This window comes from Solanum lycopersicum, chromosome 7 (assembly GCF_036512215.1).
Source record: "Solanum lycopersicum chromosome 7, SLM_r2.1".
Taxonomy (NCBI): domain Eukaryota; kingdom Viridiplantae; phylum Streptophyta; class Magnoliopsida; order Solanales; family Solanaceae; genus Solanum; species Solanum lycopersicum.
Window position 1 is genome coordinate 69,914,138 of NC_090806.1, and position 59,960 is coordinate 69,974,097.

Genomic DNA, 59,960 nt, shown 5'->3' on the forward strand with positions numbered 1-59,960 from the left:
ATCATCAAAATTAAATATTAGTTGTTAGGTCTCTATGTAAAAGATAGGAGCTTAAATAAACTAATTTAAACTCTAATGGAAGAAGGTCACACTCCACATTTAGACCCCATTTATGTGTATGTTATAAGTTATAATATTAGTCAACTAAGCCTGAAATTAAGGAAGGATAATGACAAGAAAAATGCAATTTGGAGACAGTGATATGACATTTAAACTGACCTTGATTAGACAGGCCTAATCTTTAATTTATCAATTAATTAGAGTAATGTGATGATCAAAATAAAGATAACACGTACGATCGACAAATTGCAAAAGTTAAATGGGTCAATATCATTTTGGTGTGGCATTTAGCTAATAGAAAATTAAAAAAGAAAAACACAAGAAATAGACAAAAGATTTAGTTTCGTATTCAATGAATATTGTTAATCTCAAATATTTACTTTGATGATTATGACATGCAATCATAAAATTATTAAGTCGGTGGTACTCAACAATGTTCTTTTTATTCAACCAATTTTTATATGATAATAAGTTTTTTGGGTTGTTATCATCAGTTTCGGATTTAAGATTTTCATTTGAAAAGTTAAAAATAAAATGTAAAAAGTAATGAGCTTTATATATGCGCCTAGTTTTAATCCTACGTGACCTTTGGTTCAAGTGATAAGGCGGAGCTCTATTTACTAGTTCCATCCTAGGGCATACATATAAAAAGTTTGTATGGGCCGTATAAATACTCGATAATTCATACGCAGGACTGACAATTAATCCCATAACTTTTTGTGAATGGATCATGCAAATTTAGTTCAAGAAAGTGATTATAGGAATCATCAATAAAATCTTATATTGATCTATGGAAACAAAAAATATGCTATGTGAGGATTCTTTTTAAAAAAATTATGCAAATATGACTTACAGCCAACAAAATCTGATTATACAAGAGAATGTTATTGAATTGTTATAGCCTAACCATACAAAATTAAAACACGTAATTGTAGTATAAAAAAACATTACTTCCTCCGTTTAAAAAAGATTAGTCTAGTTAGATTTGAAACGGAATTTAAGAAAAGAAAAATGACTTTTTAATTTTGTGCTTCAAAATTAAAGTTATATCAAATGTACCAAAATTCCCTTTAATCTTATAGTCTTAAATATGTCACGTAGAAAGTTAAAGTTAATGTATTGTAAAAAAAAAAAAAAGAGACATTTTTCTAAAAATAAGCTAAAAAAAAAATGGAGATATTATTTTTGAAAGAGAGGGAGTATATATTAAGTTAAATTTATTAGACAATAATCATTAACAAACTTTTTCACTAGTTCCAAAATGGAGGATATAGTTAAATTATTTTGTGGGCTTAGAGGGCCCACCTACTCACACGAGTGGGCTAATAATCAAAAAGCCCATGCATCATCCCATATGTCTTTCCACTTATTTTACTTTTATTAAAAAAATTCAAAATATTTAAAAATAATTTATACGCGCTTCAATTAATTCAATATGAAGTCCGTTATAGGTAGGGGAGTAAGCATTTGAATAAAAGGATTAACATAATGTATATTATAATTGTACACTAAATCAATCTAGTATTATGTATATTTTCGAATTTCAACATGTATTAATTTTTAATCAAATTATAATTTCTAAAGGACTCTTTCATATTATACACGTATCATATAAAGTGATACTTCTTATTATAATAATATTACTCTATGGGATTATATAGTTTTGTAAAAGTAGATTCAAATTAAATCTAGCAAACAATATATAAACATGCCATCATTATTATCTTCAAGATATATTCTTTTTGCATAATAAGGTTGAGAAATTCTCTGATAATTGTTATATATTTTATTCAACTTTAAACAATGGAAGACAAACAATTTGGAACTTAATTTTATTGACAAAAAAAGACAAAAATAAAATACTCAAATATTTCCAAAAAAAAAGAAAAAATTGAGGTGGAGGGGTTGTGGAAGGAACATGGGGTACATTCACATATATATAGTTGGTGGCATTGATAAGATATAATATATACTTCTAATAATATAATAAATATTAATTCTATGGAATATCCACAATCTTCTATCCTGTTTATCTTAGTTTATATTTCTTTTTATTTATTCTTTCGTTATTTGTATTGAAAATCTGATTAAACTGAATACGCTCTTAGCATATGACTCTCTATAATATTAAACATAATTTCATATTCAAAATTTAAATTTCAGACTTTTAATATTATTTCATCGCAATATTTGATGGTTCTTGATTTTTGTTAATTCAATTTCATGACTTAGGATAAAACCAATATTTGTCCATGATTGGTGATGTGATATTTTAATTATTTGGATAAATTATAAAATCCAATCATTTTTATGTTCTCATGTGACCTCCAATTTAAATAGATGAATGACATGTGCCATGCATTTGCTAAGATCTATATCATTGCTCACGTGATCACATATATTGCATATTTATATTAAATAAAAATAGAGTAGATATTGAATCTTTAGATCTTAAAGAAATAGTCAAATAAATTCACAAAAATAATCATTTTTCAAAAAAAAGTCTGTAGAATTTGAGAATGAGGTGAAGTTTCTCTTCTTTTATTTTTAGTTTTAGTTTTAGATGAAAAAACAAAAAGTATTAATATTATATCAAATTAATACTAATGTGAAACCTGTCTAACAATTTGAACAATAATTTTTATTTTTTAAAAAAATTTCACCCTTGGTAAATAAGTATGAGAACAAGGAAAATTAATGCTTCTTATCAAACGTCTTTTTATTTTCAAGATTTAAATTTAAAAAATTCTATCGACGATTAATTATGTACCACATTCCCGATACTTCTCTTATTTATATTTACCATGTGAACCACAAGAAAAATATTTCACCATCAATGCTACTACATTGAAAATAAGTAGCTTTTATTAGTTAAAATAAATAGACAGTTACTCTATACATTTATTTTTTCCCAACTATATAGTATAATTGTCAGACATCTTTTTACTCAAAGAGAATGACTATTCACTAGATTGCTATAAGTAACAAATGTGATTATTTATTTTTTTCCAACATTAAAATCAACAAGTACTTTCTCAAAAGGTGCTGCTTTTTTTTTTTATTTCCCATGATTTAAAAAAAGAAAAGGGTGGTGAAGATTCCATTTTATCATATATAGTACATAAATATTTTCATCCCATTTTTAGAGTTTTTCTTCTTTTTCACTTCTTTTTATGTGTCGTATATCACTTTGAATTAGGTTCTTTTTTGTTTCAAATCTTTATTGAAGAAATGTTAAATAATTTGAGAAGTTATTGAGTTAGTTCGGAGGAAATATATATATGTTATTTTATAATGAGCATGCGGTTCATAGATAATAATTTGATTAAAAGAATTAAATCGAGATAAAAGAATAATAAATCATGATATGTAAGGCTATTGTTACTTATACAAACATAAACTTACGTGATTTTGTTCATAATTCTAATGAAATTTGAGTAAAGCAAAATAGGTTGATATTTTTTATATTTATGAATGAAAACTTTGCTCGAGTCAAAACCTAGCTAGTTGATTCTCCCTTAATATTTAGGTGAATCGTAAATTTAGCTATAGTTAGTCATCATTAATCTTACGTGGCTACTCCTTGAAGAAAAAAATGAATTAATAACATTTTTTAAAAATGAAAATCCGTGATCGAATTAAGCTAAATTTGAAAACAAGAGGATTGAGATCTAATCTACAATTATTATTTTTTAAAATAAAGAAAGCACTTAAAAAAATAATTTGTTGTTGTACTTTTGTCTCTCACATTAAAGGGAAGTGCTCTTTTTTCTTTTTATTTTTTAGTATTATTTTAAGACAAGATTAATATTCTTCCCGACAACATGACCTCAAACTTTTACAATTTAATTAAATTAATTAAAGCTTAATTATTTTTAAAAAAAAATTGCATGTTCTCATCACTACTACTAGAAGAGATCTCCATCTTAATGATAATATTATAAGTATAATTATTGTCTTACAAATACAGTATATTATATATTATTTATTCATATGCACTTATTCTTCTACTACCTCCTAAGAATTATGGATCCAGATCCCCAAGCTTTAAATAAAAATATGTTTTTCTCTTTAATTATTTGTTTAATTTTGGGTGAGAAAGATTAGTAAGGGAACTTTTTGATAATCACCTGTGCTTAATTATTTTATGAAAATTATCCATTCTTTGTTTTAGCAAAAAAGCTAAGGTATAACTTTACTTCTCTATTATACAAAATATTTAATTTTATCGTTTGCCTTATCTTATACTTATTCTTGATTTTAATGAATCTCTTATATGGACTTGATCGAATTTTCGTGTCAAAATATTTTATGAAAATATTCGAACTTACATTTTTTTTACTATAGTTTAAGATTGTCACCGATCATCCTTTAGGTTATAGCTTCACTATAGTCGAGATCTAATTAAAGCGAAAAGATATAAATGATCCAAAAATATTCTTCACTTTTTCCTGTTTTGTTAGTTTTATTCCTTTCTTTCATATTTTAGTTTGCTACGTGAAAAGATAAATATACATTGAAATAGTTGAGAACAATATTAAAAAGTCATTAATTATATCCATGCTGATATAAAAAAGATAAATATATAATAAAATAATTAAGACGTACGCATATTTAATCGTAGCCTCTCAACTTCATCATAAAGTCATTACCAGCCATAAGTATTATATAACTGTAACATGTGGCTGACTCATACTATTTGTACATGAGATGATGGACCATTTCAATATAAAGAACATGCTCTTCTTCACTACTTTGGAAACAAAAAAATATTTACCAGAATGACCCCTACCCTTAAAATACCAAACAAAAAATAAATTCTTAATGAATTGTACCTTGTTATAAATTACACAACAAGAATGGCAGAAATTGGTCCTCATAAAGAGTTGTTATTTGTAATGGTGCTGGCCTTATAGCTATCAACAACCCTCATTTCAAAATCAAGACATTAATTTTACAACTAAAAAGAAAGGGATATGATAATTAATACATTTAGAACCAGCATTTATTTGTTTCCCTTTTGGGCCATACAAATCATATTAATGTTGATCGGATTTTTTAAAAATATTGTAGGATATTTAACATTATGGATTCTTCTAAAATAATGCATATCGTGTATAATAGGTGTGAATTTCGAATAACTAACTCTCTACTAGATAACATATGAAATGACCAAGAGAAAAAGTCCTTTTGGATATATAGAATAGAGCCAACAAACATCATTTAAATTGGTCTTGTCGGTATAAAGAAAAACCAAAAATAACATGCTCTTAATCCAAACACGTCCTAGGCGTAGAGGCGATTCGTATCGCCCCTTATCCCCAAATATGAGAATATGTTAATTATGTTGCTGTAATTAGACTTAGTTGGCAAGTGTTTTTAATTTGCGATAATAAACAAGTCACAGTAAAATATATATTTTTAAAAGTTCGAACAACATAGATTAAGACACGGAACTTATTGGACTTATCATATACTAACAAAAGAAAACAAAGAAAGAAAGATGAAAGATGGCAACATTAATATATATATCAATAAATAAATCCAAATGAAGCCATCTGCATCATCAACTCTGAATTAACAACTATCACCAAAGTTCAATAATAATAATAATAGAAAAATTCAAAGTGCTCTTGGATCTAGATCTTCTTCTGTTTTTCCTCTATAAACAAAACATGGGGTTCCCCCCTTTACAATCCCAAACTCCTCAACTTTCTCTCTTCTCTCTTAGCAGCAGCAAACAATGCTGGCTCCTTCAACATATCCCTTTCTTCTTCTTTTACTTTTCCTCTCTTCTTGTTATTCACTTGATATACAAACACAAACACTTGTTGCATGGAAAAAAACATTAAACATAACTTCAAATGATGTTTTAACATCATGGGATTCTTTAGATAAAAGTCCTTGTAATTGGTTTGGCATAAGTTGCAATTCCAATGGTCATGTTGTTAGTATAAGTCTTAAGTCAGTTGATTTACAAGGTTCATTGCCTTCAAATTTTCAGTCACTCAAATTCTTGAACACTCTTGTTCTTTCATCTGTTAATCTTAGTGGTCCAATCCCAAAAGAGTTTGGTGATTATCTTGAACTTAAGTTTATTGATATTAGTGATAATTCAATCACTGGTGTCATTCCTCAAGAACTTTGTAACCTTATAAAGTTAGAAACTTTATCACTCAGTTCAAATTTTCTTGAAGGTGATATCCCTTTAGAGATTGGGAACTTGTTTAATCTTAAGAAGTTTTTGATTTATGACAATCAACTTAGTGGTGAAATTCCAAAGGGTATTGGGAAGTTGAAGAATCTTGAAGAATTTAGAGCTGGAGGGAATCAAAATCTTAAAGGAGAACTCCCTTATGAGATTGGAAACTGTATGAACTTGGTCTTTTTAGGCCTTGCTGAAACAAGCATTTCAGGGAATTTGCCAGTGTCAATTGGAAACCTGAAAAAGATTCAGACTATTGCAATTTATACAGCTCTTTTGTCTGGATCAATTCCTGAAGAGATTGGGAATTGTAGTGAACTGCAGAACTTGTATTTGTATCAGAATTCGATATCCGGTTCGATTCCAAGGAGTATAGGGAAACTCAGGAAGCTTCAAAGTTTGTTGCTTTGGCAGAATAGTATAGTTGGTGTGATTCCAAATGAGCTTGGGAATTGTAAGTCCATTACAGTTATTGACTTGTCTGAGAATCTCTTAACAGGTAGTATTCCTACAAGCTTTGGTGAACTTTCAAGTCTTGAAGAATTGCAGTTGAGTGTCAATAAGTTATCAGGTACACTACCTACTGAAATATCAAATTGTACTAAATTGTCTCATTTGGAAGTTGACAATAATGATATATCAGGGGAAATTCCTAATGAAATAGGTAAGTTAAAGAGCTTGACATTATTCTTTGCTTGGCAAAATAATTTAACAGGTGAAATTCCTGTTTCATTATCTAACTGTGAGAATCTTCAGGCTTTAGACCTTTCTTACAATAATCTTTTTGGTTCCATACCTAAAGAAATTTTCAGTTTGAAAAATCTAACAAAGTTGTTGCTTCTTTCCAATGATTTGTCTGGTTTTATACCAACTGATGTTGGAAACTGCACAAATTTGTATAGATTTAGAGTGAATAGGAATAGGCTAGGTGGTACTGTTCCATCAGAAATAGGAAAGTTGAGTAATTTGAACTTTCTTGACATGAGTGGAAATCATTTTATGGGAGAAATTCCTTCAGCAATATCAGGATGTAAAAATCTTGAGTTTCTTGATCTCCATTCGAACGCGTTTACTGGTTCTTTGCCAGAGAAACTGCCAGGGAGTCTACAGTATGTGGATATTTCAGACAACAGGCTTTCGGGTTCGTTAAGTCCAAGTGTTGGTTCTTTAACAGAATTAACAAAATTGAATCTTGGGAAGAATCAACTTTCTGGTAAAATTCCAGCTGAGATAGTTTCTTGTAGTAAGCTTCAGCTGTTAGATCTCGGGTACAATGGTTTATCAGGTGATATACCTAAAGAGTTGGGTCGAATACCATCCCTTGAAATCTCTCTTAACCTTAGTTGTAACCAGTTTACAGGAGTGATTCCAAGTGAGTTTTCTGGTCTTAGCAAATTAGGAAACCTTGATCTTTCCCACAACAAACTCACCGGGAATTTAGACGTTCTCACGAACCTTCAAAACCTTGTTTCACTCAACATATCATTCAATGACTTCTATGGAAAACTTCCCAATTCTCCATTCTTTCATAAGCTTCCTTTGAGTGATCTTACTGGAAACCAAGCTCTATACATTTCTGGTGGGGACGTGATCCAAACGGGGCCTGCTGGACATGCCAAAACCACCATGAAGCTTGCTATGTCAATCCTAGTCAGTATAAGTGCTGTGCTGGTTCTGCTAGCCATCTACACGTTGATCAGGATGAGAATGGCCGCAAAGTATGGACCAGAAGTTGATACATGGGAAATGACTCTTTACCAGAAGTTGGACTTTTCAATAGATGACATTGTTCATAATCTAACGTCAGCTAATGTCATTGGCACTGGGAGCTCTGGGGTTGTATACAGAATAATGACCGAAAATGGGGTGACTTTAGCAGTCAAGAAAATGTGGTCATCAGAGAAATCAGGAGCATTTGGTTCAGAAATTCAAACACTTGGTTCAATCCGGCACAAGAACATCGTACGCCTTCTCGGCTGGGCTTCAAACCAGAACATGAAGCTTCTGTTCTATGACTACCTTCCCAATGGGAGTTTGAGCTCATTACTCCATGGTGTTGGCAAAGGAGCAGCAGAATGGGAAAACAGATTTGATGTAGTCCTTGGAGTAGCCCATGCACTTGCATACTTGCATCATGACTGTGTACCCCCTATAATGCATGGAGATGTCAAAGCAATGAATGTATTGTTAGGCTCTAGAATGGAGCCTTACCTGGCCGATTTCGGGTTGGCAAGGATTGTCAACACTGATGTTGATGCAGACTTGTTAAAGGAGAGTCAAAGGCCTCATCTTGCTGGTTCTTATGGATATATGGCTCCAGGTAATTATTTTTACTGCATTTTTTTACTCATTATCTCAGATTGATGATGGAGAAAGTAGAACTAGTCAATTTATGATGAATCCTCACAATACAAAAGATACCATTGTTGTAGAACTCACTATCTCAATTAGCTGAAAGCGAATGTAAAACTAGTCAATTTATAATGAATCCTCAGAATACAAAAGATACTGTTGGTGTTGTACTCATTAGTCATTATATCAGCTTGATTAGTTGCATCAACTTTTCTTGAATTGACAAAGACTCTTGGTTATTATGTGTCCACAGAACATGCTTCGATGCAACGGATCACAGAAAAGAGTGATGTATACAGCTTTGGTGTGGTCCTCTTGGAGGTACTAACAGGAAGGCATCCACTGGATCCAACGTTGCCCGGAGGTGCACACTTAGTACAATGGGTACGAGATCATTTACAAAGCAAGCTCGATCCAAATGACATTCTTGATCCAAAGCTTAGAGGCAGGGCTGACCCTGAGATGCATGAAATGCTGCAAACTTTAGCTGTTTCATTCCTGTGTGTGAGCACGAAAGCTGATGATCGTCCGATGATGAGGGATGTTGTAGCCATGCTCAAGGAAATTCGGAATGTTGATCCTGTTGTGTCTGAATCCGACCTGTTGAAGAAAAATGCAAGTGTAACACCTCTTCCAAAATCACCTGGCACCAAGAATGTGGATTCTCAAATGTCTTGTAGCTGCTCTTTTGTATTTTCGGATAACTCTATCACCAAATAAGGCATCAACATAGTGAACAAATTTGTGAATATAGCATTATTAGCAGTATGAGTTAGAGCAGGTTATAGATTTTATAAAAAATCATGTATCCTATTAAAGAAGTTTTCAATTTAGCATGAGCATTATAGAGTGAAAAGATCAGTTTTCATCATTATCTGAAATTGGTAAGACTTTTTACATATACCAATTCAAATGACTGTTCACTTAATATCGTTTTCACTCATAAAATTTGAAACTCTATGATAATAACTATTTTCCAAAGACGCAGGCAGAAAAGTAGTATTTCTATGTTATTTTCTCACCAGCCTAAGCCTTTAGTAAGCGAATTGATAAAAAGTAATAGATATTTAGTTAAATAATTACGTGCATACAAGTTGTTCTAAATGTCGCCGTTATTAAAAGAAAGTACATGTGGGAAGTGAATCAATCATTGTGGGGGAGAGGGTTTTGGAGTTATGTACCTTGAATTTATTGAATGCAAATTAAGATTCCCAATTGTCTTGTAAGAAATAGTTAAGCTACCAACTATGAGTTGGCCCCATCACATGATCATGTGATTTCTGATAAAAGCTTTAATAAGCAATTAGTAGGCTAGTGGGTTGGGGATGAATGTCACATAACTTTAATTTCAAGTTGGAATTTATCCTCATAATGTGGGATTTTGTGTAAAAACATGATACCATTTGCTTGAAAATAGTTTCATATATAATCGGGTCTCGAATTTGAGTTATGTGAAAATATTATGACAAGGAGTGATTTCTCCTTTAATGAACCTTACTTTCTATTAATATATGAAAAATAAGCAGAAAACATGTGAATTTTTTTCGATATTCTAGAAATCCCGAGGACAGGTGGCACATACTTAGAAACTCAACAGATAACGAGCTCGCCCTTATACTCTTCTCCACTTACCTATCAAGTTTTTGTCCATGAAAGGTTTCAAATCTCATGACGTACATCTAATCCACACATCATTATACTCTTATCACTTGATCAAAACCCGGGGGCAAAACATAAAGTTAAAAATGGGAACATTCTTATTTACAATCTGGTTAATGTGGCAAAATACAGTACAATTTACTTCCAGTGAAACTGCTCACTTCCTGATACAAAAAGACTTTAGGGCTCTTGACTTCTTGCCTTCTGTATTGATCTTAACACTTGAAAACTATTTTTGAGATGGCAAAAATAGACCGAATAATTGACACAGTTCCTTGTACTTCCACTAAGGGCCATTTTACAGTAGGAAGAGCTCGTCTACCTCATCGAGTTAAGGCAACATCAAACAGATCATTATAATCCCTTTCGCTGAGTAAAGGGACTCTATTGAGGATGGCTGGATTCTAACTTCTTAAGTATGAAACTAACCACGCTCCAATCAAAGCCACGATACTGAAGCCAACGAATAATCCTTGCTTTACGTTTTTCTCTAGGCATATCTTGCCCTTTAAGCCACTGTTTAGATGCCTGGACATATAATTGATCCAGAGACGGTTTTGATATAGCATGTCCTGATTCTCTTGATTCTTGCTCTTCACCAGCTTCGTCATTCTTGAAGACCAATTTTATGGCATTGTCTGCATCCACTTCACTTACACCCTTCTTGATCAAGGCCTAACAAAAAATGGCAAGGCCATTCAATAGGGTTCTAACAAAAATAAAGGGACCAAAGCTACTCTTCTATTTGATAAACTGCAGGATAGAAAGAATGAAAAAGAGTGTAACTACTCAAAAAAACTAATAAAGCACCAGATGCTTGGACTACAACAACTACAACAATGCCTCAGTCACGAATAAGTTGAGGTCGGCTACCAGAATGCTGAAATAGCTAAACAAATGACTACTTCCATAATTGCACTTCATTATGATGTTAACATTTTTTTATTTCTTCTCATAAAGTAGTCAACTTAGGATTCCACAAGAAGCATATATGCTCTCACATGCTCCTAATGGATGGGCCAAAAAAATAAAAAGTAGGCTCAAAATCTCAATAAGTGAAGCAGTTCACAAAGAGAAAAATTTACTTGCTTGATTCGTCGTGGACCCCAACTTGAGGAAGACCATCTGGACCGAGAAAACATTTCAGCATACAGACCGTCATTGATTAAACCCCTAGAGCAATACACAGAACAAATCCAGATGAGGCCAATTATGATGAAATTAAGATGGATCAGTGAAATACAAACTCATAAATGACTGATAAAACCTATTGCATTATGTTCTTCAATTTTCCTTTTAGCAAGTTTAAGTGTAGCACTTCACTCTAGATAACAATAGAAAAATGTAGGTGAACAAGTGACAAATGAGTACCAATAGCCAAAATGTAACAGAGACTTGAAATAACATTTCTGTATTATCGAAGACGTGGTTGATAACTATGATGGGAACATCAAGATTCCAGTTTGATTTACCTGGTATGGAAATCTGTTATTACAGCATTAACAACATTGACTGTAAACTTTCTTCCCATGAGCTTCTTCTGCAGTTCTACAGCCGTAAGTGCTCTGCACAGTAAAAAAGCATGCATCAAAAAAGTGGTTCTCTTTGCATCAGTGTGAGGACCTCTTTTCTTAACTTCAATAGTTGGAAAGATAATTTATGTGCATCAGCAAGGTTCTAACAGTTTCATAGTTCACGCATCTAAAGTGAAATCAACGCTCACACAACTTTATGTGGTATGCCAGTATATAATTAAGGAGATGAAAATATAAAACTTAGAGAGTCAGAGTCACCAACACTCAGGTTGCAAGTAAGATCAGTGCAGTGAGCTAACAATAGTTGACTGCAAATAATAACGACCAGATAGAGAGAGACGAGACATTTAATATTCCAACCTTGAAGCAAGTAATCGAACTGCGATTGTCTCAGCATCTTGCCTAGCTTTATCAGTTTCAGCTATACCATGTTCAAGTACAAAATCTTCATCAACTTCATCTTCCTTCCCTGAAATTCCATATTCAGCCTCTTATTTGAATTTGAGTTTCCACTACAGGTAAAAACAACAGAGAGATGTGAATCGATTCAACCATACCCCATTCAACCTCATCATCTAAGCTGGTGATAAGCTTTTGCTTATGATTTCGAGACTTGGAATGAAAAGGTATATCTCCGTACTTCGACCCTCCACCACCGACAGAAAATTCAGTTTCCTGAACTTTCCTGTTTAAGAAGCTGTTTTTTTCGATGTCCAAAAAGTGCTTCTTTGGCAAAGCAGATTCTGACTCTTGGCTTTCATTAGATCTCTTGGGGATGTGCCTGACTGGAAAAGCGCTATAATCTCTGCCTCGGGAGCAGCTTATGGCACTGAACTTCTGCACCCTAATAATCATATATTCATATCATACTAAAACAAACCATTTTATTGGACTAACATACATACAAAGCCAACCATAGTTATATGCCCATTTCAATAAATGTGTATGAGCTGTACTATATTTCATGGCCATATTTGCCCTAAATATCAAAGCTTTGCTTAGCCAAACCATGAGACGCAGGTATCGATTTCAAGAATTTTGAGAACGACTGTCTAGATCATTTCTATGTGCAGGTTTGCACAATAAATTTCAAATTTGCTTTAACAAATCCACGTAATACAAGAACTCATTTCGAGAAGTTGAAGAATGAACTGTCCTAATATTTTCTATGGTCAAATTTGCTCTAAAGATCAAATCTTAGCTTCACAGATTCATGTAACAGAAGTAACCATTTCAAGAATTTCGAGAATAAACAGCGGTACTCTTTTAGTTAAATGATCATGCTTACCTAAAGATCAAACCTTTTTTAACCAATGCACATAACACAAGAACTTATTCAAACCTTTTCTTCACGAATCCATTTAACACAAGTACCAATTTCAAGAATTGGGAGAATGAACTGCTGTAATCTCTTCCTATTGTCATGTTTGTCCTAGAGATCAAACCTTTTCACTAAAAACCCCACGTAACACAACTACCCATTTTGATAATTTGGACAATGAACTGTAATAATCTTTTCGATGGTCACATTTGGCCTACAAAATCAAACCTTCTCTTCACTAAATCCACTCACACAAATACCCATTTCAAGAATTTGGAGAATGAACTGCAGTAATCTCTTCCTATGGTCATATTTGTCCTAAAGATCAGACCTTTTCTCTAATAAAACCCAACATAACACAACTACCCATTTTCAACAATTTGGACAATTAACTGCTGTTATCTTTTCTATAGTCATTTTTTCCATGAAAATTAAATCTTTTCTTAACCAACCCACTTCACAGAATCACAGAAGCACTTAAAAGAAATGTCAGGTTATAAAAATACTATTCTATAACATCAAAAAATGCAGTAATATGTGTGAACATGACAGAACTCTAGTAAACATAGTTGCAGCTACTAGTATAAAGAATTTACTATAAATTCTTCAAGTGAGGAAAATTGCTAACCAGGGGATGATAATGGCTCTAGAATGAAACAGGATTGAAGCTTTAACTATGAAAGAAAGTGCCATGTTCTGTTTCCCAGAGCTAGGGCTTTGTACATTTTAATTTGGCTAAAGTGCCAAAAAGTGACTCTTGAACTATATTTTATACTTTTACTTTGCTTTTTTTGCACAAATTTATGTCTCAAAGGAGTATGTGACTAATTTCTGGCACATGAAAAAATTAATAGACTAACTGCTAACACATAATAAAGTTTAAATCTTGAATTTATATTTCGTTGAACTGTTAAAAAAGAGATTGGAAATCCCTAATATTTGCTAATATATTACTCAATCGTAAATACAATAATTTGACGTTTATAATAACTTCGTTATATATTGTCTTTAAATTATAAAAAAAATTTGCGCAAAAAAAAATTGTCTAAATGGTTAAGTTGCAACAAAAACAAAAATTATAGTAATGTCAAAAGGAGATATCTTCCAAAAAAAACAACAACAATGCACTACTAGTCAATTACTCATTTTGTGTGACACAATCAAAATTTTGACCGTGAATTAGAATATAATTTTATTTACTTTTTAAAAATAAAATGTATATATTTAAATCTACATAAAAATAGAGTAATAATTAATAAATTAATGAATACTCAGTTGCTGAGTTTGCTGTCTCTTGTTCAAATGTAATTGACATAGAGATAAAGATGATGTTTAAGAGTATCACAGAGAAAAAATAACTTGAATGTTCATTATATCCACACAAAAAAGCCTTTGATGTTTCATTCCAAATATCAAAACAAAGAACACTTTCTACATATATTTTAAAGTTTTATCAGTTTGTATATATAAATACATGGCAATATATATCACTTCAAATAAAGTTTGAGGATATATTAGTGGTTGAAGTCCTCAATAACATCAACAACCATCTCTCAGTAATGAGGGGCATGCTCCAAAATGCATGAAGTGGCTGTACAAGAACTACCAAATTAGTTGATCCAAATGATGTGTAGTATATAAATATCAAACTTCTCTCAGGGCAAAAACATGAATTTTCCGCGCGGTGTTGATCTGCTTCTTCTCAATTCTGGAGCCAATGAGTTGTTCACTTCCTTTGAATTTCGAGCAATTTTATTGGCATTGGATGGTTTATCTTCTGGTTTCCTGAATTCAGGATTGAATGAATTGTTTACCTCAGCATTTCGAAGCATGTTATTGCCACTTGATGGTCTGTCTTCATATTTACCAGCTAAAAATGCTTCAACTGTCTGTGATATTTCTCTGTGTGAAATCGATTAGTTAATACAAAAAATAGTCGTTATATAGTATGTGTAGATTCTCAGAGAAGTAGGCCTTACCGTTCAACGTTTTGAGAGTTCCTTGAGAAGTTTCTTGGAAGATTTCCATTACCAAACCTTATGGTTCCACTTATATTGGATCCAACAAATCCATTCTCATTTTCAGACTCGGAAACATCGCTTCTCTGAGCTTCGTCCATCATTCCACCATGACATCCATCAGAAAGTAAGGTCACTGAAACATCTGATTTAATCTGTATTTTAGTTGATAACTGATGCTTGGATTTGAGCTTGTTCTCATTTTTACTTTTCCTGATTGCACCTTGTCTTACATTAAGCACTTGCTTAAACTGCTCCTCGTCGTGTTCTGGAATTTTCCTGTTGCTCATCTTCTGGAGGCTATATAGAACATCAGAGATATTTTCTTGCCTGGATTGCTCTCTTGAACTCTGATATCCTCTCGTTCTATCCGAAGAGACAATAGCTGGCATATTGGTACTAGACTTATTGATGGTGACAGGAGCTCTAGCAGGAAAAGGCAGTTTCATTACTGGTTGATTTTCAAATGTTTCAGGCTTGTTTCTGCTTCTGACATGAGCACCTCTATCTGTTGATATTGATCTTCTAATGGGTGGCGATGGTGATCTCCTCATGGGGGAGGCTGCTGATTTTTCCTCTGTGAGCAAGGGCATTTTTGGGATGAAATCCTTGTCCGTGAACTTCGAGGGAAACTGAGACCTCCTTTGTTTACCTGATGAACAGCTTCTTACCTATCTCACCACAACAGAAGTAATTAACAGTTGCAAGTATGATATGTGAAATGTGATGTTTTACTTGGATTTCCAACTCATTTACCTCTCTAATGTCATCCAGAGGACGCTGATTAGCTTCCGTTTTCAAGTTACTATTACCAATGTGCCTCATTGTTCGTAGAGGTGATGCTTGCCCTCGAACATTTACACCACTTTTTAGGAGTTCAAGTTCAGTTTCCTTCTTCTCCAGCACTTGCTTAAGGTTTGAGATCTAAATTAACCAGAAACAACACAAAGACATCAATTACAGGTACAAGAAATTGTTTGGTACTTTCAACCAGTAATTAAGAAGTTATGACCTCTTCTTTCATGTCTCGAATTTCACCAGTTTCTTTGTTAGAGCGAGCTGCGCCAAGATCTATGGAAGCAACCCTCTCAGCAAACTTGAGGGTGCTAACTGTTTCTCCAAATGCATCTGCCTCTGGATTTATGTGCACAAACATCAACGTCTTTGCCTGACCACCTGTAAAAGAGAAGGTAAAAATATTAACTTTTCAGGATTTTCGCTCTTTTTCAGCAGGATTATACATGGGTGTGATAAGCCTAGATAGATCGAAATAGGAATACTATCATTATTGGAGGTGAAAATGATTGCATTAACGAATTAAACTCGAAAAAAATGACCAAAAAGTGATCATTATCTACCTAATGAGTCTTGTAATACTTGAGTAAGCTTGCTGTTTCTATAAGGAATATGTGAGCTCTTTTGGGCAAGAGCAGAGATAACATCTCCTAATGCTGACAAAGATTTGTTTATATGTTGCGCCTCCTTTAGTCTCTCGCCAACAGCTTCAGATTTATCTACTCTCTCGCTTCCAGCTAAATCCACAAGGTGAAGGCAGCCCTTTAATGTAGATCCAGATACCAGCTCTCTTCCTCGAACATGAACTGTCAGAATACTGCAAATGTAGGAAGAAAATTAAAGAAGAATAACATCATGCAACACTTCATAATGTTCATCTACTTATGTAACTGGTACCTGTGAGACCTACTACTCCGCTCATTTAAAGCAGTAGCACCGACAGCACGGTTCTTCTGCCCAATTCTCATCAAATCAAGTACATCTTGAGTGCATGTAACTGGAACCAGACTAGCATCAGGTACGTTGAGGCCATTCAGTTGAGAATTATTTCGTATATCCAATGTTTGAAATGTTAAGGTTAGACAAAAAAATCCGAATTTTTTACTGTGTAAATGATGCAGTTCAGTTGAGCGTGTTACTATGTAATTCATCATATATCTGTGTAAAGGATATCGCCTGTTAGCCCCGTCAATGACTAAGAGATCTCTCACTTGCTCATTATATATTTCGATCATTTGGACTCCAACTTCATACTCTATCATGTCCTGTCTTGCCTTTGTAGTGCTGAATAAATCACGCAAAGCACGATAATTTACACCCCATGTCTCCTCTGTGTTCAAGTCTGGACCACTCTGGAAGCATGAAATATATGCATTTGTAAGATGTCAAAATGCAACGCACTGTTATCAGTACTTGAAGTAACACAATATTCAATCCCATCAAACATTATATCACTTAAAATTACCATGGTGTATGTCTTTCCTGAGCCAGTCTGTCCATAGGCAAAGATACAAACATTAAAACCATCAAGGACAGTCCTAACCAACGGCTGAGTGTCCACGTATATTTGTTCTGAAAATACAAAAATAAAGATGTTGATTAAGAGAATACTCCACAAACACAATCTTGTGATAGAAGAGAATTAAATGTGCTACTTATTATAGACAGAAAAAGAGAGAAGGTGCTAGAGCAAGGCGAGGTGAGAAAGAAGACATACCTTGAGTTACTTTAGTTCCAAAGACCTTGTTGAAACTGAAAATCTTCCTAGCATCTTTACCCTGCTTACGAGGATTGACAATCATGATATCTCCATTTTCTCCGATATAATCAACTGTGGATTGCATATCAGGTGGTCCTGATAGGAAGGGCCTAACTCTACAATATACCCTTATTGTCCCTGGTGAAGAAGTAAAAACTTAACTTCTATACCACAAACATTTTATAGGAAAATGTTAGAATTCAAGAAACTTACCTTTTAGGTCCTGGACTTGATTGTAAAGCAACCGATTTTCTTCCAGTACTTTGTGATAAGAAGATGAGGCCACCTCGAGGCCCTTGATATGGTGCACTGAGGAAAATCACTTTCAGATTCAAATACAGCGAAAAGATTATAGGATTTGGTAGATGGAACAGATATTACATTCATTTTTGTACATATAAGGACATTAACGTAGTACTAACCAAGCCTTCTAAATTCTTCTTCCCATCCTGACTTATACTTTTGAACGTCTAGCTTGGTTTCTCTGCAAAAGATTTTGAGCTCCTGAACGATAAATTAACGAGACAAGAATCAGTCGTTTCCTCATTAGTCTTCATTGTTTATTTGTGTTCCATACTATTCTCTACAAACAAATTGTTGTCCATGATTCAGTCAACTTATTGTAGTCAAATTATCATACCTCTAACTCCTTTTGTTGAACATCAACTATTTCTTCATTGGCAGCGGTGAAACCATTATTACACCAGCTGCTTTCACGTTTCCCACCACAAATGCATTCACTGGAGACCAAGCTAGTTCTGTGGCGCAAATAGTTTGATATGGCTTCGAGAACTTCTGATCTTGATAAAGTACTGCACTCATCTGCCAATATTTTCTTCAGAAAAAGTCTGAGCTGCAGGTGCCAAAGTAACTGTCAATCTACCACATTCGGTGACAAATGGTAATCGACATTAATATTGGTGTTACACCAGAAAATGCCCATCACAAAGTTGCTGTTGTTACCTGATTACTCTGAGAAACCAGCAATCCAGAGAAGTTCTTGACTACTTTCCTCAGCACAGCATCAATTACCTGCAAATGTTCGTCCTTAGTACAAAAGAAGGAATGACCCTTGAAATTTGTCTAACGTGAGATGTCTAAATGAAATGCATATACCAACTACTAGCTGCGGCTTCAATAAGGACGTTCTGTTTTTAGATAAACTACACATAGTCTTACCTACCATTGAATTCAAAGGGAAGTCCTCAACTCCATTCCTCTCCATAAGATAAGCTTGTAGAAGCCCGAGACCAAAGCGATCAAAGAGGAAGGTCAGTATATTAGCAGCATTTGATTCTTCAAGCGAGACTTCGCTAGATAAATGGAGAAATTCCAACAGCTGGTCGAATTGTGATGACTCAGAGTCATCCACTGATTCATCTGCACTGTCACTACCACCAAATGAGGACGGTGATCCTTTAGGACAGGACGTGATCCTGACAGTTCCACCATACTTCCAAACTCCAATTCCTCCAGCTTGTTTCCATTCATAATATCCTTTAAGGCACAAAATGCAGTCTACAACTTTGTTTGATGAACCACCCTACAAGTTCAAAACCTTTGCTCAATACAATGTACCTTGGAAAAACAATGTGAAACATACTTACATATAATCCACGCCAATTTGAACAAACTGATCAGTCTAACCTTTTCAAGATCAGATGCTTCGAATGTTAAAAGCTGCATTTTGCCAACAGCTACAAGGAAATTCCTCATGTTCTCGAAGTATTGAATAGCAGATTGAGCTGCACATTCTGAGGACATATCGACTACTGAATTCACCACCACCTAATCTCATGTATCAAAACATAATTAGTTACTTAAATGTTCAAGAATCCCTTCTTTCAAAGACATAAACGGTGCTTTAAGTTACTAATTTCACATTTTATGATGTTCAAGGATTTCTTCTTTCAAGGACATAAACTGTGTTTTAAGTTACTAATTTCACATTTTATGGACGAGTTTATGTTTTGTACACTTACAGTACAAAAAAATGTGCACGCTATTATGTATAGACATATGAAACCTGATATAACTGGTTGAATTTCATTGGTATTATATAAAAACAATCACAATGTCAGTGTATATAACTTAAAAACTTTGTGGTAATTAACTGAAATTATGTTTTAGGTGACCTGATAGCGTATAATTCATATTATACTAGCAATATTTAGAAGTTGAACTCTACTATAAGTACCTTGTGAACAGCACCAGGATTGACTTTGTTGAGGACATTGCAAAGAATGAGACCATTGCGAAGAGCACATCGAAATTCTTCTTCACTTGGTTCTTTTGGGAGCACCTCCGATGCACCGGAGTCCATCTGCCTCAGCCATTCCGCCGCCTGGTACCTCCTTGCAGCTGCAAGTAATTCATTCCTAATTTTAGTTTGAAATTTTAGAAGTAAATTACTAGTGTCATGGCTTAATTTCCCCATGCATGATATGTTTCCTACAAAATTATATTAAGATTTTTATTAGTGATTCGGTTATCATATTATCTATTATTATTATTGTTCTTACTTCTTTCACAAAGTAGAAACAGACTCCACCCCACATTGTTGTTGTATTAGTAATATTATTGTTTTCTTATACCTCCATTCCATTTCAATTTTCAGGGGAATGAACATATCCATTTATTTGTTAAATTTTACGTGACTCGAACTACTAACCTATATTGGAGGTGCTTAAAAAATTATTAATCTTTCTTTAATAAAGTACTATCTGGGCTGCTTAGGCTCCTGCTAATGGGCTCATAGACAGGCAAATAATGTACAAGACATAGCCCTACTTAAAGCCCAAATCATTTTTTTCCTTGCACATTTGCTTTCATGTCCATTACCTAAAAGTAAAGGCTCCTGAAATAAACTTGAGGTCCAGTGAAAGATAGTGAAGGAGTTAGGAATTGAGATGAGATTTTCTTTAAAAGAAACATTAAAAAGGTACAAATATTAAGGCATGAGTAATAAATGTCAAAACGTACTAAATATTACTAGAGAAGAATCTAGCCTTAAAAGTAATAATTTCACGTCGATTCAGAAACTTTTGTAAGAATAAAATTCTAGATCTGCTAAATATGAGTGCATTTTGGCCCACATGTACATAAAAGTAGAGTTATGTTATTTGGATCCAATCTTTATCTCAAGTCGTGTAGCATAAGGTTGGTAGTGCACCTTGGTGTAATTAATGATTATCAACCTCTTTTAAGCGTCATTTAAGGAAAATACAATTAATTATCCAAATTAGTTATCAATATTTGTTAATTTAACTTTGTTTAGGCAAAAGTATAGTCATGGGGGTGGACCATATAGACTACTAGAAACTTTTTTTAGTCTAAAGACTAGTGAACCAAATAACTCAAAGTTCCCAACAACTCCACAACATCATGATGTGAGGGACATCCCTTTATTTTTTTTTATTTCATCCTTTTCATCTTAAATTTAAATTCTTGGTGCAACAACACCACTAATACCACTCTTAAAATCATCTTCGTTTATTTTGTTCCTGTCTGTAATCATGATATTCTCGTTAATTTATGCATACATCGATTTATTATTTTTCATAATTGTCTAATCTGCAAAGCTAAGGTTGCGGTAAGGATATTCAATTGAATATACCTTGCTAGAAAATTATAATGCATCATAATAAATAATACATTTTTGTTATATACAAATGATTGCATTTTCTTGGCATTAGAGAATATTTCGATATAGTGGTAAAAAAAAATTATTAAAATATTTATAATCTAAGTATGACATTTTAGGATTAGTAACTTTTCGAGCTTCACCAATAAGGTCGTGACCCTATACAATTTGTTCTCATTTGTCTATAAAGCATAGAATTATCTGATATCTATGTCCGTCTACTATGCATTGAGAGTATCGTGTCCGGATATTATTGTTATAATAAATAATATTAACGTACCTGCTTCTTCAGCTTTTCTTTGAGCTAAATCACGATCGTTGAACATCTCCTCAGTGTTAGATACTTCATTACTACTTGAATTATAACCCAAATTTCCCTTCAATCCTCTAAAATTCTTCACTGGACTATTGAACAATGAATTGCTCTGATTTTGATTACTCTCTTGTGGCATCTTCAATCTCCTCGGTAAACTTTAAACAAAACACAAAACTTAGCTCTTAAAAATAACTAAGAGAGTCAAAATTCCCACTAAGTGCCTCAAAATATGAAAAAATAAAGTCAAATGTTATTCAAAACTTAACAAATAATTTTAATTACGTATAAACTGTATAAATTATTGGCATTAAAAGTTCATGCAAAGTAGCAAGTACATGAATCATAAATCACATTCAGTACTATGAAATGATTACGAATGAAACAGAGCACAAAACACACAATTATTTACTAATTATGAAATTGAGAATTAATACAATCCAAAAAATGTAAATAATAGCAACAATCAAAGTTCCAAAGCTACTGAGTTTTGCTGAACCGTAGACGAAGCTTTAGATGTTACAAAAATGAGAAAACATAACAAATTAGTTGATTTGTAGATTCAATGTACCTGTCAGAGAGTGAAGAATGAGTAATCGCCGGTGTCGGCGCCGGAGAAAGTAAGCAAACTGCAACGGATACTGGAAAGTGAAAGAACAATGATGAAGAAGAAGATTAAACGGTTGTGGAATTTTTGGATCTGAAAAGCTAAAGAATATGAATTAATTGATCGAAAAAATGAACGAGCTTCTCGTGTTTGGTTATTAGGATTCAAAAAAAAAAAATATAGGGAGAGTTTTTTTTTTAATGCAACGGATACAGAGAGACTCTGTTTTTTTTCAATGGAAAACAAAACTTATCTTTATTGGACTCTATTTTTAACGGTGAAGTTCACGGAAGTTGAATAAGCATACAATATTCTTTTTATTTGGTTATCATTTATGTTTTATTCCTACTTTTTAAATTAGTACTATTTTTGTGGCTATTTAATTGTCCATTTTAGAAATGATATATATTAAAATAGTAATAATTAGTATAGTAAAGTTATAATTTTACTCTTATTAATTATGATTTCAAAAAGAATGAATAATTTTCAAGAAATTTAAATGAGGGTATAATAGAAAAAAAATTATCCTTTCTTAATTTATCAAAATGGACAAGTAAATAAAGACATCTAAAATAAAAAATATGAACAAGTAAATAAAAACAGATGGAATATTATTCATAAGTTATGTTTAGACATGTGTTACGTTTTCTGAAAATTAACGCTCTATTAAGCACAAACCTTATTATTAAAGATCAAAATTAATTGAACAAGAAGTTATGTATTTACCATTCAATGTTATCGATAAATTAAGAACTGTTAGAGTGTAACGGCTTTTGACGGCGACGGAAAAAGTTCCACGTGGCGAGCTAAGGGAGCAATTCAGGTGGTGACAGGTGGGTTCCACTATGGGACCCATCGAACGTTGGACTGGGCGGCAAGATCTCGCCCAAACAGATGATATTTTTACTTTCCATTTAAGCCCTCGGACTCTACTACTATTTCTTATTAATTTTTTTAAAGATAAAATATAATATTAAAAAATTAGAATAAGGTACAACGTTAATATTTAAAATGTTTAATATTGTAAGAAACTGGAAGAAGAAAAAACTCTCACGTTCAATTTTACAGTAGGAATGGCATTCAAAATAATTTTCAGTCATAACTTTTAAATTTTTTATCAAAAGTAATTTTATTTCTGAAATTCAAACGAAAAAAATATGTCATTTTATCGATTATCAGAATCTTTAAAAAATTAGTATAATTTAAAAGATTATTGAAGATTCATCGAAATGCGGATCAATGTTCAATTTAAAAAAAAAAAGACAAAAACTATTTGTGTCCTAGTAGATTCTCTGAACAAATATATTTTATACATATAATTCAGGGTGAGGAATCACATAATTAATCTTATATTAGGACGAAAACCCACAGTATGCTTATAATAAACACAAGAAAAGACAAAATAGTCGCTATTTTCAAAAGGATGCATAAAATAAATCAAATAAAAGATAATTATAATGACATTTAAATTCCTGTAATAGCAGATTTAACTAAAAATGTGACATATAATGAAAGAGGCAAAGTTCATGTGTGTGGTATTTACTAGTTGACATACACTTTTAGACTTGTGGGATAACGTAGAATGTTGTTATTATTATTATTATTATATTATGAATATCTATTTAACTTAAATTTCACATTTATTTTATTTATGTATTATGGTGATAATACGAGTTGAGGCTAAATGAAAATATAAAAATTCATATAATCGATCATAACTTGTTAATTGAGACTAGCGTGTTATTATTTTTTACTGTTGTTAAATGTTTGCGGGTTTTAACATATTATTTATATAGGGGAAAAAAAGATGGAATATGTATAACACAAAGTCCGTTAGTATAAAAAATGAACGTTACGTTGGATACCTTCTTTTTGAATGATTTAAAGAGGCAAAAGTTTATCATGCCACCTTTTACTGTACTCTATTGGACCACTTTTAATAATCTTCTTAATTAAAATTTTGTTATTTTACTTAGTCACACTTGTCTCCACTAATTACTACTGACCTCACTTTTGATAAAACAAGCAAGAGTGAGAGACATGAATAATTAATTTATACTAATGGTGTGTTTTCCAAAATAATTGTGAAAGGATTAGACAAAATTGTGGTGAAATGATTCGCGATTATTTTATTTATACTCAGAAGTATGTAGGGTTTGAGTTATTAGAAATAGAAATAATATATTGCTAGTAAAATGAATTCTGCAGAAAATTGATTGAATTTAACAACTATCGAATATCAAATGAAAAAAAAAATTCGAAAGAGGAGGAGGCATGCACCATTATATGTAAATCAAAAGATTTCTTGATCATGCTTAATTATGATAAGGCCCGTTGACTATTAATTGGTTAATTTCTTGAATGATAAGGTTGAATTTCTTACATTTGTAGCATGTTATATATCAAACCTTACCAATTAGATATATATGCAAGGTGTACAATATTTCCTATAACTAAAAATACTTACTATTTTATAGTAATATTTCCTAATAAAAGAAAGATGACACGAGAATTTGAACTCTTGACCTAATACGTAAAGGTTCATGCAATCACCACTGCACCAAAGTGCTCTCTTGAACTTTTCTTGGTTCAACTAATTAACTCCTCGATCGAGCTCTTGTCTTTATTGAGTCTTTGATGCATCAGTTCGTATATGATAAATCATGGTGAATTAAGGTATTAAAATGAGATGAAATTAAGTATATCTAGAATTAATAGAAGAAAGTTACTTTGAAAGACGTACAATTATGTTTTCATGGTATAGTGATGATATAAATTAAGGTAAAATGAAAAAAACAATATGACGAATAAGGTTCAGTATTATCTAAATCGAATTTTTTTTAAGACTGACTCTTTAATAATATAATAGCGTATAAAAAATTAATTGCAGCAACAAAATAAAAAAAAAATAAAAGGAAGATAAACTAACTAAATCATTCTTGTTAGCCGACAATGTTCAATGGATAATAATCTTCATAATAATCTTAATTTACCTATAGTTGACTAATTTTAAGTTCTTTTGAGGTGAGTCCGCAATTGTGGGGTAATTTGTGGGATTGTGTTATACTATATAGTTTTTATTTAGTGCATGAAAGTTGAAGAAAGGAATAATTTCTTTCACTTTTGGGCTTTTAGGTGGGGAAAAGATGATCACTCTTTCTTCTTTTTAACCCAACAGACAATGGACAATTATGACTACACAACCCCTAACTAATTTTCACTATACTTTTTGACAAACAAAAGAAGAAGATGATTATATGTTGGCATGATACTTCCAAATGATTCCTAGGGACCAAACCCCAACTATATCCAAGACTTTCGAGAAGGAGTTTATTATCGTCAGTGCAGTGAAAGTTTTAATTTTTGTGTTTTTCTACTCATTAAATTGATAAGAAATACTTGTTAGGCTTAAACCAACCTTAAAACTAGCTTAAGAGATCAAGATTGTCTGAAATTATATAGAGACAATATTTTCCTTCCACACCCGACGCGGACTTGAACTTATGGTTTAGATATATACTACATGAACAAGATAAAACAAGGCTTGACATCGACTAAAACAAGATATAGACTTTGAATCTGACATAACTCAAGCCTAAAAGCTATTTAATATAAAAGTGGCTAAATTACCAAATGTATGCTCCATCAATATTTTCATAGATGGACCAAATTTATGGCCCATCAATATAAGTGCCACTTTCATAAAAACATATGGGCTTTTTGATTAGTGGACTATCAAAACCACAGCAGACTAAAGAAAATTTAGTGGGCTATAAGAATGAGAACATTAGCTATGTGATAAATTGCTAATCAATTTGTCATCACTATCACATTGCCAATCATATAGCACCATAAATATTGTAGTAAATTAATTGGTAGGTAACTATCCCTCGTACTTAATCAAAAGTGTTGAATTCGAGCCTTATAATGAAGTAGGATATACCTAGTATTGAGTAATACTTTTCTGCACGAATTCAAACTAGTCGAGCCCTTCTCCTACATTCAATACAACTTGTTTATGTGAACTTGTATTTTTTTTTAAAGAAACGGATTACAAGCGTGTGCGAGAATGTTATATGAGTTATAGTGTAAATTACATGGAGATTTTTCTTGTGATTAGTATAAAAATTTACAGGAAAATATGTTTTTTACTAATTTTCATAATTATGATTTATGATGATCTTGGGCAATTCTATTCTTTTCTTGTGAGTTAATTTTTAAAATTGAGTTAGACATGATTCGTTTCTTTATAACATTAATAACAAATATTATTTTATATATAATTGTAACATAGTTAAAAATTTAAATTAAATTATTATTATTATTTCAAATATATAAAAATAAGTCAAATCGAGAAAGTGATAGTGAGTTTAAAAGATAGATTATTGCTTAATCCATGGTCACACTAATTCAGATTTGTCGGTTGATACTGTTTTGGATTGCGTAAAAATAATTTTGAAAAAATTGAAAATATTAAGGGAAAAAAGACCAATTGTGGAGCCCTCCTCTTTAATTTTTCTAATTATTGCTTAATTAATACCTAACCTAATTATTACAATCTCTAAGTGCCAGCAAATGTGTCACACACATCTAGACCACTATTTGTCTAGTTGATTTTTTTTTAAAAAAAAATTCTCTAATTGGTGAGAAAAGGGAAAAAATAAAATAAAATAATTTGAGTGAGACATTTTTCCATAGTATTCATTTGAATTAATTTCTGGGTCTATTTGGATAGTGTTCAACATAACTTTGTCGAATTTGTGCAAGTGATTATTACATTATAAATAGCGAACTATCTGATAGGGTAATTGAAATTTTTCTAATATTATTGATTAAAAATTTTAGTAATAAATTGTGTAAATAATATAGTGTGTTTAATAGCAGAGATATTTATTACGAGAAAGTTTATATTTATATTTAAAATAATTGTATCAATAAATAATATTATATTCAAATAGAATTGTTTTGTTATAAAGAGTATCTAAAGAGAGTTTGATATATATATATATATTGAAGTGAACACTTAGACTATCAATCCAAATATAATTAATTAGAAGATATTAGAAAGATTAATATGATTTACTTATTAATGGCGATAGAATATACAATTACTCTTCTTTAACCAGATTTTTCCTCACCTTGTATAGACAGAAAATTTATAAGTTTTCAAATTCTCACTATTTTGATTTTTGGGTTATTTTTTAATCATTTTCGTTGTGTTACATGTTGAACTTGTTATAAATTCTGAGAAAATAAATAAATTAGATTTTATTATATTTTATTTTGGAGCAAGACATAATTTTAAAATATTGTTTATATGACCTTTTAAGAGTTTACCCGACAATACATTATTAAATATATAGATAATTCAATTGGAAAAAGATTTCTCTGATTATGACTCAGAAGAAAAAAATAGTACTATTCTTTGAGATTAGGAAATTTAAGTATTATTAATCTTATGACAGTTTCAAAATAATCAAATATAATATTTCCAGTTCTTTTGAAAATTTATATAAATGTTAATTTGGCATGAAATAGTTATTCGTATATAATTATTCCACATTCTCTTTTACATAAAATGATGTATAGTTTTTTTTCATAATTTATATGTATACTATTAGTTATGTCGATTTTGAATTGCTAAAAAGAAATATATTAATTTTATATATGAAGAATTAACCAACTAAAATATGCTATTATTTATCGAAATTAATTTATTTATGACTCCCTCTATTTATTAAAATAGTTAAATGACGAGATTAATTCTCTTTATTAGCAAACAATCTTATTTCCTTGAACAAACTAAATACATATTTTAGTTACAATTATTATGTACCTTCTTTTTAATACCTTTCCGCAGATATTTAGTGATAAATAAGTTTTAAATTATATGAATCTTTTTTTTTTTTAACTAACCTGATTTATGATGAGAAAGTTAAAATATCATAACAAATATGTAATTTTTTTTAAATATATGTGTTGACGTTAATTGAAATAGGTTTAATGATATTATTATCTCTATTTTAATTTGTTTGTCCTGATTTTCTTTTAATTAGTATGTTTAAAAAAATATGCATTTTTCTCTTTTCATCAATTTCTTAATTTCGACTTTTTTACTACATATTTAGGGTCTGTTTAGCCATGCGATATGGTATCATGAGATAAAATTGAACTTTTATTTGGACATGTGACATGAAATTTTGATGTTGTATATTTTTTCATAAACATAAAAATTTCATAAGTTCTAAAACTATTAAAATGATCCCGATTGTTTATTTAATATTAACAAATAAACAAAAAATCATAAATATAATAAAATTACAAAGTTATTTGTTCTCCACTCAAGTAATTGTCTCATCAATATATGAGTAAAAATAAAACACCTTTTACGAGCTCTTCAAGATTTATTACTCAATAATAATGTGAGTTAAAGTAACTATATGTTGGTGATAATAATAAATTTTATGTCGGTAATAATAATAATATTTTAAAAGTAATGAAGTAATCATAAATTTTATTTACATATGAAATAAATGGTTAGTAGATATAAATACGAGATTGTTTTAACAAAATGTAAACTTGTGGATCAATTTTTGTATTAAAATAACTCAATCATGATATGGTATTTCATATGATTCTATATAATGATTTTTAGAGAATATATCAATATGAAATCATAAGATAGAATTATCGTAAAATCGCATGTCCAATCGTTGATTTCATCTTACGATACCATATCTTGATATGATATCACATAGCCAAACGGCTACTTAAATTCATTAAATTAACAAGTCTTTTTTATTTTCTTGATATGTCAAAGTAATAAGTAAAATAATTAAAAATAAACTGATAAATAAAAGCAAATAGAAAAAAATAAAATAGATGAATTAAGTATGATTAAAGTAGTTAAGTAGATAAAATATTTCAAGTAATTAATGTGTCTATGTGCTTGAAATTAATTGGGTGCCATCATACGGCGCTTGATGAATTTCATGAAGAACATGCAGCGCCACGTCATTTTCTCTCGTTAATCGAGTAATATTATTTATTATTATAGCTACTTGACTACTTTCTGTCCTTTTTATTTTATATATATATATATATATAAAATATATATAATGCTTAGTAATTTTTTTTTACAGAAATAATACTTTATCTGTTTCTAATTATTTATCTATTTTTATATTGACATATTTATTAAAAGAATAATAATTAACATAATAAGCTTCATTTTACCTTATTACTTATGGAATAGATGAATTAAAAGCTTAAAATTTTTAAAAAGTTTTATAGTTTTTAAGTAGTTTATTGAGGGTATAACAATTTTTCAGTTAACAAAATAATTAAGAATAACTAAAAAAAAATAGATAAATAATTAAAGTACTTGCAAAAGTTGAGCAGGATCCTACTATTCTTATATATGGAATAAAATTAAAATAATAAATTAAATATTATTAATATCATAATGAAAACAATTAAAATGACAAGACTAATTCTCTTAGTAGCAAACAAACTTATTTCCATAAAGAAACTAAACACATATTTAACTACAATCACTTTTTTTCTTACTACATTTCATTGAATATTCATCAATGATAAGTATGTTTTATGGACTAGATAAATCTTCACTATATTTAATTTTTATGATTTGTGGTAAGATAGTGGATTTTTTTTTTTCAAATTTCTTAGATTTAGGGTGTGTTTGGTACGAAGGAAAATGTTTTCCTAGAAAATGTTTTCCTGGAAAACAAGTAGATTTTGGACTTATTTTCTCATGTTTGGTTGGTGAGTAGAAATTATTTTTCGAAAATGATTTTTAGTGTTTGATTTATGAATGAAAAATACTTTTGAGGAATATTTTTTATTTTTACTAGAATACAAAATAATTTATGAAATTGGAAATATTTTTTAAAAATAATTTTTTTTTGGGTGGTGGTGATAAGGGGTGGGGGTAGTAGTGGGGGGGGGGGGGGCAGAGGGAGGAGGTAGGAATGAAAAAAAAATTTGAAGTTGATAGTATTTTTAAAAAATAAAATTAATTTTTTGGGGTTGGTAGGGGTGGGTAGGGGGCTGGCCGGGGGGGGGGGGGGGAAGAGGTAGGAGCTTAAAAATAAAAATTTGGAGTTGAAAATATTTTTAAAAAGTAAAATTAATTTTTTGGGGAGGGGTGGTGTTGGGGGAGGGGGTAGAGGGAGAGGGTGGTCAGAGATCGGTGAAAAAATAAAATTTTGAAATTGAAAATATTTTTTTAAAAATTTATATTTTTCCAAAAAAAATGTAATTTAAAATTGGAGGAGCGCTTTGGAAAATGTTTTCCTTAATTTTTTAAGGGAAGTCATTTTCCTTAATTTTGAGGAAAATGAGTTGATTTGGAAAACATTTTCCAAAACTTTTACCCCAACCAAACATGAGAAAATTGGAAAACATTTTCCAGAAAATGTTTTCCTTCGTACCAAACACACTCTTAAGCTACATATATGAGATAAATTGTGTTAAAAATAAACTTGTAATGCGTGAATTCAATTTTATTAGGCTTTAATGCAAGATCAAGTACCAAATGATTTAAAAAACTTGTTTCAAAATTAAGGACTTTAGTGCATTTATAAGTTTTTGCAAGGGGTTTTAGGTAGATTCACCAAACTACAATAAGGTGAGACTTTGGTCCAAAGTCGATATCGCAGGAGTTGGGCTCCACATCCCACTCGCTGCCGACGTGTAACGTCCATCGATTATTCGACTCCATTTATATTATTTTGAATTAATAGATTGAAATATATTATTTAGTGAATTTTTTACGTGTTAGAGATCCTTCGATTGATTCAGATAATAAAGTGGTGATTAACGAGATTATTTTTACCTTTTATTAAGTAAGTGATACCAAATTTTCCTCTATATTGGATTATATCTTCAGCAGATTGAAAATGTATTATGTTCAGCTTAATCACGTTTCTTCAATTCTTCTTCACTCTATTTTTACCTGCCCTCTGACTCATCATGACCAACTTTTCGCACCTCTTCCATACTGAGATATTTGTGCTTCCCCTCCTCATATTTTCGCGTCATTTCAGCTTTGCTTTTTGATACCATAAAAATCACTCTTATCTCCTATATGATTGTTTCTAATTTTTATTTTATTTTATGATCACACATCGATCTAAACATCCTTATTTATGTCAAATTCGTCTTTAAAAGACAAGAGGTCATTGTATCAACACTCAATGGTGTACAATATGGTCGATCTAACGACCCCACAATAAAACTTAACTTTTAACTCCCGATAGAACTTAACTTTTAACTCTCAACAACACATTAATAAGAATAAATTAATAATTAAGGTACCAAAAAGTGTTGATTAAACTCTTAAAACATAAATTTAAAAACCTAGTGGGCGAACTTGTAATATCACCTAAATTCCAAGCCCATAGTCATAAATAGAGAAGAAATCACCTCTTTCCGCTCCTCTCTATAAATTCATGTCCCTAGCGAAGCCCACAATTTATTATATATATACATACACTACTTCTCATAAATACACACTACTGTTCATTGTATCTTTCTTTCTTCTTCTCCGACTAATTTCAAATCTCAAATAAATCTTCCCCAAATTTAGAAAGAACAAACAAGCTTCAGGTATCATCAATCTTCTTTTTATGTATACTTTTTATCTGTAAATCTGCATTCACGTTATCAATTTATGCTTTTCCAGTTGTTACGAGCTGTTTATGTTTATTGTTCAGTTCAATTTTGAATCTAGAAAGTTTGTTTTACGATCTATAATCCGTATTTGCTGATTAATTTGATTGTTTCTAGAGTTTTTTTGATTTCTAGTTTAATTTGATGATTGTGCTATTTCCTGTTCCTCATAGCTTGGTAACGTCGGGGATGTTTGGTTATGGTGGAGGATCGTGGATGTGTGAGCTGAGGCTGATTGTGAAGTGAGTTATAGTGTGATGTTTTATGAGTTTGAAGTAGGATGAAGCAATGTCATGTATGTCTATTTAGGTGAGAGATAGATTATACAAATTTACTAGGAGATGTACTAGAAGCAGTGGTTATGTAACTTGCTATCGTCTAGACTCATTAAGATCTATGAATTATATTTACTCAAACGATGTAGCAGATCATGTTCAATATCGTATATACGAGGAGGTTGCTGCGTGTTGATGTATATCCATTTAGGATTCAGATTATCACATATTATTTTGATGGGAACTTAAATGGAACGCGAATATGATGGGTTAGAGGTTGGAGTTGAAGGAAAGAAAGTGATGGTGCAGGGGTTGACGGTTTCCAGAATACAGTTGGGGTGTTTGAGCTAATGTTAGTGAGCTAAACTGTGGCTATAATTCTCTATCTAGAGATATGCATTATGCATTGTTGAATTCCCTTGCACTCAAGGGTGTAGCCTAGTGGTCTATGAAGTGGGTAGATAATCTTGAGGTCCTAGGTTCAAATTCTAGTGGAAACAAAAACTACTAGGTGATTTCTTCGCATTTGCCTAAGCTTTGGTGGGAAGAGTTACTGGGTACTTGTATGGGTGGGTAATCGGTGGAATAGTCGAGGTGTGCACAAGCTAGCTCATGAGGTTAGAATTGCCTAAAATCTTGTAAGGAATGCAACAAGTTCCACATTCCACTCGATGTGGGAATGCAACAAGTTCCAAATTAGAATATCAACTATGGCATTCCATAATCTTTTCAAATATCATTGTATAAATTCCTTGCCCCAATCCCGCAATGATGACCAAGTTGGTTGAGCGAGTGATCTCCCAAATGGAGGGTTTCAGGTTCGAACCCCCCTACATACTTTCTTGGTGAAACTCGTTGTGTGGGGCTTGCCAGTTTACCTCTCTTGTGTGATTGGCGAGCTAATTGGAGCAGGGCTGCAAGTTCCCTTGACAAAAACAACCTAGCTCCACCATTGCAAACTTGATCATTTTCCTATACACATTGTCTTACTTATGCACACTTAAGTATCAAGGAATCATGAAGAATGGACTTCAGTTTCTTGATATCCAACTGAGTTGGTCTCACAAGATACCACGGTAGGCCGATATGAGTGGATTCTTTTGCAGAATTAGCTTTCTTGGAGACATAATTAATTCCTTTTTGATGCTTGGGCCATAACTTTTGAAGGTGTTTGCCTAGGCACCAAGATAAGCCAACCCACTATAAAGCCTAGATGTTTAATGTGTCTGCTAAACTTTTATCTCTTTGATTCATAACTTCCCTCTTGTACACTAAAAATGCATAATTCAGACGTAAATGTGTCATAGAAGCATAATTGTCTTGCAGCTTGTACTGTAGGTATCAAAAAATATAATTTATAAAAAACTAGATGAATTTTTACAAAGAGCAAACAGTGTTATGATGAGAAAGACGTGATATTCTCACTCGAAATGCCTAGGCAACAGGCCAGGACACTGCCCAGGCTTGCTCACCATCTCAATCATGCTTTAAAATTGAAACAAAAAAAGAAGAGAAAAGTTTCTGGTATTAGTATATTACTAACCATCTTTCCAATTAGTGATACTGGTATCTATCTTTTATAGAAGCTTGTAGTCCATCACTGATTGTTGGTAACTTAAATGCAGAGCTTAAAACCAACAGATGGGTTCAAATGCAGTTGATGATTTGATAGAAGCGTCATCAGGAGTTCATTATTCTGGGTTCCATATGGAGCAGCCACGTACTCCAGAAATTGAGCAACCAACAACCTCTATAGATGATAGTTTTCATAAGCAACCCTTCATCATTGGTATGTATACACAGTGGTATCTCTCTTGTTGTCACCTGAGCATTGTTTTTTTCAAATAAGGGTCTTCAGCATTGTCAATTCACTTTTGCAATTGCAGAAATTGAAAAAAAAGGACTACTTATCCCAATATCAATTCAATTGTTGTTCTCCTCAGCAATTCTTGGAATGTTTCTTTGTGATGTTCATTTTTTATGATTCCCAGAGCAAAGGATATGTTTGCTTAAGAAACTGACAATAATTTATTCAAGCTTTTATCACGTGTACATCAATTGATAGTGTTCGCTTCAATATGAATGTTAAAATTTGAAAATATGGTAGAGCTATTCATGGATGCATATAACGTCGGGATGACAAGGGGCTACAATCTTGAGCAGCATTGAAATCTAGTCTGCCTTTTTGCCTGCTTGTAAGTGATTTAGTTGGCTATCTGGTTTGGCTTAGAACTTTGTGGGAATCTTTCTTTGACATTGGATTCGGCTGCCTTTCAGATGAAGTTAACACAAAATTGATTATGCTGGGTATGTGTAAAGAAAATTCTCAATATAGATTTTGCACTCAATCCTTCTATTTGCCTACTGTTAGAACATGTCAATGGAGTTGGTTCAATTGTTTTTGTGTGCACATTGTTGGTCAACCGAGCAGTTTATGATTTTCATTCTCAGGAAGTGTGTCAGGAATATGGGTGGTGATGAAAATTGATTATCTGGATTTTCAGTTGAATCATAAAACTTCAAGCAATTTTTCAACTTAATCTTTCCATCAGATTCAAGGCTATAAATGCTATTTGTATTTCTTTTGCTTGGTACATATTTTCTTAATCATGCTCATAAAATATGTTTCACCGGCAGGCGTTGCTGGAGGTGCTGCATCTGGCAAGACAACAGTTTGTGATTTAATTATTGAGCAGCTTCGTGATCAGCGAGTTGTACTAGTTAACCAGGTGGGTTTCTTCGGACTGGAAAGAAGTCGTTTCTTTATTTTGATGAACAAGTTTAAGCTTACAGCTAAATCATCCCTAGTATGAACAGATAGTATCATGATCTTCTCCATACAGCTTTTTTAGCTGCCTTCATTCTCTTATCTCTTCCTATTGAGTCTATAACTATTTATAATGTGTTTATAGCTCCTCTTTTCTTGTTTCTTCTTGATATGATGATTGGTTAGCTAGGTCTTCTATATCTCAATTTTCTCTAGGTGTTTTTTTCTGCATATTCCCCCTTCAATTTTTGATAATTTTAAAGTAATAAACCAAACTTATATTTCATCTATCTTTAAGATCAATAAGAACTTTTTGGTTGAATTACTGATTTTATCGGTCTTCATGTGAGATGTTTTCCCAACAGAAGTTGTGGGAAAAAATACGGCTTAAGAGGATTTAGAATGATATTTCTATTTAACAAGTCGTAAATGCTAGATTTCTATATTTTAGTTTGCACAAAGTCATTCTCTGATTTATCTAACCCAATTTTGAATTTGCAGGATTCTTTTTATCATACTTTGACTCCTGAAGAACTGACAAAAGTTCATGAGTACAACTTTGACCATCCTGGTTAGTCTAGTCCATTTTATTTGAGTTAAATTCAGTCTCAATTGTTTATGGTTTAATTTCCCAGATAGAAAATGACACTTGGTATTACTTTTAGGAAAAAGCATCTCTATAGTCTATATGTGTCATTTTTTTTCTTCTCAAAATCGTTCTTGCATTTGTCTATAAAAATATTTATGAATTGAAATTGGACTCTCTTGAACAGGATTAGTTCTGACCTCGAAGAAGTATGTTTATGTGTTCAAGACCTGTGGCTTGGAACTGTCCTCAATTTTATTGGAAATCCTTCTTAATTAATGATGATAATTTCTGGTGATTGAGTTTTGATTTATAGTGTTCATACATGTGTAAACTATTTGAAATTGTTTAATATTTATGTATCATTTGTTTGAATTATTAAGTATCAGATACATGTTATAAGATACTGTTTGCTGTAAGTTTCATGATTCTCTTTCTTATTGTTCAGATGCATTTGACACCGAAAAATTGTTGCGTGTGGTGGAGGAATTGAAGCAGGGGCAAGCAGTAGATATTCCAAAATATGATTTTAAGAGTTACAAAAATGACGTATTCCCTCTTCGAAGGGTAAATCTTCATAGCATGATTTTATTTTGTTTCATTTTATTGCATACGTCATCCAACTTTCTAAAGAATACATCAATTTCTGTTTATCTTAGTCAACATTTAAACTCCCTCATCTTTTTGCACTATTTCTTTCTTCCAATTTAATACCTTATCTAAAAATATTTAAAAGGAAGAAAGAGGGATTGGATTCCTATGACACAGAAAACACATACGTCTCTAGATAGACAGCTGGATATATAGGTAGAGACACACAATTGCCTGCATTTCGAGTTGTAGCTGTCTTTTTTCAGAATTCTCCATTAGTGCCAATTCACCTTCTTTATTTTACTTGGTAGGTCAATCCTTCAGATGTTATAATCTTGGAAGGCATACTCATCTTTCACGATCCACGTGTCCGAGATCTGATGAATATGAAGATATTTGTTGATACAGGTTCTTTCATCTCCTTTCTTTTGATGTTCCTTTATTATTGTTGTGGCATGAGTTGTTCCCTCTCATTGACATGTTACCATGATGTACTAGAGAAAAAATTAGCATAATGTCCTAGTAGTCATCTCATATAGTATTCTTTTACTTGGATGTTCTGCTTTAGTTCTTGACATACGAGCATGTTGTATCCCTCCATATCTACTGGACAGTGCTTTATGTTGGGTCTTCTACTTGTGTGGTTTCATCATCTTAAATTTTCAGTGCAGATGCTGATGTACGTCTTGCGAGGAGAATAAGACGTGACACAGCTGAAAAGGGAAGAGATATTAGTATGGTGCTTGATCAGGTTAGGAAAACTTTCAGGCTTATTTGAAAAAAGTGGGGATCTTTCACTCAAATTTGACAGATATTTGATAAAGCATTTCTTGAGTTTCTTACTCTTCCAACATATTACATTTTGTTTATAACGAAGACCAGTGACTTGATGACTACGAACCTAATGGAAATTTGGGCTTATAAGGCCAAATGTCATAAGTTAGGATTTCTAACTTCTGACTTTTGGCTTATCTTTGTTCTTTTAGCTTGAAAACAAGTGCTTAAAATCACTTATTTTCTTTTACCGAAAATGCTTAAAAACACCTAAATAAGCCAATCAAAATAGGCTCTAAGTTCCTTCCTCAGTTCATTTCTGTGAAACTTCCATTATGAGTTTCTAAAATTGCCTTTTTTCTAATAAGCTCAATAAAAACCATTTCTTCTTTAACTGATGATTCAACTTCCATCCATCTATTAAGTTTCTAATTGCATTTTTGAAGTTGATTGTCATCGGATTAGCATGATTTTTATGCCTAGGTGTTTGGTTTTCACTAATAATTTGAGTTAAATCTTTGATGCAGTACTCTAAGTTTGTGAAAGCTGCTTTTGATGACTTCATTCTTCCTACAAAGAAGTATGCTGATGTTATCATTCCCCGAGGTGGAGACAATCATGTTGCTATCGATTTGATTGTGCAACACATTCGGACAAAACTTGGTCAACATGATCTTTGTAAAATATATCCTAACTTATATGTCATTCAATCAACTTTCCAGGTACCATTTTTATCTACGAAATTTAAGATATTACTTGTCCCTTTTTACCTGTTTCTCTTTTTTTCTTGAAATTGATTCGCTTTGTTCAAGATCCATCTCCCATGTGCTCCTAAAGATTGGTATTTTTTTCATTCAGATACGTGGCATGCATACACTTATACGGGATGGTCATACAACTAAACATGACTTTGTATTTTATGCTGATAGATTAATTCGATTGGTTAGTACATTGCTTTACTGGTTATCCTATTTTTCTCAACCAGTCAATGAAAGTGAATCCTTTTTTAGCTTATCAACTAGATTTATCTTCATTTGAACCAGGTTGTTGAACATGGTTTAGGACATCTGCCATTTACGGAAAAGCAGGTGTTGACTCCAACTGGTAAGCTGCAACTGTAATTTATTGATATTCATGCCCTTCTATTTAGAAATCTTATTCAGAGCATCTTTCATTACTACATTTTATATAGTAAGGTTATTGAAATTAGGTCCAAAAAGCAGGCTTTATGGTGATCTTCTTAGGACAGATGAGAGTGTGGATACAATTATGATACTTGGCCATGGTTTCTGAAGTCATGACTGATATCAAGAAAAAATGGCTGAATTGTAACTGGAAAAAGCCTAGGCATTATAATGCATCAGTGCAGTACGAATAATGTTACTGTATTGGTCAAAGTATGGCACTGGTCACTGTAACATTGGGATGTTACAAGATAGCATTGCTTACAGTATTAAGTTTAAACAACCCATAGGGTTATTGTTGAAGACACTACTTTCCCCGCAAAGATATTTTCTTTTACAGTTGTTGGATTGTATATGTAAGGCATCATAAAACATTACTGATCCTATAGCGGTTAGAAAAAAACTAGCTACACGTTTTCCTCCTTTAATTTGTGTCAGCTCTTGAAAATTTGTTCGTTGCAGTACTTCATTTTGGTCAATTTCAATACTTGAATCATGATTTTAACATTTTATTCTAAAGTCATATTCTCGGGATTCTAGGAGTGGGTTTTATGCAACTTTTGTTTCTTCGTGGAGTTTAATCTTTTTCTATATACCCAGTTAAGTGGGAATAGCTTCAACGAGCAAAAATAAATTCTTAATGAGATGTATTTCTTATGAGTGCAGGATCTGTTTACAGTGGTGTTGATTTTTGTAAGAGGTTATGTGGTGTTTCAGTAATTAGAAGGTGAGTTTGTAATTGGCATTTCCCTTGCTTTTCCTGTATGGTAGTACTAATTGCTTTAGAGCAAAAGGACTTTCTGATATTTGTAATGGTGTTGTATGCGTGTATATATGTTGGTCCATGTAATTTGGTAACCTTCATTAGATTGAGTGATTGATTGTATGGTTGTCCATGTCCTTTATGCCTATGTTGTTCACTTGTTCTATTGGTATATTATGTCCCAAACTTGGCTCGTTTAGTAGATCGAATTCAATGGTCTGTGCATGTGTGAAGCTCAGATATATTTCACGTGGAGCATCATGTTAGTGATTAAAACTGAAGATAACAAATGACAGTCTCTTATCTCAGAAGCATATTCATTGCGGAGAAACTTCATTTTGCATTTTTTTAGGATAAATACTTGCTACATGGCAGGACAATCGCTTAATGGTCATCCAGTTTCTAGTAGAGAATCTAATTAACAAGTTTTTGTTTCTGTGTCTTCTCTGCCTTCACCAAAGTGATTGAATTGCTGTATTTTGTTTGTTTACCATAAAATTTTCTTAATTATACACAGTGGAGAGAGCATGGAGAATGCCTTGCGAGCATGTTGTAAAGGTATCAAGATTGGCAAGATCCTGATCCATCGAGAGGGTGACAACGGTCAGCAGGTCAGCAATCTGCAGGGTCCTCCCGAGTCGTTACCCTCCTGAGTCATTATATTGCCTTTTGCGCTCCCTGTGTTAAATTGATGCATTTTGTTAATAATGATGCAGCTGATCTATGAGAAACTACCACTAGATATTGCAGAAAGACATGTCCTGCTGTTGGATCCCATCCTCGGAACAGGTTAGTTTTTAAGAATGCTCCGGATATCAGATAACTGACCACGAGCTTCATCCACACCTACTGCTGGATGAACTACATCATCAAGATTTTACAATAATTTCTCATCAAAAGCTTACGTGAGCAAAACCTGTAACGTGTACATACACAGGGAATTCTGCTGTTCAAGCTATTTCGTTACTGCTGAAGAAGGGTGTCCCGGAGTCCAACATTTTATTCCTCAATCTCATTTCTGTAAGTTCACTGAATTATCCAGTACAGGCTTTGCATTTCTCTTAACTTTCTGCAATTACTACTTCTTGTGGTGTTCAACGGAGTTGTCGAATAATAACTGTTTTTCTTTAAAATTAGGCACCTCAAGGAGTCCATGTGGTGTGCAAGCGATTTCCAAGAATAAAGATTGTGACATCTGAGATAGAAATTGGCCTGAATGATGATTTTCGTGTTATTCCTGGGATGGGTGAGTTTGGTGATCGATATTTTGGAACAGACGATGACTAAACGAAGAGTTGTGGCCCCCTCCATACCCCGCAATCACATAATGAGAGATGTAACGTTCTATTCCAATTCAATTTTTTTAAAAAGATCTTTTAAAAGAAAAAAAGTAAGATGAGCATATGGTGAAAACACTTGTGTAACGGACATTTTGTAGCATTTTTGAGTATACAAGCCTTATAAACGTGATTTCTTTTTGCACTCCGCTCTATCGAGTCCTTTAAACTATGCATATATGTAATCAGAAAATAAGAATACCACTAAAATTTGTGGTGGAGTAGTAATATCCCTCCGTCCTAATTAGAGGTCTCGTATTTCAGGTTTTGAAATAGTATTGTTTTTGAAAAACTGACCGCTTTCACTAAAGGTGACATTTCCTTGCCTGAATCTGGAATGTGTATACGTGTTCCATAATATTCACTGCTCGAATCAGAGTTCCTGGTGTAACAAAAATATGAACTATGGAACAACTTGAGATGTATATTTGGTTGCAGTGTGAATTCAAAGTTTAGAGCCTTTCGAGAGCCATCCACAGATTTAGATGATTGTTTTTTGGGCTCTATATCATAAATGTGAGAAAGAAACAAAATATTGTGGATGAGGCATCAACTCCTCACAATATTTTTTGCCTCACACAAATAGAAAGGGGACGTTTGGCAGTGAAATATGTAGTTCACTCATTTTTTGTTAGAGAGGACGATAATCTTTGTTGGGCTAATCTATAGACACGTGTCAATAATTGGATTATCATAATAGGAATATCCATTCCAAGTCATTTACTATATAGATTGGGTTTCTAGCTTTTTGGGTTCTCGTCCTTTTTCAGTTGGCTGCTTCCTTAGCTTTATCCTTTTAGCACAACCATGTCTGCCTTTGTGGGAAAATATGCCGGTAAACTTCTCTTCAAAATTTAAACTTTATGAATTCATAATTAATATAATATTTACGATAAAATATTTATTCATATTAAGTGAATTTTTTTACTTATATATACATATATAGGTCGGTAATTTCTTTTTATTAAATTTATGTGAATTCATATATATATATATATATTTGTGGTTTTCGTAAATCCTATATAAAAAACGAGTTGGTCTTGGTAAATAAATACGTACATATTTTGCTAGCCAGCATGCAAGGGCAGTAACGGTCCTTTAAGGTACGTGAGAATGTATATTTTACATAGTACGTGGTACATATATTGTCATGCATGTATATAAAGCCAACCTATTATGTAAAGTATATATCTTGATTTCAATTTTTACACATGTAGCATAAATACTAGATGCAATAGCCTTGTTCTTTTTAGGGTAACTAACAAATTAAATTGCGTTTACTTGTAATTAGACAGATAATATATATACGTGGGGTCGATGGCAAGATGTACACGTACCTTAAAGTATAATTCAACTCTTATCATGCTATAAATGCAGAGGAACTTATCAAGAATGCCAAGTACATAGCAACGCCAGGGAAAGGTATTTTGGCAGCAGATGAAAGCACTGGCACTATTGGAAAACGTTTATCAAGCATTAATGTTGAAAACATTGAACCAAATCGTCAAGCACTTCGTGAACTCCTTTTCACTTCACCAAATGCTCTTCCTTACCTCTCTGGTGTTATTCTCTTTGAAGAAACACTTTACCAAAGCACTTCTGATGGAAAGCCGTTTGTTGAACTTCTTCAAGAGAACCATGTTGTTCCTGGGATTAAGGTTGACAAGGGTACCGTGGATTTGGCTGGGACCAATGGTGAGACCACAACTCAAGGTTTCGACTCGTTGGGTGCACGTTGTGCACAGTACTACAAAGCAGGTACGTGTGTGTTTGAACTCATTTTGATTTGATTTATGTGATTAATTACTTTGTTATGCTATATTTCAACACGCACTCTCACGTGCATCATGTGAAATGCATCTTTACAGAAATAAATATGTTATGTATCCAGAGGCTATTTAGATTAATTTATTCTTCTGATTTTTTTAAAATCATAAGCTGTTAGAGGGAGAACAAGGTTTAATTATTTAACTACATTGTGTCTTGAGAAGGTGCTCGTTTTGCCAAATGGAGAGCTGTGTTGAAAATTGGGGCTACTGAGCCTTCAGAATTGTCCATTCAGCAAAATGCTCAGGGGCTAGCTCGTTACGCGATAATTTGCCAAGAAAACGGACTTGTGCCAATTGTGGAGCCAGAAATTCTGACAGATGGAAATCATGATATCAAGAAATGTGCAGCAGCCACTGAAACTGTTCTTGCTGCTGTTTATAAGGCACTCAATGACCAGCATGTTCTTCTTGAAGGAACACTTTTGAAGCCTAACATGGTCACCCCTGGCTCTGATAGCCCCAAGGTTAGTAATTTATTAAGAATTAAAGTTATATACATGGAGATCGTACAAGATTTTTATACAGTTACTGTATTGTAGCCTATGTTACGTTGCATGGATTCTTCAAAATGTTGTTGCACCACGCACTACTTCTAGAGGATCTGATGCCACTGACAACATTTTTGAAGAGTATGAGCAACATAGGTTGTTATAGTTAAATTGGATGAAAATGTAACTCGTCTAATCGGTTCTAGTTGGAATGTGTATATTCATGTGTAGGTTATATAGTTCAAATTATCATATCTTAAAGTTAGGACCAATTTGAGGGGCCTATTTATGGAGCTAATTGTATTATCCATTAGGAAACTTATCAAAAAGTGAGAAAAAGGATACTATAATTTTATTTGAGATCTGTTTGTTGTCAACTAGGCATGATAAATAAAAGAAAATGATTTCGTAAGTTTGATTTGATAAAAAGAAGGGACAATCCAGTGCACAAAGCATCCCATGTTCACACATGGTCCTATGAAGGGCCGCACCTCAAGGGAGTGTAATGTCAGCAACATAGACATGATCCATTATTGATATTGACGCGATGATTTAGTCCAATCTGCACATTTGACACCCGTTCTCATTCGTTATCTTAGGTTGCAGCAGAAGTAATAGCAGAGTACACGGTCACAGCCCTGCGCCGGACCGTGCCACCAGCAGTGCCAGGGATAGTGTTCTTATCAGGAGGACAGAGTGAGGAAGAGGCAACAGTGAACTTAAATGCAATGAACAAATTGGAAGTGCTTAAGCCATGGACACTGTCATTTTCATTTGGAAGAGCTCTTCAGCAAAGTACCCTCAAGACTTGGGGTGGAAAAAAAGAAAATGTTGGCAAAGCTCAAGAGGCATTTTTGACAAGGTGCAAGGCTAATTCAGATGCAACACTTGGAAAGTATACAGGTGGAAGTGGAAGTGGTGCTGCTTCTGAGAGTCTGTTTGTTAAAGGTTACAAATATTAGAGGGGGAAAAAAGTTGGAGTTGATGATAACAGGTTATATACTATTGTCTTTGGTATTGATTTTAATAACATGTTTTATGTTAAAAATTTAGTCTTTTTAATTTCAAAAATCTTTCCATTAAGTAACTCTTGTAAATTACTGTTCAAAGTTTATATTCACTTAACCAAGAAAATAAAGAAAAAAAATCTATATATATAAAAAACAATAAACTTTGATGAGTGAAAGATTTAGAATTCTTATTATAGTTTGAATCCAGGAATATTATTGAAAATCATTCTTACAGAAACTGTAACCTTTTATTATTTAAAGGGTTTATCAGTTGAACCATGTTGAACCATATTTATATCATTCTGTTTATCCTTTTAGATAATTTGTGAAGGTTGATAAGTTTCTTGAATGAATTGGTGAAGCTGAAGAGTTGATATTCTAATTCTAGTCTTTTCAGTTACTTAACTATTTTTCGATTGACTGATTAATAAATGAATCATTCTGATTAAAGAACTCATGATGAAATATGGTGGTTACGCCGCCTGCCACTCAATACGCATCTTTCTACACTGCCTCTTCTTTTGTCCCCACGATTTTCACTGTGTTTTCCATTGTCGCAAAAATCGGAAATAGTAAATAGAACTCAAGACAATTTGAAAGAAATATCGCTTCATTACGGGATAACTCAAATAAAATTGTTATTCAAAGTTTATATTCACTTATAAAAAAAAGTTACATATATAATTATATATATCTCATTTTCACTTTCATGTTTTCATATGTTACATTACTTTTGTATTTGATTGCAAAATGCTTTACAACTTTTATAAATTGAGTGATGTCTGGCAAAAGAATGACACCTATATTTATACTACCATCTATGGACTAAAGTATAATTTAAAATGACTTTATAAGTCCCTAAAATATTTACACATTGATTTCCTTCTGTAGAAAACTTAAAATTATCTAGAATGTTTTAAAGCGTTTTTGAAATATCTAATATATTATTAACACATTGATTCCTTTCTAGAGAATTTTACATTATCTAAGATGTTCTAAAGCGTTCTTGAAATATCTGAGACATTCTAGAATTTTCCAAAAGTGTCTCCTCAACTCTAGAATCCTCCACTCCTATGTGCAGGGGTGGACCCACCCTACGCCTAGGGTGTCACTCTGACACTACTTCGTTGAAAATTCTTAATATTATATATATATAATCTGAAAAATAAAATTAAAAGTAGTAATAAAGTTAATATAAATGATACATTGTTTAATTAATATAAATGATACATTCTAAACAATGTGTTGCTTGGCTCGCTGGTTTGACATGCGACCGGAGGGCAGATATTGTCCTCGCTGCCCTCGATCCTCATTAGGCACATATTGGATGCAAAAATTTGACACAATGATTTTACGTGGAAACCTCCTTGCTTAAGGGAGTAAAACCACGACCTGTCTCAGGATTTTCAATCGTTTTCACTAATCTTCAAATGCAAAAGCGAAACACGATTACACCAAACGTAAGAAAGAGTTATCAATCTTACCGTTAAGCAATAGACCTCTATTGCTCAACAGGCCAGCCAAAGTAGAAAAACAATCTACCCACTAAGCTATCCCACCTGGACAACCTAGACTTTTAACGCAACACACCAATTCCTTTATAGATTTAGGAGTGGTTTACAATTTAAGAACAAGAGAATAAATTCCTAAACAACCAGACGAAAAGCTCCAGATGTTGCTGTTGTCCTAGGAATGATTCTGCCTTTTCTTTGTGTAGCCTTTGCAAGAGTTCTTGAAAAGTTTTTATCAAGTTGCAAAAACTGGAACACAAATGTTTAGGAAAGTGCCTTTTATATGGGCAAGTCACTTTCCTAAACTTCTTTGCCATTGGTTGGAAAGGTCACACTTTTCTGACGCCATCGGGAAGTGTGCACCTACTTTCTGTACGTCTCCAGCTGGCAGTTGACTGGCTCATCATCATGAGGGCCTGGTATCTCTACTAGGTCCCTGGGTTTGTTTCATCTGCAATACTTCAAAGAAGACACCCGCAATACTCAAGTAGAAAACCCGGTACCTTTATGAGGTCCGTAAGTTTGTCAAATCATCAAAACTACAAATAACACTTTTGACATAGTGATAAGATTTGCATACTCGTGGAAGTTCCATACTATGTCGATAGTATGAATCGCATATTTGCTTCTCGTTGTCCATAATACTCGTGGAAGTTCCATAGAAAATTTTGATCACATATATTTTCTTGGTTTCCATTTCTACTAGTGTGGCTGCTTTCTTGATAGTGCAGAGGTTCTGTTATGCAGACTGCATCACTTTGTCTATATATTTGCACTAATCTTCCCCATGTAAGTCCTGTTTGATGCGAGGTCCATGACCATTTCTCGATTTGTGCATGTCATCCTTGCACATGAGCCACACTAATCTTCTTTGTATCGTTCCAATTTTATCAGATATCTCCGAAGGGACAGGCAAGGTCCTAGAAAGGTATAAAAGAAGAAGTGATTTGTGTATCTACTTTGGTGCTTCTTATATGTTCTACTTTGCTATCTCAGCTACTTTTGAACCACCAGAGATGATTTAATATATTCCATTTGTTAGCTGGCTACCATTTTGTAGAAACATATGTAGCAATCTTAAAGCAATATACTGAAGAGGTATAAATAAAAGTGCCTCATACTATGTTGCTCGGACTCTTTAAAAACGTTGAGGGTACATGTCAGATCCTCCAAAGGTAATGCATTTTTTGAGTATCTGACACATGAAGATGTCATGGCTAGAGAAATTGAAAACTAGAATTCCAATTACCAACTCTACAATCCCCTTCAGAAAACAATTGGTGATTTCTTCCCATCTATTTAAGTCTTGTAAGGAGGTAGCACGTACTCGATAGAATAGTCAAGTGTGTACGATCTGACTCGAACACCACTATATTACCAACTTCACAAACCCCTTCTTGTGGGGGGGGGGGGGAGGGTGGGGGGAAGTTTCCTGTGGCAAAACTTAAAGTAAAGGAGATAATTGTTTAATTGATTAAAGCCTTTTGCCTTTCAATTATTGAACTATACTGTAGGAAACTCCTAACTAAGTTTTCTCTAATCTTGAACATAGAAAAAAAGAAGAGAATTTATATAGCCGATCTCAACTTGCTTGGCATTGAGAAACATAGTTTTTGTACTTAACATAATAGAAGGAATATGGAAAATCAAATCAAATTGCTGTACTAAAGTATGCAATATACACAAGTGATCATTTTTTTTCATCTCTTTGTTCTACAACTATGTGTAATAAGAGCACCAGTAGGTGGACCTGTCATCTCTAATTGACATCTCCCATGTAACCAATAAGAGTAATGAATTAGGCCAATATTCACTCTGACCTTAAAAGTTCCTCTGATGTTATAAACAACTCTGTTGCTAAGTACCTGTTTTTGTAGTTTGAAGGCTGAAATTGGTGGCAAATAAACCAAGCTAGATATCATGTGAACTTGTACTAATCGCGTTTCGCGTTGCCTCTGACTGAATGGTTGAACAACTTGTGTTGCTATTAAGCTATCTGAGAAAAAAAGTTCAATGACCAAATGCTCAAATCTCACATCAAGTTTCTTGTTTGGATTGGTGAAATTTGCTATAAATGTGAAGTCACCATTCATATACTTAGGTGAGTCTAAGTATATAACATTTAGACTAGCATTTGATGTATCAAAAACTGGATTTCTTGGTTTGATTGATAGAAAAATGACTAAAGTTCCAATACCAAATAATATTAGTAGTAGACAGAACATCATGCATAGTATTGCAGCACACCATACTGCAGGATTTGTACGTCTTCGTTGTCGTGGCACGACATATTGTACTATTGGTTTACTTTTGATTTCATGTGACATTTCTGGTGTCAAAGGTTGATTGAGGGCTTGTTTTGCCATGATGATTTGGCTCATAGGCGATGGACCGCCACGTTTATAAGTTGGTGCTGGTGTTGGTGTTGGTGACGGTGTTAGAGGAAACATCCTAGGTGTACTATATTCAGGAGAAAAGAAACTTATGCTCTCTGAGGAAGTCATATTTGGCTTAATGAATTATGAAAGAAAAGATGAACAATCTATTTATCATAAGATAGTGATATACTAATAATGGGAATTTGGAATTGGATTAAGGAAAGTAAAAGGGAAAGAAGCTTTTTTGTTTGTTTTTAATATTTAACAATAGTATATGATAAAGGTGTAATGTGAGTAGCAACTGAAGTTTGGACATAGATGTTTTGATTTGAATTGTTTGTGTTGCTTTTTTTTTTCCAATAGTTGAATCACTGTATTTATACAGAAAAACACTAAAGCTAGTGCCCCATCCAGGCCACCACAGGGCTCTATAACTTTTGTTATTTTTTATTCTCAATTATTATTTTTAGACTCATGCTATATTTTATAAACACATGTACTGAATAATTCTGCCTATCGAGATTTAGGTACACAAGATTATCTAATGTTTTTTCTTGCATTTGCTAGAACCTTTAAAGTTCCTTGATTTATGCTAATGTGCCCATTTTAGGTCATTGTTAAGATTTTATCCTATTTATATATAAAGTTGTAGGAATATAAGATTCAAATTTAATATTCTTCTTATATATTGTTTAAAAATGGAAATTACTATTTAACATTTGTAATAATTTACAACATCTCATAACGTGAATTAACTATTTTTTTAATAATATTAGTTTATTCAAAGGAGATCTTTTTAGACGGTAAAAATTAAAAAATTCAATACAAGATAGATAAAAATATTCATCTGTTAAACTTATTTTAAACTGTATTTATTTCATTAATTATTAAATCACACCCGTACCTAACATGGTTGCACCCACTTTTGGGGGGTCTTAGTTGCACTTTACACCTTTTCTTTTTTCCTTTGAAATTCTACTTATTTATATAAAACATTGACCTGTCAAATGGAGAACAGTTGGATTGTATTGGTAGACAAAAAATCAATGGTTTTTATTGCAACTCTGCAGCATAATAAGTTGCCTTTTTGATTTGATAATACTTGCACACTAAGAAAGTAGAAAGAAAGTCAGAAAACTATGTGGTTAAGAAAAAATCATTATTTTTTATAATGATTAAACAAAGAAAAAATTATTGTTAAGTGGCTGCTTTTATTGTTTCTAAAAAGCATAACAATAGGTTATGGGTTCGAGTCGAAGCCCACAAGATAATTTTCGTGAAAGCAACCATACTTCTTTTATGTTAAATTGTCTATATCATACCCTTAAGATGCGATCCTTCCCTCAACCTTACGTAAATATGAAATATTTTGTGCACCGCAAAATTATCACGTACTAATATTTTGTATGTTACAAGGGCTATATTTGTACAACTTCAAAAATTTGGACAACTTAAATAACAACCACAAAGGGACATTTTAGCAACAAAATCCCACATTACTACTGGGCCAGCCAAACTTGGGCCAACATGCAAAGCCCAAAACATCAACTTCTCTTAATCCAATATGATGTTGTATATATACAATAAACAAAGTTTAATATATACTTGACTTATACAATTGCATTATACATAAATAGAGAACAAAATATTAAAAAGAGAATTTAGAAAGAGTTAAAACATTGGAAGTGATTAGTGAACGTTGTGATATTTCAAGGTGTCAAAATTTATGGGATATGAGATTCTAATTTACCAAGTTAGAGATTTCTAATCTAAAATCTATATGTTATAAATATATTTAGAATGTTTGTGAAGTGATCTCATTTGAACTTTTAAAAATAAATGAAGAAAGGGAAAAAAAATTAAAAATGGGGGTGACATTGAAATTATAAAAAGAAAATCCATATAACTCTTCAATATTTTATATGACTAAAAGAAATCAAAGTTAATACCACATGCTCCTTTTAGTTTGAAGGCTTTAGCCTAAAATATTTCACGATAAATCTTTAAAATTAGATTTTAAAATAAAAAGAAAAAAAATAATATCATATGCATTTTAAATTTAAGACTTCTAACACGAAATGATTCAACCATAACCTTATACAATTTGAATAAGAAAAATAACACTACAAATTTTTTTATTTTTCAAACTTTATACCTGTAAAAATAAAATTTATAGTGATCCAGAAAAATCAATTTAATATCTTAATTCCATAAATCACATCAAATAATTGAAAATTTACTATTTATTTTCCTTACAAGAGAAGCTAAAAAAGTATTGGTTCGTACACAAAATAACCTATGATTCCCATTTTACCCCTAGAAGCTACAGGAAGCAACACAGATATAACCCGTTAAATCCTGATGTCAAACTCGTAATTCCATTCAACTTTAGCCCTTCTTTCACAAATTCAAATTTTCTTTTTATTTTTTGGCCTGCATAAACAGAGTAGAATAAAGTAGAAAAAGAAACTGCACTAGCTATGGCGGAAGTAGAAGAAAACCCAAAAGTGATCAATGAAGAAGATGAATATAAAGAAGAAGAGAAAATTATTCAACATTACTCTTCATTTCATCGGATACTCTTAGTGGGTGATGGAGATTTCTCTTTTTCTCTCTGTTTAGCTCAGTTTTTTGGTTCTGCATCGAATATTGTTGCTTCGTCTTTACAATTATATGGTAACTTTTTTTTGCTCTATTTCTTATCTGGGTTGTGTTTATTTTGCTTAATCTATGATGGGGTTTTCGCAAAATATGAAATTTTGGAGTTAACTTTTTTTCCCTTTTTTGTTGTTGTGTGCAGATGAAGTGATCAAAATGTACAAGAATGGGCAATCGAACTTGGAAAAGCTGAAATCTTTGGGAGGAACTGTGTTGCATGGTGTGGATGCAACTGAAATACAGCTTCATACTGATCTCAGTAACCAGAAATTTGATAGGATTATCTATAATTTTCCTCATGCAGGGTTTTATGGCAGTGAAGATCGTGATCATGTAATACAGTAAGGTTTCCTCTTTTTTGTTGTGTTGTTTATTTCTGCTTGTATTGTTTATGTAGTGCCATCACGCAAATGGGGTTTATGTGTATAGTTTTTGTGTGAGGGTCTATCGGAAACAACTATGTAACTTCTCAAGGTGGGGTAAGGCTTGTGTATACACTACTCTGTTCAGACCCCAGTTGTGGGATTGCATTGGGTTTGTTGTTGCTGTAGGGTTCATGTATATACATAAAAAGAAATTAATAAACCTTGTATATATGGTGTGATATAACAAAAAGGATGTTTAACATGGCGAATGAGGTTCGTATGTACCTCTTACATGCCTCTTGTTTTGCATCCTTGATGCATGTAACATTTTTCCGTGGGATTGTTGAAAAGAAATATACATTTTCAAGTTATTTTTGTGTTAGGGGAAGGTAGCATGTATAAGAGTAGAAGGTGGAGTTTGTAGCCTAGTGATCAATAAAGTGGATGAAAAATGTGGGAGACCATGATTCAAACTCTTGAAGAGAAAAAAGGCTTAGGTATTTTCTTCTTATTTCCCAAGTGTTGGTGGTTAGAATCACCTAATCACACGGTAAAATAGTCGAGTTGCATTGACATCACCCTTAAAGAAAATGAGTAGAAGGTGGAGGGATAGGGTTGTATTTAGGTTTTAAATTAGTGCCTCTACTCTGCACCCATACCAAATATACAGTTTTGACAGTTTTGTAACAAACAATGAGTGTGGTGTACCATTGTGGATGAGGACAGGAATAGATGGAGTAGGATGTTTAGGATATCTATAGTGAAGATTCACGGCAATGAGTTAGAGCTTGTAGAGGACTTGTACCCTTAAAAGACAAAGTTGTTTTCTTCATCCAAGCAAGCGAATATTGTAAAGTGCTTTCATCAACAAAGAAGCCAAACACTCTTGTTAGTTGGGACATACCATTCTTTTTTGGCTCATTCAGGCCAATTTTTATCACACTGGGAAGGGAATAAATTCTGGATGCTGTGGAAGTATTGGCTTTTATCATCTAGGCTAGTTTCTTAATTGCCTTTTTTGCACTGGATTTTGCATTTCTCAATGTATTGTGTGCCTTTTTGTCTTTGAGCAGAATGCACAAGAATCTTGTGGGAAGTTTTTTTGGGAGTGCCAAGAAAATGTTGCGAGTTGATGGTCAAATTCATGTAACACATAAAATTGCTCCTCCATATGACCGTTGGGATCTTGTTGGACTTGGATGGAGAAACTCCTTGATTTGTATCGAATGTGCTGATTTCAAGATTGAAAATTACCCGGGTTACAACAATAAAAGAGGAGCTGGTTCAAAATGTGATGAGCCTTTTCATTTGGGTGAGTGCAATACCTTCAAGTTTATATTCAACCCATCTCTGAAGAATGTGCCAAGAACAAAACACAAGAAACGCTTTTTACATGCGCCATCTCAGAATCTTCAAAATGCCCCCAACTCCATAAGTCCTCCGTTTTACTCCTTCCAGCAGCCACTAAGTTGGACTGACAGTAGAAATTCTCCAACTTGTGTCATCAATTGCATGCACCGTTTTCCAAGTTATGCATATCAGAACTTTCAAAAAGTTCCCAACTCTCCGATTTACTCCTTCCAACATCAACAAAGTTGGATTGACAGTAGAAATTCTCCAACTTGTGTCATCAATGGCATTAACAGTTCTCCAAATTATGCATATCAGAACTTCCAAAAAGTTCCCAACTCCATAAGTCCTCCTATTTACTCCTTCCGTCCATCTTATGTGAATGACGTGAATGATTTTCCAAGTCATGTTGGTTTACCTGCAAGGCATGACTCCAGAAGTGAACTTTTCAGGATCTTTAAAAAGTATTTCACTTATATTCAAGAAACATTTGGAAGAGTGGACACTAATGTTGAAGATTCAGTTTGTCGAGCTCTACATCATGGTGCTGTGATGTTCAGGGATGAGACCGGGAGGCCCCCTGGAGATTACTTGGAAACTTTGGAAGAGCTTCATTGTTGGTGCCGGTCAAGAATTCTGAATTTACAACAGAGATTCATCGAAGGCTGATTGAGCAACGTGGTATTGGAAATTACCTATAAATTATGTGAATAACTAGATATGCTTATGCATGAGCAACATGGTATTGAAAATTACCTATAAATTATGTGAATAACTAGATATGCTTATGCCAGTATTTGTTGTTAATTAACTACTCCTTACATGGGAGTGCCAAAACAAATGTCTCTCTTAAGTATGCTGAAAGACCTTAATCATAAATAAATAATTTGAAGAGCTTGTTTGATAAAGGTTGAATTATGCCCAACAAAGTTTGAAATGCTCTTGAAATTTGATATTTTACTATATATGCTTGATACTTAGTTACTACTTTTAGTATTGTGTTCTAATACATTCTAATTATGTTCAGTACTACCTGTGTGTTGTCGAGGGTTTATCGGAAACAACCTCTCTATCTTCTCGAAGGTAAGGGGTAAGATATGCGTACATTCTTATTGTTTTTGTATTACTTGTTGCGTATTGCTAAGAAAGCTCAAGTGGCGAAGGGTCTATGTGCTTTAACCAAGATCTGAGTTATACTTAAACAAACACAATATGTTTGATATGCTGCTTATGTGTTGATTGATTCTTCTTTGTTTAAGGTAGTGTCCCTGAGGGGTTTGGTTGAATGATAAAAACGCAACTAAGTGATGTTTGAGTTAGATGTACGGTACGAGTTTAATAGATAGGTGAGTTCATTATTCATCGAGTTACTAATTTTTGCCAACTGACCTTCTGATAGGTGCTGTGGGGGTAAGGGAAACAACAATTAACGTGAATTGTCATTTATGAAACTTAGTTTTCTAATTCTCACCTTCTCCCAATTTTAATCAAACTTATTTTTTCAGAAAAAATATTTTAACTTGAAAACTATTTTCAAATAAATTATTTTTACCAATACCAAACACACCCATAAAGCCATAATTATAATTTAAGAGTTACATTAGTTGATATAGGAACCCAAGTTGTTTGGGATGTTGGGACCATCCTAGTACATAAACCTAGTATTAATTTTTAAAAACAAGTACAGTATATAATAAATAATAGAACAAGTGGATATTATTATATATAATATATAATATATCAAAGTTGAAAGTTTCTATAACTATTATTTTTCTGTATATGGTTTATGGAAATATTACTATTGGTTTATATATCATTAGATAAGACAACAACTAATGAAGTTTCATATCTTTACTCTAAAAAACGATTTACCTCCTTAATTTAATTTATTAATAATCATATTCCTCCTTTAATTATGATATTCGAAGATCAAAGATTAGTAAATGATCGAATATTGTTTAGTTTTTCTAATCAACATTACCAATTATTTTATTCTTTTAATAAATTAGTACTCGTTGGTTCCCTTGCTTTGATTATCGTATTATTTGTTGTTTGTATTATTTTTTTCTCTATTATTTTCATTACGATTTCTCCACTACTGTATTTTTGAAAAACAACATCTCTCCCTTATGTCGTGGCCGAGAAGAGATTCAATACGATGTACGATATCTTCGTGTATCTCTCCATCTTCTTAAATAATGAACTCACAGGATACTTGAAATATTCTTTTTTGGACAGAACTTATACATCAATTTTCAATATTTTCAACTTTACGTTATAAGTTATTATTAAATTTACACTTTAAATATTCTATTTTAATCCCGCTTTGTTTACCAATAAGAACTTTATCCCAAGAAATAAATACATCTAGTATTTTGGATCTTTCACTTATTTTGGTTAGCCTACATGTTATCACAAGCCAACAAAGCCTTTTTAGATAGTTCAGTTCTAAGAATCTTCCACTAATAGTCTTAATCACATAAATGATCTTCTTAGGCAGCACAAAGATTCCAAACCACATAGTTTGAATAAAAATAAAACAATAAACTCTCAAGAATTGCGGATTTAGAATTTTTTCATTAAAAGAATTCAGAATATGAAAAATTTAAATTTCGAAGGGGATTTATCATTTATTAAATAAAAATAAAATAATTTTAATCATATATAAATAATATAACTTTTTACAAAAAAGGGTTCAGATAAGTTTTTCGAACCCTACCTAATTCCGCCGCGGACTCTAATTACTAATTTGACCTTTTCTTTTCTCAATATTTTATATCATAATTGTCTCTAGTGGCAGCAAATTAACAACTCAATTAAGAAAACTTAGGAATTGATTTAGTTTTTTTATTTGCATTGTAGTCTGTGGAATTAAAATTTCTATGGCTTCTAATAATTGTTAGTGGTATTTTAAAAAAAAAAAATTATCCTTTGATGCAATAAAATAAAATAGTAAGTAGTACTATACCATATAATATATGTTATTTGTATGGCAAATATAATCACCTATATATAGAGAGAGACTTATATGCAGGCTACATATTTATAAAAATCGTTTATAATCACCTTTTGAGAACCACAAATTAGCTTAATTTCATAACTAATATGAAGGTAATTATCAATTCCCTAATTACAACTTCTCTCGATTTGTCTTTTATATCCCCTTAATTTCTTTTGTATCTATTTTAATATTTTTTTCTAATTAATTATTAATATTTATATCTATAGAAAAAGATTGTGATCGATATAACTCTCAACTCTGATAATCGTTTATCAAAGGCTATGCAAATTGCTGTAAAATGTGCAGGTATTTATACCAAATTTTTCCTTTTCGAAAAAAAAATAATTTTTATCGTATCAAATCTGTATTTTATGAGAAATTGATATGAGGCATTGGTTCACCTTTAAATGTGTAAGAATGTAACATATATTCAATAAATCTTAAGTATATATATGCATGCACCTGATAAAGTTGATTTATAAATATATATTTTTATAATAGTGAACGTACTTTTTTAAAATTCTGAATTTGTGTTCGATGTATTTGTAGGGATACTATCGGTTAATTCAGATAAAGAAAAAGGGCATTTGGTGGTAATTGGAATCGGTGTCGATTTTTTTAAATTGATGAAATGTATAAAGAAAAAATTCAACTGTGCTCGTATTGTAAGCGTAGAAGAAGTCAAACTCGAAAAGAAACCTGACCCGAAACCACAACCAGTTTGCTATCCAAACCCATGTGTGCAACATTATCCAGTATGCCGACCCGTTTATGATTCCCCTACTCCAAATTGCACCACCATGTAAAAAAAAGAAACAATTTAAATTTATTGTATCGTATTATTAAACATGCTATTACGTAATAATTAATTTGGTGTGACAAAATTATTGTATTTCTCTTTTGTACTTTTTCCTTGCTTATGGAGTACGTATTTTTATATTTTATTGGTGACAACTGATAATTGTGGTGAATGATAGTGATAGTTAATTATAATAATGATAATTAAGGAATATACCATAGTGATTAATGACGTTGATTGTTTATACTAATTGATTACAATTATAGTAATGATTGTAAGTTGTAGTCAATAATAGTGAGGGTTGTTTGAGTTGATTGACGATATAATGATAGTTGTAGTCGAGGATAATGGTAATTCATCATGGTGAGAAGCAGAATGATTAAGATTTTAACTTAAGAGTGAATGGATTTAATGAATTACATCTGAATAACTGAAAGTTAGATCTCTATAATTAAGTGTAAGTAAATTAGATTTTCACCTCACAAACCATATACCAACAACCACAAATCCATAAAACGCACTACGTAATTTCACAGTAAACCTTACATAAAAATAGATAGGCTATTTTGAAAGCCTCTCAAATGGAATAAAAATTGTTAATTGTTTGTGCTCAAGTTCAAATCGCTAGATTAAAACTGATTAGTGCCGTTTGAAATCTTTTACAAATTTAAAGTGAAATTAACTTGACTTATCACTAAATCCCAAACTGAAATATAATTAATCATAGGGTATATCTCACCTAAAATATAAACTTATATTTAAATCAAAAGCTAATTTGTCGAATATCTAAATAATGTGTAACATTTTTTTGTTGGCCTGTGGCATCCATAAGACTGTTTTCTTTTTCTCTTTTTATTTTATCATATTTATTAAAATAGGAATAGACAAATACATATAAATTTTTTCCTTTTAATTCACTCCATATCCCAACTGTTGTTTTTCTAGATCTTCTACTTAGATTGAATATTTATATTTTATTTTTTTTTGCTTCCTATAATATTTTTATAAGTACAAAAAGTAGGAGTATTGTGATAAATGATTTGCAATAGATATTGTTCTAAAATTGAGTTTCAATGAAAAACTTTATCATCAAATAAACTTAATCATATCTTTTCTTTATTATCTATGCTCTAGATATTCAAACCTGGTCGTGTGGGGAGGTGATCAAGTGTTGAGTTCTCACATTGATGGAGGCTTTGATCATTTATCTCTCTATATGATTTGGGAAAATCACTACGTACGTGTTAAGCTAACTTTTAATTTTTATGAATTAAGCTAAATCTCCGTTTGAAATTTTACATTATATTAATTCTAATTGACCTCCTTGCACGCATGTATATATTTTACTACTCTAAAAAATTAATCAATTAGACTCTCGAAAAAGAAACATGATAACCGATTAGATATGAAGATGTAACACCCAACGTCACTACCATTCAATTCAATCGATACAAAAGACGTCATTACATTACGCAAGAACAAAAATCGTGCACGTAGGAGGTGAAAAACTATACGACATTATGTATATAAGTTTTAATTTAATAATTTCAGTTTGTTGGAATGTTGGGACCTACCATTATATATATATTAAAAAATAAAATTAACCTAGTATTTTATAGATATCAAGGACAATATATAATAATTGAACTAGATAATTATTCGATCAAAGTTGAAGTTACTATTTAAAATAAAATAAGATACTTCTCTATATATATATATGTATGTAAATATTATTGGCTATAAGTCATTAGGTGAGACGATGACTAAGTTTTATCCTCCAGCAAATTAATAATATGATTAGGAGTTGATTTAATTTTTTAAATTAGTACAAGTTTGAGGTAGTCATGTAATTATGGCTACAACAACTAATGATAATATATTTTTAAGTAATAAATAATTATAATTAGTAGTACGAAATAAGTATATAATAAATGAACACGGTATTTGTCTTTGTCAAAGAAAAATAATAATCATGACCTATATAAATGTCCTTTCATTATCATTTTGACTAACAGAATTAAGTTCCATTAATTCACAAGAACATGAAGGTAAGCAAGTCTTTTAAATTATTCTTAGTTTGATTAGTATTTTTTTTTATGTTCTTCATTTGATATAATTTTGTTCTAATTAATGATTAATTATGTGATATACAGAAAAAAATTGTGATTGATCTTCCTATCAACACTGATAAATGTAGATCTAAAGCTATGCAAATTGCTGTTGGAAGTCCAGGTATTTAATTAACTTCGAAAAATATTATTCATCAAAATGAAAGAAATTTACTTTCCTTTAGTACTTTTGAACATAATTAGTTAATTTTTTAGGAAAATGTATAAGTATTTCCTAAATTATAATTGAAATTTCAAAGACGCGTCTTAATTAAACTAAGATTCTATTATCACTGAATTTTTATTTTTATTTTTGTAATTTTGTGCACCTTTTGTTTTACGTGGAACACTCCGTAACTCCACGCAATTGAGGCGCGTGGGAGATATTTGGATATCACGTAAGCCAAAAAAATGCACAAAATTATGAAAAAAAAATAAGATCAAAAGGATAATACAACCTTATTTTAATTAAAATGTGTCTCTAAAATTTTGATCATAGTTCAGAGGAATATTTATACATTTTCCCTTTTTTTTATAATCATCTCGATTACTTTATGATCTTATGACACTTTTAGACATTATTATTGATATTCATAATATCATCTGATTTGTTAAAACCTTGTTATCAATCTTTAAGAAAATATATTTTTTTCTGATAAACATTTTTTTGAAGAAAAAAAAAAGTCATTTTCAGAAGCACATGCATATTCAAAAATGTGACTTTTACTGTGGCAAATACACTAACACACCTTTATATATAAGTACTCTAATATGTTTGCGCCCTTTTTTATTTTACGTGTCACACTCCATGACTCTACGCAATTAAGATGCGTGAGAGATATTTGGATATCACGTAAGTCAAAAAGATGCACAAAATTATAAAAAAAATAAGTTCAGATGGATAATACGACCTTATTTTAATTAAAGTGTATCTCTGAAATTTCAATCATAATCCAAAGGGATACTCGTGCATTCTCTCTCTCTCACACACACACACCAATGAATGTTTGTTTTCCCTGTAGATCATGGCCTTACCACTCGATCTTTGATGACCATGCAGGGGTGATATCAGTGAATATAGATAAGGAAAAAGGTCATTTGGTGGTAATAGGAATTGGTGTCGATTTCTTTAGGTTGATGCATTGCATAAGAAGGAAATTCAAGTGTTCTCGAATTGTGAGTGTTGAAGAAGTAAAACAAGAAGAAAAAAAGCCTGAACCCCCTAAACCTAAGGATCCTTGTACTTGTACTTGTACTTGTCCTTCAACATGTAATCCATGTGTACAATACTATCCAATATGTCAACCCGTTTATGACACTTACGATAATTCAAATTGCTCTATTATGTGATATATTGGGCATAGATCGAACTAGAGAGAAAGCTACGAATTTTATAATAAGATTTTAGTAATTATATTTATTTAAAAATTTAGTTTTTAGAATTAAAATTCTCTATCTTCAATATGTTGTTTTGGTCTGTTTATTAATTTTCTTTTTATTAATTCTTGATTTCATGATATGTAATGCACAATTTTCAATTGTATTTATATATAGAGAGAGATGTATAAATAATATGTTGGTAGATAATAATTAATGATAATATCATGAATCGATATTATGTAAATAGTTTTATCTATTTTATATTCTATCGCTCAAAAGTATATGAATTTATATGTTACCTTTAATGAATAGGTATTTGTAATTTGAATTGTATTAACTTTGTAAATTAAATTAATAATTGTGCAAAGTTTGATAAGGCTAACCAAAAAAAATTTATTAATTAATAAAGCTGTGTGATAATTAACTTTTTATTAGTTAGGCGATCAATCAAATAATATGGCACTGACTTATTTAGAAAGTTTGTGTTAGACTATTTTTATTTAATTAAATAAATTTTAATAATAATAATTACATACTCAATGAAAAAAATGAAAAATATTTTTAATTTGTTTTTCATTTTGTTTTAGTATCGATGTTAAAGCTCAATTGATTAAATTTGAATTTCACTCGAAAATTATAAAAGTATGTGAGCACACAAATTATTAATCGTCTCAGCGTTAGTTGACGAAAGAAGACTTCTTCTACAACATCTCATTGGTACATATATTCCACTAATTTTAGGCTAAAAAGTCAAAATATTCCTTTCTAAATAAAAAAATATATTTTTTAGTACAACTCAATCTAAAAAACTATTAAAATGTATTTAAATATACTTTCACATTTCAC

The 59,960-nt window shown here is 31.9% G+C and overlaps 8 protein-coding genes, 1 long non-coding RNA gene and 1 other non-coding gene across 13 annotated transcripts; 6 read left to right on the plus strand and 4 right to left on the minus strand.

Annotated features, from left to right (window-relative positions):
• Positions 1–3,827: 3,827 nt before the first annotated feature.
• LOC101244788 (leucine-rich repeat receptor kinase RGFR3-like protein) lies at positions 3,828–9,498 on the plus strand. The gene is made up of 2 exons (XM_004243975.5): positions 3,828–8,585; positions 8,871–9,498. The coding sequence occupies exons 1-2, from the start codon at positions 5,804–5,806 to the stop codon at positions 9,335–9,337; spliced, it is 3,249 nt and encodes a 1,082-aa protein (XP_004244023.1). The 5' UTR covers positions 3,828–5,803; the 3' UTR covers positions 9,338–9,498.
• An 853-nt stretch (positions 9,499–10,351) lies between these two features.
• LOC101244505 (uncharacterized) lies at positions 10,352–13,914 on the minus strand. Its single transcript, XM_004243974.4, has 6 exons — positions 13,761–13,914; positions 12,369–12,655; positions 12,172–12,280; positions 11,749–11,841; positions 11,362–11,449; positions 10,352–10,951 (listed from the first exon to the last, which is right to left on the minus strand). The coding sequence occupies exons 1-6, from the start codon at positions 13,823–13,825 to the stop codon at positions 10,661–10,663; spliced, it is 933 nt and encodes a 310-aa protein (XP_004244022.1). The 5' UTR covers positions 13,826–13,914; the 3' UTR covers positions 10,352–10,660.
• A 588-nt stretch (positions 13,915–14,502) lies between these two features.
• LOC101261343 (kinesin-like protein KIN-14F) lies at positions 14,503–22,513 on the minus strand. Of its 4 annotated transcripts, none has more exons than XM_010325935.4 (18): positions 22,232–22,513; positions 21,628–21,818; positions 19,902–20,065; positions 19,352–19,492; positions 18,888–19,247; positions 18,668–18,736; positions 18,345–18,557; positions 18,127–18,208; positions 17,918–18,013; positions 17,663–17,842; positions 17,411–17,517; positions 17,119–17,297; positions 16,843–17,007; positions 16,509–16,762; positions 16,163–16,326; positions 15,907–16,074; positions 15,112–15,821; positions 14,503–15,021 (listed from the first exon to the last, which is right to left on the minus strand). In XM_010325935.4, the coding sequence occupies exons 2-18, from the start codon at positions 21,797–21,799 to the stop codon at positions 15,003–15,005; spliced, it is 3,243 nt and encodes a 1,080-aa protein (XP_010324237.1). In that variant the 5' UTR covers positions 21,800–21,818; positions 22,232–22,513; the 3' UTR covers positions 14,503–15,002. The 4 variants fall into 4 exon arrangements, with proteins under 4 accessions (XP_010324237.1, XP_010324236.1, XP_069143687.1 ...); XM_010325934.4 differs by having other exon boundaries at positions 14,503–15,034; XM_069287586.1 differs by having other exon boundaries at positions 14,503–15,034; positions 16,843–17,297.
• Positions 22,514–31,761: 9,248 nt separating this feature from the next.
• On the plus strand, positions 31,762–40,382 carry LOC101244205 (uridine kinase-like protein 3). Its single transcript, XM_004243973.5, has 15 exons — positions 31,762–31,897; positions 33,861–34,024; positions 34,873–34,964; positions 35,504–35,573; positions 36,037–36,155; positions 36,491–36,587; positions 36,851–36,930; positions 37,481–37,675; positions 37,812–37,895; positions 37,997–38,057; positions 38,804–38,864; positions 39,418–39,511; positions 39,617–39,689; positions 39,838–39,920; positions 40,038–40,382. Exons 2-15 carry the CDS (start codon positions 33,877–33,879, stop codon positions 40,185–40,187), a joined length of 1,407 nt encoding a protein of 468 aa, XP_004244021.1. The 5' UTR covers positions 31,762–31,897; positions 33,861–33,876; the 3' UTR covers positions 40,188–40,382.
• A 609-nt stretch (positions 40,383–40,991) lies between these two features.
• FBA6 (fructose-bisphosphate aldolase) lies at positions 40,992–43,740 on the plus strand. Its single transcript, NM_001310027.1, has 4 exons — positions 40,992–41,072; positions 41,615–41,995; positions 42,229–42,530; positions 43,154–43,740. Exons 1-4 carry the CDS (start codon positions 41,045–41,047, stop codon positions 43,514–43,516), a joined length of 1,074 nt encoding a protein of 357 aa, NP_001296956.1. The 5' UTR covers positions 40,992–41,044; the 3' UTR covers positions 43,517–43,740.
• A 2,142-nt stretch (positions 43,741–45,882) lies between these two features.
• On the minus strand, positions 45,883–45,985 carry LOC112939986 (U6 spliceosomal RNA). Its single transcript, XR_003247598.1, has one exon. It is a non-coding gene; the product is annotated as a U6 spliceosomal RNA (small nuclear RNA).
• Positions 45,986–46,624: 639 nt separating this feature from the next.
• LOC101261047 (uncharacterized protein At1g08160-like) lies at positions 46,625–47,808 on the minus strand. Its single transcript, XM_004244288.5, has one exon. It carries the CDS (start codon positions 47,577–47,579, stop codon positions 46,776–46,778), a length of 804 nt encoding a protein of 267 aa, XP_004244336.1. The 5' UTR covers positions 47,580–47,808; the 3' UTR covers positions 46,625–46,775.
• A 2,065-nt stretch (positions 47,809–49,873) lies between these two features.
• LOC101268886 (25S rRNA (uridine(2634)-N(3))-methyltransferase) lies at positions 49,874–52,734 on the plus strand. Its single transcript, XM_019215013.3, has 3 exons — positions 49,874–50,129; positions 50,254–50,452; positions 51,550–52,734. The coding sequence occupies exons 1-3, from the start codon at positions 49,934–49,936 to the stop codon at positions 52,493–52,495; spliced, it is 1,341 nt and encodes a 446-aa protein (XP_019070558.1). The 5' UTR covers positions 49,874–49,933; the 3' UTR covers positions 52,496–52,734.
• A 2,197-nt stretch (positions 52,735–54,931) lies between these two features.
• Positions 54,932–55,633, plus strand: LOC138337569 (heavy metal-associated isoprenylated plant protein 16-like). Its single transcript, XM_069287495.1, has 3 exons — positions 54,932–54,937; positions 55,055–55,133; positions 55,377–55,633. Exons 1-3 carry the CDS (start codon positions 54,932–54,934, stop codon positions 55,631–55,633), a joined length of 342 nt encoding a protein of 113 aa, XP_069143596.1.
• A 1,945-nt stretch (positions 55,634–57,578) lies between these two features.
• Positions 57,579–59,334, plus strand: LOC109120744 (uncharacterized). Its single transcript, XR_011210933.1, has 3 exons — positions 57,579–57,674; positions 57,780–57,858; positions 58,795–59,334. It is a non-coding gene; the product is annotated as an uncharacterized lncRNA (long non-coding RNA).
• Positions 59,335–59,960: the final 626 nt, after the last annotated feature.

Coding starts and splice junctions, on each gene's coding strand:
- FBA6 (NM_001310027.1), top strand. CDS start 41,045: ATGTCTGCCTTTGTGGGAAAATATGCCG. Junction 41,996..42,228: donor TGCACAGTACTACAAAGCAG/GTACGTGTGTGT, acceptor TGTCTTGAGAAG/GTGCTCGTTTTGCCAAATGG. Junction 42,531..43,153: donor CTGGCTCTGATAGCCCCAAG/GTTAGTAATTTA, acceptor TCGTTATCTTAG/GTTGCAGCAGAAGTAATAGC.
- LOC138337569 (XM_069287495.1), top strand. Junction 55,134..55,376: donor AATTGCTGTAAAATGTGCAG/GTATTTATACCA, acceptor ATGTATTTGTAG/GGATACTATCGGTTAATTCA.
- LOC101261343 (XM_069287586.1), bottom strand. CDS start 21,799: ATGCCACAAGAGAGTAATCAAAATCAGAGCAATTCATTGTTCAATAGT. Junction 17,298..17,410: donor CAGGAAAGACATACACCATG/GTAATTTTAAGT, acceptor TCATGCTTCCAG/AGTGGTCCAGACTTGAACAC. Junction 16,075..16,162: donor TTCGAGACATGAAAGAAGAG/GTCATAACTTCT, acceptor TGGTTAATTTAG/ATCTCAAACCTTAAGCAAGT.
- LOC101244505 (XM_004243974.4), bottom strand. CDS start 13,825: ATGGCACTTTCTTTCATAGTTAAAGCTTCAATCCTGTTTCATTCTAGA. Junction 11,842..12,171: donor GTTCGATTACTTGCTTCAAG/GTTGGAATATTA, acceptor TTTACTGTGCAG/AGCACTTACGGCTGTAGAAC. Junction 10,952..11,361: donor GTCCACGACGAATCAAGCAA/GTAAATTTTTCT, acceptor ATTTTTTGTTAG/GCCTTGATCAAGAAGGGTGT.
- LOC101261047 (XM_004244288.5), bottom strand. CDS start 47,579: ATGACTTCCTCAGAGAGCATAAGTTTCTTTTCTCCTGAATATAGTACA.
- LOC101244205 (XM_004243973.5), top strand. CDS start 33,877: ATGGGTTCAAATGCAGTTGATGATTTGATAGAAGCGTCATCAGGAGTT. Junction 34,965..35,503: donor GAGTTGTACTAGTTAACCAG/GTGGGTTTCTTC, acceptor TTGAATTTGCAG/GATTCTTTTTATCATACTTT. Junction 38,865..39,417: donor GGTGTTTCAGTAATTAGAAG/GTGAGTTTGTAA, acceptor AATTATACACAG/TGGAGAGAGCATGGAGAATG.
- LOC101244788 (XM_004243975.5), top strand. CDS start 5,804: ATGCTGGCTCCTTCAACATATCCCTTTCTTCTTCTTTTACTTTTCCTC. Junction 8,586..8,870: donor TTATGGATATATGGCTCCAG/GTAATTATTTTT, acceptor ATGTGTCCACAG/AACATGCTTCGATGCAACGG.
- LOC101268886 (XM_019215013.3), top strand. CDS start 49,934: ATGGCGGAAGTAGAAGAAAACCCAAAAGTGATCAATGAAGAAGATGAA. Junction 50,130..50,253: donor TTCGTCTTTACAATTATATG/GTAACTTTTTTT, acceptor TGTTGTGTGCAG/ATGAAGTGATCAAAATGTAC. Junction 50,453..51,549: donor GATCGTGATCATGTAATACA/GTAAGGTTTCCT, acceptor GTCTTTGAGCAG/AATGCACAAGAATCTTGTGG.